Below are 72,089 nucleotides of genomic sequence, written 5' to 3' on the forward strand. Positions count from 1 at the left end.
TATTATTCTCTTCAACCTTGCAATAATATATTTAAGCATCTTGAATTGGTCTTGATTGGCAACCATAAGCATCTTTGATAATATCTTTGAATTATCTCACTTTAATTAAACTTTAAATGAATAAAATTTAATTAAAATGAAATAAAAATGTCATGAATCATGGATGGGTCGTGGATGCCCTTTAAACATATGAGAATCAAGATTGAATCACAAAAGAATTGGCCTTTTTGAAAAAAAATCAAATTTTGGTCATTACTTGTTTCATGCATTTTTCCAAAAAAGGTCAACTTCATCAAGGCATATCTCCCTCAATTTTGATCCTATGAAAGTGTTCTTTAACTTTTTGGAAAGCCCAAGATGTCCTCTACAAGCCACTTTGGAAGCGTTTTTGCATTTGGAGAAGTTATTTTGATGATATGGGCTTTGACAAAAAACTGCTTTTTGTTGACTTTCAAAATGACCCGTAATGTTTTGGCTTATATCTCTTAGGCGGAAGCATTTCTTGACCTTGGTCCCAACATCAAAGTTGTAGAGAATTAAATTTCCTTGAGAATGAGCTTTGGTTGGAATTTTTCTGATAAATTATGAGAGAGTTATGGTCGGTCAAAGTTCAGTTGACGTTTAGGTAAAAAACCCTAATTTTGCAATTTTGAGTTTTGTTGATTTCTGAACTTTTCTTGATGAATTATGATCAATCCTAGATCAAATAGTGAATATTACTTCAAATGATTGACGTTGACCAAAAATCTTGATTTTTGACTGTAGTTGACTTTTTTCTCGATGAACTGCAGTTTTGCGATCTTTCAATGAATCAAGGTCTTCTCCTCAATTGAATGACATGAATGGACTATAATGTTGATTTGAAGGCCTTTGAATCATATTTTGAGTCTTGGAATCATCTCATGATTAAAAGTCAATCCTCTGGTGAAATTAGGTCAAAACCCTAATTTGGCGCTTTTGGCGATCTTGAGAGTTGTCTGCCTTAAACTGAGCCATCCTTGGACTTGAATATTGATTGAAGGAACCTTTGAATCTTGAGAGAATTTTGAACCTCTTGTGGGCCTCAAAACCCTTAATTCTTCAGCTTTCTCTTGATCATTCTCCTGTCTTTTTAACACACAAGCAACAAACTTTTTTTCTTTTTTTTTTTTGTTAGTAAATAAAAATATGCATGATGATAAATGATAATGATAAATGATAATGATAAATGATAATGATAATGATCATAATACTTTAGAAAATGATGGGATCTCAGAGGTCAAGAATTGGGGTGCAACAGATGCCCCTATTTAAGTTTCTTCTATCCGGAGACACGATGATTGTAAATCTTCGTTTTGACGTGATGGAAGAGACTTAAATATATATAAAAACACAATTTTTGAACCTGAGATGCAATGTAATGCTTATGATTATGAATGCATATGATTTCCACGAGATGGAAACAGGACACCACAGGGGAGAAGTAAACAGACTCCGCTAAAGAAAAGGTATACGTCATCTAGAAATAGAATCAGACTTCACACAAGAAAGAAACAGTTGACAAAAGCTTTCAAGATAAAACATGATTGAACTTTGAGAAGAGAATATCTGAGGCATACATGAATGTGGCTACATAAAATGAATATCAAGGTAAAACATGATTGGACAACATCAAATGACAATCAAGGTAAAACATGATTGGGCAACATCGAATGACAATCAAGGTAAAACATGATTGGGTAATCATCAACGGACAATCAAGGTAAAACATAATCACAGGTCCATCAAGGTAAAACATGATTGGATGTCATTAAGGATAATCAAGGTAAAATATGATTGGATAATCATCAACGGACAATCAAGGTAAAACATGATTAGATAATCGTCACAGATCCATCAAGGTAAAACATGATTGGATGTCGTTAAGGGATAATCAAGGTAAAACATGATTGGATAACATCAAATGACAATCAAGGTAAAACATGATTGAAAAATACCAAATGACAAATCAAGGTAAAACATGATTAGAGAATACCAAGGTCAATCATGGTAAAACATGATTTGAACTTTAAGAAGAAAATATCAAAAGTGTTTTAAGATAAACCATGAATGCAGCAGCATCAAACGACAATCAAGATAAAACATGATTGAACTCAGAGACATTCAAGAGTGACATTGAATGATGTAATAACACTTTATTGGGAATTGGGACATCCATAGAAGCTTTGAATAAAAGGTGACAAAGTTCTGAAAAATTGTCAGAACAAACAAGACATATCATGAAGAATATCAGATAGATACAGACAAAACGAATCAAAAGGATAAATTTGTTTTGGTAGGTGCCAATAAGTTGGACTTTGATCTCAAGGTAAGATGTTGACAACAACAGGACCTTGGAAGAATGTTAATGAGCATGATTTTGTTTCTATGCATGATGTTAAAGTTTTCTATGCATGATGAATGCTCAATGCAATGTAGTTATTTATGACAACAGGGATTGACTCTTTTGTGAGGCAAGATTGGAGCTTTGATTCCTCAACACGGAAATTCTACCAACTCTGCTTCGGAAGATGCTTGAACAAACTTCTTGTCACACTGATAACTGTATTAAACAAATGATCCTTTGAGAAGGACTGATAAACTATGCTTGAGGATTGCTGAAGAAGATTGCCCGTGATTGAATAATTGTTGCAAGTTAACTGATCATGGCTTCAATTGAACTATGTTAGGGATGAACTGATCACATATTCAATTCTTGAAATGAATGTTGGGAAGACTTGCCATAGTATACATCTTGAAGAGGATATTCTGATCAACAAATCTTGATTAAACATATGAACAACAGGATCTTAAAGTAACGTGCCCCTGATAGGATCACTGACCAAGTTTCTCGACTGTTTGAACTTCCTAGAAGATGAGTGCTTACTTGCAAATAAAATGTTCATTCAAGAATGGTAATTTTAATGCAATGCTCAAAATATATTTTTGAAATCAAAGTCACTTTGTAAAGAAAATGGAATCACTGTTCAAAACATAAATGTTAAAACAATCAACGTGAAAGATAAAGCAAAGATATGGTGTCAACATAAATGATTGGTAAATCTCTTGGGAGTCAGCTTACGCAACCTTGTTGTAGTATGCTTTCAAAATAAACCTTGCTTCAATTAGGGCTTTTGAAGGTTGTAACGTGGTCAGGTTCACGGTTTAAAAAATAAAAGGTATAAGGCTCAAAATTTTTTTGTAACCCACCCCATCTTCGTGATGATCTTCATTCCTAAACCCAGTTAATTCAAAATATGCATTCAGGTACCAAGAGACTTTTGGAATTTTACCTGTTGTAATGATGATAGTTCACAAGCCAAGAAAACTTGGAGATGCCAGTCACTTCTTCCTTTTGATAGTCACAACATTTTGTGGTTCAAGAATTTATTGACTTATCTCTTCTTTTTTCCTTCTTTTGATATCCCTAACTTTTGCCTGAACTGTTTATTTTGAACTTACAGTCAGCGGGATGCCTTAATTTTTGCCTAAGTCATTTTTGATTTTGACTTAGCAGGCTTTTCGTCGATTTTCTTTTTTGATACTTTTTTTCCTGAAAGATAGTGACTACCTTGCTTAATGATTATAATGAACCATCATCGACTTTTGCTCGGCGTCTCCAACATTTCTTTGATGTAAGCGGAGGAAAGCTTGTGATTAAAATACTTGTTAAAAGGTGCATTGAATGATTCTCTTAAAATAGAATGCACAACCAAATTAACTGGGAACTACCCTGCCCCGGGTTAAAATGTGGGTTATTTCGTACAGAAAGAAACACCAACTTCTAGGCTCAAAGGGGTTGACAAGGGATTAACTTCCTTATTTCTCCAGTGTTTGGGAATTGAAACAATGCCTGTACATCGTCAGCAAAGTTTTATTTGAAAGCATACAGTTCAACAACTTGGGTATTTCGTTGTCATCATCCTCCCTCCAATCTTTGCATAAAACACAAGTTTGATAGAGAAAGCAAAATAGAATTTTTTTTTTTTTTGTAAAAGAAGCATAAACATAGACATAGTAGATGAAAATGAATTCAAACATACGATGCTCATTTCATTAAAATTAACATTCAGGAATGAAAAAAGTTTAAAAAGCAAACAATACAACTGAGGAAATGCAAACAGTAAGGAAACATCTTTCTAAATCATGGCCTGCTGCCCCTTGATGGAAAGGACAATGAAGATCAGACCTAAAACCTTATGGAAGAGGATTTCGAGGAGGAAGAATCAACTTGATGGTAGATAGATAACTCTAAAGATGGAGACAGACAAGGATAAGTTTCATGGATAACCTGAATGTATGTATGCAAATGATGCAATTGTTGTTTATATTTTTTTTTTAGTTTCAAAGAACTTAAGATATTAATTTGCAAACATTCAAGCATTGGATTAAAGCATTAATCAAGTTATCATCAAAATCAATCATCCATTTTGGTGGATTAGAGTTTTCACCCCATCAACACCCAAGACCCATTGAGTTTGATGAAACTTACGATGTTTACAAAAAAGACCTCTGAGTTCATTGGAAATCAAAGGAAAAGATTTTTATGAATGTATGAATGCATGAATGCCACATATACAGAAATGGTAACACAAACATGGTGCACATAAGGTAGGTTCCAAAGTTCAACGTCACGAGCATGAGGTCAAAGAACCAAACATGGGATAGTACTAGGGTTAATCACCTGCATAACGTGTTCTACTGATACGTCAGAGTCCGCATTCTTCTTTCGGATATTACCGGCTTGCACAACTGAACTTGTGAGCCAGCAATATTCTCAAGAAAAACTCGTCTGAGTGTGGCTCTCCGCATGACAACTAATCCAAGTCTACACCTGAATAGTTTCTGCGCCACAACCTAATAAGGCCAGGATGAGTTGGGGTTCTACGGCCAACTCAGCTTCTACAGTTCAATGAAAGCAATAATGTCTTCGCAACTGAACTTGCTAAACATATACTACCAACAAGGAACCTCCACTGAGCGGAAGGATTCTCATGCCAGCTTTTTAAGGACTGAACTCCTTGTATGCCATACATGACTATACCCTCCACCTAATTCTTATGTGTACTTAATCCGGGTTAGGATTTGTCCATAATGTATCTCAAGTGACAGAATCACACATATATCCAGAATAGCAAAAAATAATAAAATAAACAAGTATAAGCAAATATTAAAGTGATCTAAAACTCTAAGGTAACCCCTCTTTAAAAAAGATTTTTCAAGTCCCCAGCAGAGTCGCCAGTTCTGTAAACTCGGTTTTTTGAGGCGAACTGACTCCTTGCTCTCTTTTTTTTTTTTTGATTTTTTTATTATTGCAAGAGTCGCCACCGACTTTTATTTTATCCAACATTTAGGAAAGGCATAAAAGAACAGGAAAGACCTTTTGACAGATTTTGGGTTCGGGGGGTTGGTTATACAAAGGGAAGGTTTTAAGCACCCTTTGTATCCATGGTTATCCATGGGCTCTTAGTTTTGCTTAGATCACTTTTGCTCTTGTTTGATTTTTAAAATAAGCTCGGCAAGACATTAAGCCTTGTGCCTACATACCTCCTCGGTGCAATGGAGAAGTCAGAGCTAATGTAGTTCCGCTTTTAAAAAAAACGTTTGAAAAAAAACATAAACACGTTTACCATCGTCGGAGCGAATACTCAGCCATTGATCTTGATCATGAGAACAAATAGATTCTTTGCATCACAAATGAAAGAAGGGCTCCAACTCGGATGAAAATCAACGAGTATGACACTATCTCTTTCACGTGGAAAAGATTCCATTATATCAATCAATCTCAAAATCGTGGGGTATCTCAACTCACTACAACACTTAATCGTGTCTAAACTTTGAAAGAAAAGCCACTAAGGGCAAAAGGTATTTTATAAGAAAAGATTTTTAAAAGAGGTTTTACAAACATAAGAAGATTTTGGAAAAAGGGAGAAGATTTTGAAAATTTAAGAAGTGGGAGGAGATGAAGAGGCTATCCTAGTGCTTAAAATAAAAGTTTAAGGAGAGAATGATCTAACCAAAACAAGAAACCAACAGTTGGTCGACGCATTACCACTTGGGGATCCAGATGAACTTATTATCTTTAGCACCACTTTGCATTAAGCACATTAAAATTCTGATGAAAATCGGGCAGAGTAACAGCTGTTTTCGGGTAAAATTCTTATCTCAATGCCTTGGAATTAACCATCAAGGACTTTCAAGGAAATACCTGCATACACAAACAGACAACAATCCAATGCCAGACAGACAGAACAACCATAGAGTAATAACAGAATAGGGGTCCAGAGGCACTAAGTCCATAAGTCCAAATCTCCAAAATGCTAGGGATAGTAACCAGTAGTCCAAGAGAGAACCTTAAGCGTTTTTTAGATTTTTGTTGTTTATTAGTGTTTTAGCATAAAAGTAAAGTATGGTCCAAGTGGAAAAAAAGAAAATAACGGAAACATAAATAATATGTCCAAATGGACAAAGAAAAAATAGCAGAAACATAAATAATATGTCCAAGTGGACAAAGAAAAAATAACAGAAACATAAATAATATGTCCAAATGGACAAAAGAAAAATAACAGAAATATAAATAATATGTCCAAGTGGACAAAGAAAAAATAACAGAAACATAAATAATATGTCCAAATGGACAAAGGAAAAATAACAGAAATATAAATAATATGTCCAAGTGGACAAAGGAAAAATAGTAGAAATATAAATAATATGTCCAAATGGACAAAGGAAAAATAGCAGAAATATAAATAATATGTCCAAATGGACAAAGGAAAAATAGCAGAAATATAAATAATATGTCCAAGTGGACAAAGAAAAAATAGCAGAAATATAAATAATATGTCCAAGTGGACAAAGAAAAAATAACAGAAACATAAATAATATGTCCAAATGGACAAAGGAAAAAATAGCAGAAATATAAATAATATGTCCAAATGGACAAAGGAAAAATAGCAGAAATATAAATAATATGTCCAAATGGACAAAGGAAAAATAGCAGAAATATAAATAATATGTCCAAGTGGACAAAGAAAAAATAACAGAAACATAAATAATATGTCCAAATGGACAAAGGAAAAAATAGCAGAAATATAAATAATATGTCCAAATGGACAAAGGAAAAATAGCAGAAATATAAATAATATGTCCAAGTGGACAAAGAAAAAATAACAGAAACATAAATAATATGTCCAAATGGACAAAGAAAAAATAGCAGAAATATAAATAATATGTCCAAATGGACAAAGGAAAAATAGCATAAACATAAATATGATGAATGATAAAATAAAGTATAAAGCAAGAAATATAAAGAACAATATAATAAAATGCGGAATTTAAAGTTAATTGTTAGTATGTTAGCACGTGAATCATCTTGAAGCTAGTCAAGTATATTCACGATGTTAGTGAAGATCGATGGTGAGTGAATGATGATCTCGGATTTAAAATTAATGAAAATTTATCAGAAGCTTGATAGAATCATAGCGACTACACGATAAATTTCCAAAAGTCTTAAAACAACTGCATACAATCTCTGCCATATTTGATCTTTTATTCTGATTCGGGACAAAGGAAAAAGATAAGAAACAATATCAAATAATATACAAAAATAAATATAAAACAAATTAAACTTAATTCATTCTTTTTGTGATTTTTTTTTTGGAATTGATTTTAAGTTAATTAACAAGCTAATTAAACAAATAATTATACAAATAATTAAACTTAACAAGAAAAATATTATTTTATATGTCAAAAATTAGATTATAAAAAAAATAAACCTAAATCTAAAAGGAAAATATTTTTGGAGTTTTTTGATTGGTTAAAAATAATTAAAAAGCAATATTTACATAATTACTAATTAATTAAGCAATATAAATTAATTATGAAAAGAAATAAAATATTTTTTTGTTAAAAATTAAATAAACATTTTATCAACTTAAAACTAAAATTAAAACATTTTTTTTTGAGAAATTGAAAATATGCATAAATATGGAGTTTTTAATTCATGAACTCCTAACACTACTACATATTAAAAATTACATTGTACTTACTCTATGATGTTCCAAGAGTGGAATAGAGTGATTGAAATTGATTGAAAGTGGCTATTTGAATGAGCCTTGATTTTTACAAGTTTCTTGAAACTTTTGAAAAATATAAAACTTATGCTATGCTTTTGGAGTGTGTTGTTATTCTTCTCTTGTTCCTCCTCCTCTTTTTTCTCTCTTTTTTCCCCCCCTTCTTGAATGAAGAAAATGAAGTTCTATTTATAGGCAAAGAGTTTGATCTTGGAAGCCTTGCAAGTGGAAATTGTCATGATTGATTTTGTGGAAAAAATATGATAATGGAATATTTTCAATGAGTGTATTTCTTAACCATGGTTAAAACACTCAAGTATTATTCTCTTCAACCTTGCAATAATATATTTAAGCATCTTGAATTGGTCTTGATTGGCAACCATAAGCATCTTTGATAATATCTTTGAATTATCTCACTTTAATTAAACTTTAAATGAATAAAATTTAATTAAAATGAAATAAAAATGTCATGAATCATGGATGGGTCGTGGATGCCCTTTAAACATATGAGAATCAAGATTGAATCACAAAAGAATTGGCCTTTTTGAAAAAAAATCAAATTTTGGTCATTACTTGTTTCATGCATTTTTCCAAAAAAGGTCAACTTCATCAAGGCATATCTCCCTCAATTTTGATCCTATGAAAGTGTTCTTTAACTTTTTGGAAAGCCCAAGATGTCCTCTACAAGCCACTTTGGAAGCGTTTTTGCATTTGGAGAAGTTATTTTGATGATATGGGCTTTGACAAAAAACTGCTTTTTGTTGACTTTCAAAATGACCCGTAATGTTTTGGCTTATATCTCTTAGGCGGAAGCATTTCTTGACCTTGGTCCCAACATCAAAGTTGTAGAGAATTAAATTTCCTTGAGAATGAGCTTTGGTTGGAATTTTTCTGATAAATTATGAGAGAGTTATGGTCGGTCAAAGTTCAGTTGACGTTTAGGTAAAAAACCCTAATTTTGCAATTTTGAGTTTTGTTGATTTCTGAACTTTTCTTGATGAATTATGATCAATCCTCGATCAAATAGTGAATATTACTTCAAATGATTGATGTTGACCAAAAATCTTGATTTTTGACTGTAGTTGACTTTTTTCTCGATGAACTGCAGTTTTGCGATCTTTCAATGAATCAAGGTCTTCTCCTCAATTGAATGATATGAATGGACTATAATGTTGATTTGAAGGCCTTTGAATCATATTTTGAGTCTTGGAATCATCTCATGATTAAAAGTCAATCCTCTGGTGAAATTAGGTCAAAACCCTAATTTGGCGCTTTTGGCGATCTTGAGAGTTGTCTGCCTTAAACTGAGCCATCCTTGGACTTGAATATTGATTGAAGGAACCTTTGAATCTTGAGAGAATTTTGAACCTCTTGTGGGCCTCAAAACCCTTAATTCTTCAGCTTTCTCTTGATCATTCTCCTGTCTTTTTAACACACAAGCAACAAACTTTTTTTCTTTTTTTTTTTTGTTAGTAAATAAAAATATGCATGATGATAAATGATAATGATAAATGATAATGATAAATGATAATGATAATGATCATAATACTTTAGAAAATGATGGGATCTCAGAGGTCAAGAATTGGGGTGCAACAGTCGCGCGTGGGCGACACGCGCTGACGTGGCATAGGTAATAATGGCCTAGGGTCTAGGAGGCGGCGCTTGTCAGGAGAGGCGACGCTTCGCCTTCCGAGCCCTTTCCCTATAAAAGGGGGCGAATCCTCTCATTTGGAAGTTTCACTCTCTCTGTTTACCTGCTCGGCATCAGACAGGCGTTCCTCGGAAGATACTCTTCCAGATTGTTCACCATACCGTTCGTCTACCGAGAAGCTCATCCGGTTATCATCATCATGTCTTCACGTAAGTCCGCTTCCCTCTTCGTTGCTTTATTTTCCTTAGGGTTTGTGCGCTTTATTTTCGCGGTCGTCGTCGTAAACGTAGGCTGGGTCCGACGAGAGGTCGTTGCTTCCTCCCTGGGTTATCCAGGCGATGCCCGGGGGTTAGCGTGGGTCGGTGGACCAGATGACGCAGGCGTTGGACCGTTGTGCCTGTTCGGATACGATTTTTCGTTGTCGTGTCACGTCATTTCGCGAGTCCTCGGCTGACGGGCGTCTTTCCTCGATGGGGGTTTAGCCGGGGGCTCCGCCGCTCCTGCTCTACCCTTTCGCTTGCATTGCGGTGGAAGGGTGGATTTGATGAACTGTCGAATTCACTTTCTCCCTTCTGCGTGCAGGTGAATCTGATTCGAGCGCTAGCTCGGAGTCCAGCTCGGGATCTGATTCGTCGTGGAGTAGCGAGTCGGACGCCTCGACGGCCACAAGTTCAGAGGTCGAGATCATCGAGGATCAAAATGCGCCCTCTCTGATCGACGACGACCATGTTGATTCTCCCGGCCCGGACGTCGAGGGAGGGGTCTCCCCAATGCCCTTGTTTAGTTACGAATGCACGGTTGCGGCCGACTGGATAGCCGAGGAAGCCTTAACGGTCACTTCCCGATACACTGAGTCTCTAGACGGGGTCTTTACAGAAATCGAGGTTTTGAGAGAGGGCGAAGCGCAGAATTACCAAGTGACGTGCCCGTCTCAGGACGAGCGCATATGCTCTCGGTTCAACGGGGATGGCTTTGCGATGTATGAATATGTGTTCAAGGAGCTCGGCTTCCGACTGCCCTTCTCTGACTTTCAGAAATCGATGATGGCGTTTCTAAATTTGGCGCCATCCCAATTGCATCCCAATGCTTTTGCTTTTATGCGAGCATTCGAGATTGTCTGTGATTATTTGGGTATTGGTGCCACGACCGCATTGTTCGGCCGGTGTTTTCGTGTTCAAAGGCAGGCGGCAGACGGGCGATATGGTTGGGTCTCGTTCAAAAATGCCGAGCGGAAGCTCTTCGGGATGTACACTGACTCTGTGAAAGGTTTCAAGGACCGATACTTTGTCGTTCGTCCGCTCAGCCCGACGGCTTACTACGATGTGTCGGATTCCGTGGTCCTTCGTGACGCCGACGGGGAGTTAGTGAGGGGTGAGGACGGGCAGGTAGCAAGGGAATTCTGTACGAGGTTCCCGTTTTTCTGGTGGAAAGGTCACTTCTCGTCTCCCCCTAAACATTACGTTTGGGAAGATGGGGACCTGGACGAGCAAGACGCAGAATCCTACTCGGTCCTATGCAAATACGTAGACAGCTTTACTATGTCCCGGTGGGTGACGAGGAATGGGAGTCCCGTATTGGACGAGAATGGTGTGCCGGTCGTGGAGCAGCGGCCTATTAATACCAAGGCTCTGCTATCTTGTCGGACTCCCGAGGAGACTCGGGCGTTGTTAGGTCGTGCCTATTCACCCTGCTTTCCCTTTTCTGTCCTGTGTTTTCGCTAACTCCTTTTATTTTTTCTTTGAAGATGCCATGCCGGAGAAGGAGGACCCAGTCCTGAAGATGGCCCTGGATGCAAAGAGGAATCAGAAGAAGAAGAATCGGGGAACTGGTGCTGCAGAGAACTCGGCCTCAGCAGGTTCTCCTCGGATGAAGGAGGACGAGAGGTCTTCCAAGAGACCTCGTGCTACCGAGGGGGGACGCCATGAGCCGTCGAGCTTAGGTCCCGAGCGTTGCTTTGTATTGCCTCCTTGCTACAAGGATGGAGGTTATTTTGAGAAGTTTCCCCTGGTTACTTCTCCGGATGAAGCTCGTCGGATCGGTGAGATGGACCCTCCGTCCCTTCAAAAACAGCTGGCGCGCGACGGTGCTGCCGTGATGAGGGTTTTGGGGATGGCCCAAATGTTAGCCAATGGTGGCTCGGGCTCGTCCGAGGCCCTGAAGGAGGCGGAGGCGGCAAAGAAGACTGCTGAGGATAGGGTGAAGACCCTGGAGACTGATCGCAAGGAGTTGAAGAGAAAGATCGACGCGGTTCTCAAGCAGAAGGACGGGGAGATTGCGGCGGAAAAGAAAAAGCTCGCCGACCTTCAGCTTGAGTGGGCTCCCTCGGCTGACGAGTCGTCGGATGTGGCCGCTCTGCAGACTAGGGCTGAATTCATGGAGAAGATAGATGGCCTGAAGATAAGCTTGGCTGACATGGCTGAAGTCGGTTTCGAGCGTGCTGTTCGTCAACTGAGGCTTCTAAACCCTGGTTTGAAGGAGGATAATATCGGGCTATCTTCGAAGATTGTGGACGGCGCGTTGGTGCCCGAGTCTCCAGAGAGTGAAGAGTAGATAGTGGTCCTGGGCCTGCGTGCCCTTCTTCTTCGGCCTGCGTGCCATTTTACCTTTTGTTGGGTAATGCCCGGAGTACTTTGGGGGCCTGCGTGCCCGGCCTTTTGATTGTAACTTTTGGATATCGTCGACCAAGTTGGTCGGCAATTTTAATGTTTTATAATTTTGCTTGCTTATATCTGTTTATCTGCACTTTCGGCGTTATCGTTGTATGCTCGTGTTTTGATAATTTTCCTGTTGTGCTCGTATGACGAGGCATTCCCTCCATACTTAGAATATTTTTCGATTGCTTTAGGTAACTGATGACTTTTGCTCGGATACGCCGGAGAGTTACCTATATACTTGTGATATTGTCGGTTTTGTGGACTATGCTCGGCCTAGATTGATTGCCCGGGCGTGTTGAGTACGGCCCGGGTGTGCAGAGCAGGTGTGCGCTTTTAGCGAGCGCGAGACCGCGGTTGTGGCCAAGCGTTCGCGGCGTGAACGATTCCATCGCGAGCTGGGGTTCTGTCATGCAGGTACTTTCACGGAGGGTCTAGGTGTAGAATCCGCCGAGGGGTCGGTCCGTCCATCTGACGAGGGGGATCGACAGTTGCTGTCGTGGAATACTCACGTCCGTACCGACGACGTGGATCCGTGCCCGTCTGTTACCTGAGTTTGGGCCAGGGGCCGGGCGTTTTAGTTTATGTTTAACTGTAATAACGTCTGAGTTTTTCAGCGTTCCAGGGTCGAGCAAGTTTTTCGCCGAGAAGATTCTCGAGGTAGTAGGCGCCGTTCTCGGTTTTGTCATAAACTCGGTATGGGCCTTCCCAGTTTGGGGCTAGTTTGCCCTCGCGCGAGTCTTTCATGTTTCTGCGGAGCACTAGGGCGTCGATTTCAAATTCGCGCTTTATAACTTTGGCGTTATGGCGAAGAGCTATTTGCTGTTTTAGTTTAGCTTCTCGGAGGGAGGATCCTGCTCGGATCTCCTCTACCATATCGAGCTCTTCCCTCATGGCCTCGTCGTTAAGTTCTTCCTCGAGGGGGGATTCGGTGCGCCGAGAAGGTTCTCGGATTTCCACGGGGATTACGGCTTCGGTGCCGTAGGTTAATCTGAAAGGAGTCTCGCCTGTGCTCGAATGGGGCGTCGTTCTATACGCCCAAAGCACACTATGTAGTTCTTCGACCCAGGCTTTTTTAGCTTCGCCGAGCCTCCTTTTCAGGCCTCGGAGGATGACTCGGTTGGCTGCCTCCGCCTGCCCGTTCGTTTGAGGGTGTTCGACTGAGGTGAAGTGCTGTTTTGTGCCGAGCTTGGCCACGAATTCTTGGAACTTCCTGTCAGTGAATTGGGTGCCGTTGTCGGTGATTATAGCCTGTGGTACCCCGAACCAAGCGAGTATGTTTCGTTTGTAGAAGCGTAGCACGTTTTGAGACGTGATCTTGGCGAGAGGTTCGGCCTCTATCCATTTCGTGAAGTAATCCACGGCGACCACCAGGTACTTATTCTGGTACGATCCGACCGGGAAAGGGCCGAGGAGGTCCATTCCCCAGGTGGAGAAAGGCCAAGGAGAGGAGAGGGATTTAAGCTCGTTGGGGGGAGCTAGGTGCATGTCGGCATGTCGCTGACATCTGTCGCATTTCTGAACATGTTCTTTGGCGTCCTGCTGCATAGTCGGCCAATAATAGCCGGCTCTGAGGGCTTTCCTCGCCAGCGACCGGCCGCCGAGATGCTGGCTGTTGATCCCTTCGTGAAGCTCTTGCAGTACTTCCAGTGCTTGCGAGCTGTCGATGCATTTAAGGAGGGGAACGGAGAAGCCCCGTCGATAGAGTTTATTTTCGATGACTGTGTACGAGCAGGCTCTCCTCTTAATGGTTGAGGCTTCCTTCGGGTCGTCGGGAAGCTCGCCGTTTGTGAGGTATTTGTACACCGGGGTCATCCAGCAATGGTCGTCTCCGATGGCAAACACTTATATGGCTTGCGTGTTTTTGCCTATGCTTGGATCGGATAAGATTTCTTGTATCACCGACTTATTCCCTCCCTTCTTTCGCGTGCTCGCAAGCTTGGATAAGAGGTCGGCCCGCGAGTTGTGTTCTCGAGGGATGTGTGCGACGTCTGCCTTTGTGAATCCTTTCATTTTTTCTTTAACGAGCGATAGATACTCGGCTAGTGTGTCGTTTTTGGCCTGGTAATCGCCACTAACTTGGGACGCGACCAGTTGTGAGTCGGTATAAATCATGACTTCCCGAGCGCCAACGTCCTCGGCAAGGCGTAGGCCCGCTAGGAGGGCTTCGTACTCGGCCTGGTTGTTCGATGTGGTGAAGGAGAGGACTAAGGATACTTCGATGACGAGCCCCTCGTCGTTCTCCAAGATGATACCGGCTCCGCTGCCCGCGTGGCTTGAGGCGCCATCAACATAGATGGTCCACTTATTCTCGGTGGGTGTTGGGGAGTTGGAGATCGTCGTCATCTCGGCCACGAAGTCGGCGAGTGCTTGGGCTTTTAACGCTTTCCTGCCCTCGTATTGTATGTCGAACTCGGACAGTTCGAGGGACCATCTCAGCATTCTCCCGGCCATGTCAGGTCGGCTGAGAAGCTGTTTGATCGGTTGGTCTGTCCGGACGGTAATAGTGTGGGCGAGGAAGTAGTACCTCAGTCTTCTGGCGGCCGTTATTAGGGCCAGCGCGATTTTTTCTATCTGTTGATAGCGGACCTCGGGCCCTTGTAGGGCTTTGCTAGTGAAGTACACTGGCTTCTGCCCGTCTTCTGTTTCTCGGATCAGGGCCGCGCTGGCCGCCTCGCCTGAAACGGCCAAGTAGAGATAGAGAACCTCGTTGCTGTCTGGTCGGGATAGCACCGGGGGTTTGGAGAGCACTTGTTTGAGGTGGGATAATGCTTGTTCGCATTCCTCGGACCACTCGAAAGCTGCTTCCTTCCGAAGAAGCTTAAAGAATGGAAGTGCATGCTGGGCGGATTTCGCGACGAAGCGGGATAATGCCGTGAGCATTCCGTTTAGTACTTGGATGGATTTTTTACTGGTGGGGGTAGGGAGGTCTGAGAATGCTTGGCATTTATCAGGGTTGGCTTCTATTCCTCGTTCTGTTAAGTAGAAGCCGAGGAATTTGCCTGCCCGTACTCCGAAGGTGCACTTCTCCGGATTGAAACGCATCCTGCAGGATCTGGCCTGCTTGAAGACCCGCTCGAGATGTAGCGTGTGGTCGGAGTCTTCTCGAGATTTGACGATCATGTCGTCCATATACACCTCGAGCGTGTCGCCGATTTCTCCTCGGAAGACCTTGTTCATCATCCGCTGGTAAGTTGCCCCGACGTTTTTGAGTCCGAAGGGCATTACGTTGTAGTAATAATTGCCCGATTCGGTCATGAAAGCCGTGCATTGCTTGTCGCATTTCGCCATGGGAATCTGGTTGTAACCAGAATAAGCGTCCATGAAAGACAACAGTTTATAGCCGGCCGAGTTGTCGACGAGTCTATCAATATTAGGCAAAGGGTAGGCGTCTTTTGGACATGCCCGGTTAACATCAGTATAATCAACACACATTCTCCATTTTCCATTAGATTTTTTAACAAGTACAACGTTTGAGAGCCAAGTTGAATACTTGGCCTCGAAAATAAAATTTGCCTCTAGGAGGTCTTTTACAGCTTTCTCGGCAGCCTCCGCTTTCTCGGGAGACTGCCGACGCCTACGTTGTACTACGGCCTTGGCGGTTGGATTGATTGAGAGGTGGTGGCAGGCGACCTCAGGGTCGAGTCCGGGCATCTCTGCGGCGCTCCAGGCGAACAGGTCGGCATTGGCTCGAAGGCAGGCTACGAGTTGCTTCCTCGGCAGGTCAGGGACGCCTTTGCCGATCTTCACTGCTCTGTCGGGGTTGTCCCCCAGGGGGATCAGCTCGAAGTCTCCGTCGGGGACAGGCCGGACGGGATGAGGGGCCTTTGGTTGTGTCTCTTCCTCGGTCTTCAGTTCTTCTTGTGTAAACCTTGCATCGAGGTCGACTGAGCTGACGTTGGCCGTTGGAACCTGATCTTCCCGAGGATGCTTGTCTTCGGCTCGAGGTTTTTTGTTGGAGCTGGTCGGAGGGGCGATCAGCTCTAGTCCTTTGACGGATGCATCAAAGATCCTCCTCGCAGCTTCAATGTCGGCGTTGATGGTGGCCACTTTCCCTGTCCTCGTGTAGAACTTCATCTTCAGATGGACCGTGGAGGGCACGGCGGTTAGCTCGGCCAGTGTTGGGCGTCCGATGATGCAGTTGTACAGTGTTTTGCAGTCGATCACCAAAAACCTGGTTTTGACTTGCCTGGACGCTTCCCCTTCCCCGAAGGTGACAATCAGCTCGACGTAGCCCCATGGTTTGGTGGTGGCTCCGTTAAAACCTTGGAGGTCGGAACCCACATAGGGAGTGAGGTGCGAGTCGTCCAGCTGAAGTGTTTGGAAGAGGTGGGAGTACATGATGTCGACCGAACTACCTTCATCTACCAGGACCCGTCGAACATCGAAGTTTGCCATTCTGGCTCGGACGAGGAGGGAAATGGTGGCGTTTGGAGCTCCGCCGGGCAGTTCCTCGAGGTAGAAAGTGATTGGCTCTGACTTTCCTCGGAATTTCCGCAGAGTAGGGCCGAGATCGGCATTGGCGCTGAGTAGCTCGTCGAACTTTCTCTTGACTGAACTGACGGTGAGAGAGTCGGGGTCGCCGCCGTTGGAGATGACCATTGCGGTGGGGAAATGTTCCCAGGTGCTGAGGGCGGTCGTCACGCCGACTGAAGGGATGAAGTCTTCCGGTCGGGTTACGGACAGTGCGACTTGAAGCGGTCTGCTGTCTGGTGAGTTCCCCTCGTCAGAGTTTCGAGGGATGTCTCTTCTGGAGGGTTCTCCCTTCTTGGTGTATCTTGCCAGGTGGCCCTCTTTGATCAGGGTCTTTATGGCATCTTTGAGATTTATGCATTCGTCGGTCATATGCCCGTGACTCTTGTGGTACTTGCAGTACTTGGACTTGTCCGTCCCCGGTCTTGTAGGATTTGACTTCGGGGGCCTGATGTTGGATTTCTTGAACTCGGCGTTCTGGCAGTCGGCCAGGATTTTCTCCCGGGAGGTGTTCAAAGGCGTGTAGTCGTTGAAACGCCCTGCCGGTCCTCGCCGTTCTTTGACATCTCGGGACCTGTCGTCCCTTCTTTTGTCTTGTCCTCGGCGTGACCCTGGATCCTCGAGGTTTGAGCTGCGAGCGGCATCACTGCCCCTCGAGGCTTTGATCGCGGCTGCCTCGCCTTCCTCAAAGTCGATGAATGCCTTTGCTTTGCGGAGGAGGGCATTCATCGAGTGCACCTTCTCAATCTTAATGGCCTTCTTGAAGTCACTGCCGGGGAGAAGTCCTCGCTCCAAGATGTACCTCTTCATGTAGTCGGCCGTCTGCACTTGGACGGCCTCCTTGTTGAATCTTTCAAGGTAATCCCGAAGAGGTTCGTTGGGTCCTTGTACCACGGCCTCGAGATTGGCTTCCGATTTCGGTTGTCGTCGGGAGGCTGTGAAGTGGCTCAAGAAGAGTTCTTTGAGCTCGGTCCAGGAATGGATGGAGTTCGGAGGGAGGTTCCTGTACCAATTCATCGCTCCCTTCCTAAGGGTGGTCGGGAAAATGCGGCACTTGATCGAGCCTCTGACGACGTGATAGTCCATGACCGCTTCGATGCTCCGAATATGGTCGTCGGGGTCAGTGGTTCCGTCGTATTGGTCCAATACTGGCGGTTTTTCCATCCCCCGAGGGAGGTGGGCTCTCCGGATATTGGCGGACAAGGGGCTGCGGAAGTCCTCCTCGTCGCTCGGTCCTGGTGAATGGTAGTGCCTGTTTCGTCGGGAATCCTCTTGGTTGTCACCCAACGCAGCTTTGGAGGGGCCCCGACGGCCCTGTTCGGGGGAGGGGCTTCTGTGTTCAGCGGTTTCAGGTTTCTGGTTCTTCCTGTTCTTTCTGGGTGGAGAACGGGAACGAGTCCTCCGGCGGCGATGTCTTCTCGGGGGAGACCTTGAAGAGGACGGGGAACGCCGACGGTATCTTCTCGGCGGTGAGCGCGAGGAGGAATAGGAGCGTGACCTGTAGTGCCTCCACGGAGAGGGGCGACGTCGTCGCTGTCTTTCCAGTTCGTGAATTCGGTCGTCCTGAATTCTGAGGAGGCTGTTCGTCAATTGTATTTCTTTGAGCAAGCGGACGGTGATGGGGTCAGCATCCTCGGGAATGTTGAGCGGTTCCTCTTCTTCTCCGTGACGGGCTCTCCGCCTCTCGGAGGTGTGGTTGAATGAGGAAGCATGTTGCCCGTCTCGGAGGTCGGTCTCATTCACATTCTGGGCATGTTCCGGCACGTTGGTCGTTCTGATCTGCTCGCCGTTCTGAACGTGCCCTTCTGGAGGAACATGGTCAACATTCTGGACCTGTTGTAGGACCTGCAACAGCTGAGTGTCCTGGGTTTCATGCCCGGACCTTTGTCGCCGACGATCCCCCCGACGATGATTAGCTAGCTCGCGGGAGGATTCCTCGATCAGCTCGTGAAGGAGGAAAGGGTCAGCGTTTGGGATGTTGTTGTTGTTGTCAGCCATGACGATTGGAGATGATTAGCTTTGATCTTTGTTCTTTAAAGATGGGGAAGCAAGATTCCCACAGACGGCGCCACTGATCGTACCTGATTAGAAGAATCGTCGTAGGCTGCTCGGACTGGATCTTCTAGGAAGGAGAAAGGGGGGGTGTACCTGCAAGGTACTCCAATGCCAAAGTAAGTTGACGAGCAAAGGAGCGCAAGTACTAGCTAAGAGTAAGTAAGAATTGAATACCTGACCCTCTAGTTAAAGAAGGTATATATAGCCCCCAGCGCTGGGCCATGATCTCGCTATTGGGTTGGATTCCCAAGCCCAACTAGGAGACTGCCAGGTTTCCTGAGCGGAAATATCGGAGGTGCGTGCATGCCCTCTGTCCTGGTTAACCGCTCCGAAGTTCCAGGGAGACGCGGTCTTTCAGGAGCCACGTGGAATCCGAGTTGTTCGGAGGGTTGAATGTGAAGGAACCCTGCGCGGAGCAGAGTCCTCGGCAACGAAGGCGTTTGAGGGGTCGTCAGTGCCGAGCATGTCGGGTGCCATATGCTCCGGGGATATAGGGCAGCCGAGCATGTCTAAGGTGGGCACCCTAGGTGCGTAGGAGGGTCGTAGAGGAACGCGGGCCTCTGAGGTTTATTGGGCCGAAAATCATATTGGGCCTAACCTTGGCCCAGTCCAGAACAGTAGGGTTCTAATTTTCTAATGGACTGTATGATGAGTAGTGTGTGGGAATTAGGGTAATGGAAATTACCATGCACTTGTAGTTGTTCTGTTTATGAAGGTAGTGATTTTGTGTGTTGGATATGTATTTGAATTGGTTGCTTAATTGACGTTGTGAATAGAAAATTATATTTGGTAATATTTGGTAGTGATCAATTGATTGATGTACCGTGTGATGAAATTATTGTTGGTAATTAATCGTAAGAGGCATGGAAATAAAACTGAAAAATTGCATAAGAAACCAGTTACCGAACAGCACAACCCGGAGACAAGGGGAGTGTGCCGAACAACACACATGGGGAAGCGTGGCATGCCGAACGACATGTATAGATTGAAGAAGTGCCGAACGGCACTTTGCTTTAACATTAAAATCTGGCATGTTTCTTTGTTTTGTTTTGTTATAATAAACTTAATCTTTAGGTTAATATAATAATAATAATAATAATAATAATAATAATAATAATAGTTTAGTATTATTAAATATAAATGATTTATAGGAGTGTTGAGTTAGTAGCAGTTCCAGAAATTAAATTGCACCGAGATGATAAATAGTAAGGTAATTATCAAAGTGAATATATATATTTAGCATAGCTAACGATTAATTGTTACATAGATAATTTGTTATCGAGTTAATGTAGTCCAATTAATTTAGTAGCAGATAAATAATAATGATATTACAGAGTTGGTTTATAGCAGAAAATTTAGTAATTAAATGCATAGTAACAGCAGGGGTAATTAGTAATAGAAAATTAGCAGTTTCAATAGTTTAGCAGGAAGTGATTGGTGAAGATTATCAATAGGATAATTGGATAGAATTGATTTAATAGAAATAATGTTGGTGATTTTAGTATCATCAATGTATTTTGGTAGTAATGTGATTTACCATAGGCCGATGCAATTATGCGTTAAGTTTGAAACGAGTTAGGGTAGTGCGGAGTGCACGCTCATAAAGTCAAACATGTAATTGAATACGAATAATTGAAACGGGGTTCCAAGGGGCGTAGCCCCTGGCGGGGTGCGGGGCAGCGCCCCGTCGGGATCCAAGGGGCAGAGCCCCTGGCTGGTTTCTGTTATTGATCGTTTTTTGCCTCGATTTTGGCATACGAAAATAATACTTCCCAACAGACATGACCGCATTTCTAACAAATAATAGAATTTTTAGCCGATAATTAATTAACCAGAAATAGTCTAAATAATTATGTTGTTTGTTTGTAGTTTATTTTGGGAGATTTGATGTGTTATATACTCGTCGTAGATTGTGAATTTGCAGGTGATGAAATTGGTTGTGTTACTCTGTGTTGTTGTTTTTCCTTGCGATGTGCTGTGATGTTACGATGTTGTGATAAATTTTGTTGATTACGATGTCTGTTGCGATGTTGATTATGATGTTGATTGTGATGTTGATTACGATGTTAATTGCGATGTTAATTGTTGTTGTTATGTGTAACATTGCATTCATTGAGTCGCATACATTTGTATACTTTGCGATGGCCTGAATTGGAAATACGATGTGAGCTTTGCTCTATTTACGATGGCCTGGATTGATAACACGATGTGAGCTTTGCTCTATTTACGATGGCCTTGATGGCAAACACGGTGATGATGAAGGCTTATGCCTTGGCCTTAATGGCAAACACGATCTGCTCCAATGGTACCACATGCATGCACTTTCGAACAAGTTGTTACATCACATATTGCATATTTGAGTTGCTATGATGGTGAATTTGTCGTTGTATTGGGTTGATGAATATGTTGTGATAAATGTTGTTGTGTCGATAAATTGTTGTCGTTATATTCCGTTGATGAGTATGTTATTGTGATTGTTTGTTGTTTGAATAATTTGCGAAGCGGTGATTTACATTATTTAAATTCTGTCATATATTATTTATCATACGATTTATTAGATTATTAGATATCTCACCCCTCCTGTTTGAACGTTACCCTTTGTTGGTAACGTGCAGGTAACCAAGATGAGTAGTCGTTACCGTTAGGGGTGTTCGCGATGCGGTTTGGGCGGTTTTGACGAAAAAAATCATCCGAACCGCAAGAGAAAAAATCGTGCGGTTTGGTTTGGTTCGGTTGACTTTTAAAAAAAATCCGAACCAAACCAAACCAAACTAATGCGGTTTGGTTCGGTTCGGTTGGTTCGGGTTTTTACAAATATTTTATTGAGCCACACATACACATATAGATGACAATATAAATTTGTATTTAGACATTCATATACTATCAAATAACAACAAAACTCGTCATATTTTGACAACAATTTTCCATTTAATATGTAAAAATTAAATTAGACAAAAGTATAATATTAAACATAAAATAATAGCATAAAACAATATAAAAAATATTATAATGAAACAAAAAAATAGAAGAGACGAGAGGTAGTGAAGGTGAAAAAGAAAAAAATGTTGAGCGATTAGAGAAGAAGATGGACGATAAAAACGAAACTGAAATACGGAACATTTACATAAAAATGAGAAGGTGAAAAATAAAGAATATAAGAGAGTAGAGATTATAGAAGAAAAGGGAAGATGTATGTGGCAAAGAATGTGCGATAATGTTATTAGAGATTTGAGAAGATCGGGACTGAAAATATATGTGTAAGGATGAGAAAATTGTTCGTAATCATAAGGCTAACGTATAATAGGTTTAAGTTTGGGTTCGATGTGAGTTAAGTAAAAGTTAGGTTGTAACATAATGCGGTTTGATTCGGTTTGGTTCGGTTTACAAAATACAAACCGCAAACCGAACCGAACCGTGCGATTTTGTTAAATGATGACCCAAACTAATCCGAACCAAATGCGGTTTTTTGCGGTTTTGGTTTGGTTTGGTTTGTGATTTTCTATTAGGTTGGTTTGGTTTTGAGCACCCCTAGTTACCGTTAGTAGTTTGAGTCGGTGTCCTTTATTCTGATACCTAGCACCAGGGGGTTGAACACTTGATTATTTTATTCCGTTTTAATGAATTATCATTTACTTGAGGATTAATGGGAATTATCGTGAACTCTCTTTTATTTTAAGTTGTTATTGATTTTGATGAAGTTGAATATGTTGGAAACAAATTATGATTTTCTTTCCGCTGCATTATTAAAGTGAAGTTTGAGAACCATGATTTAAGTCTTTATGTTGGTTTATCCTAAAGTGTGCTATGTATCAATTTGTTTAACTTGAGCATGTTATGTTGTTTTGAACAAAATGTGACATCCTATGATGGTGTTTTGATTATTATACTCTGATTTATTTAATTAATTACTGAGGGTAGAAATGAGATGTTACATATTTGGGATAATTGAAGAAATTGGCCCAATAATTGTTTATGAGTGTTATCGTCTTTAGAGAATAGAAGTATGTCATCAATGTACATGAGGATACTGTGGCGAATGGGCTCAAAGATCTTAGTCATAGTTTTTTGGAATAAAGATGGGGCTACCATAAGCCCATAAGGCAGAACTGTCCATTGGTATTGGGCGTTAGGAATGCAGAATGTCATCTTGTAACGGTCCTTTGGGTTAATTACTAATTGCCAAAATCCTGACTTTAGGTCGAACTTGGAATATATTTGTGTATCTTTGATAAACACATTTAAGGACGAAGCCTTATGAATAGGGAATTTGTCATCTTTAAGGAAGTGGTTAAGAGGTTTGTAATTAATTACTAGCCTATTTTTTTCCTCTAACATGCTTAGACCTTTTTTCTACATAAAAGACTTGGCAAGTCCATTCTGAATTGGTGGGTTCTATTAGACCCTGCTTAATAAGCTGTTTGTACTTTTCTCTGGCCAATGAATAATCTGATGGACTCATTCCTAGATGAGTAGATTTGGTTGGATTGACATCTTCATTGAGTTTAAATGAGAGTTGGACAAAAAAGTTTTCATCCTTCCACAAAGGTTCTGGATGGATAAACTTATTATGACTGTCTGCACAGAGCTTGAGTAACTTAGACTTGATTTCCTCATACCCACATGGTATGATTGAGAGGGAATAAAGCTTCATTATTGCGGAATGGGGTTTGAATGTTCTTTTGTATTTGATTCTAGTGGAGAGAATCTGAAGCTTTTGTGCTGCAGAATAAACATCCATTCCGACAACAGTGTCTCTATTAGGAAGGTTGCTTCCTATAACCCTCGTCCAAACTACGCAATCTTGAAAGAATCTGATGCTTATTTTTTCTTTTATCATCAAATCTATTTTGAAAGTCTTTCCATCTACTTCCATGAAATAGGTCGTATGTGTCATCCAAGATTTCGCGGAAAGAATGTTGAGATTCATTATTGTGACATGTGCTCTAGTGTCCATATATGCTATAACCTTTTTGGGACAAGCAAACTTTGAGGCAAGAATATAAGGAGAGGAGGTGTGGGAATATAACTTCATATCTTCGAATATAACTTCATATCTTCAGGTAGAAGTGAATGATAACATATTCTTCTTTTGACTCGGAAAGTGATGCATCCTCAAACGAGGAGTCTCGAAGATCAAAAAATGTTTCTTCATCAGTTGAGGTTTGTTCAAAGTAAATGGACTCTATATCCACTTCTGTAGGTTGGAGGGAGTTAACCAGTTTGGCTGCCTTGTGGGCATTGTTTGGACATTCTTTGGAATAATGTTCTTTTTCCCACAAATGAAACATCTTTAACTCTTCTCCTTTCCTCTAAAAGTTTCATTTTTTAAGAACTTTAATTCTTTAATCCTTTTACCTTTGAAGATCTTGTGAGGCTTGTTCCTTTTTCTGATGAGATTTTGTGGTACAAATGCACTTCTTATCTTTGCATCTAATCTCTAGATAAGACTTCTTGCAGGATTTTTTGAATTTTCACTTTTTATTTACTACTTCTGCAAACTGTTGATGTAATCTGCATAGCTTTTCTAAGGCTTCCAAAGTCACTTGATCAATCTGGCCAAGGCTCGTGGAGGGAATATCTTTTTATGTTGTAACTATCATCTTATGGATTTTTGGTTGGAGTTCTTGGTGTAGAGAGGCGACATATGTGTTCTTGAGACTAGGATCATTGAATCCATCTAGGACATAGAATCTTTGCACCATCCGGTGATAGTGTTTGTCCAAGTATTTTGCCTTGAGAGAACAATATTTCATTTCAAAGAACTCTCTTCTGTTTTTGCTATCATGCATGTCTATATCACTAATAAGCACATGAGGAAGAACTCCAAGGACGCGAGATGTGGTTTCTAAGCGATGCATCTCGTCTTGTTTAAAGGCTCTGATATTTTGGTATCATTCCTTCATGGTATCAGTCATTATGCAACATAACGCTTCAATAACTTTGTAGGGATCTGCACATGGCTTCATTAGTTGAATGTCAATCCATGCTCCGAATTCATGAAGTATCTTTCTCCAACGATTAGGTGGTATGTCGTCAAGTGTGAACCACGAACCACCAGATGGTTTAATTATTTCTGCAACTGGGGTTTCTCTAAGGGATTCTATATAAAAGGATTATTATTTTATGTTCGTAGTGAAGAGTCATGGGATATGATTGTCTTCTAGTTATGATTCTGGGGAAAAGGAACTTTGTGTTTCCTCAGTGGACATACATTGATAGGAATCATTATTATCCTCCATGGAGGAATTTTTGTCATTTTATGTTGAAGACTCAGTAGAAGAAGGATCTTCTGTGAGGAAATCACCATTTTTGGTGATTGCCATGGCTTCGAAAGTCTTGTCATGAATTTCTTCTTCCTTGTGTATTATGGTAGGAAGTGTTTCAAGAATATCCCGAAAGTCTAAGGAAGAGGCACTTAATGAAGTGCTTTTCCTCTGGATTTAGTAGTAGAGGCATCACGGAGCCTAGCAGGTTTTGGTCGGTATGCTTCTGGTATCCAATGTTTCTGCAGAGGGGTGAATGAGACATAAGTAGGGTAGAACAGAGAATGTCTATCTGGTTTTATGAAATAAGAAGGGAAAAACGGGAGGCCTAAGAAGGAGGTTTCGACAGGCTTGGTCTTATGTTCACAAGAAGCTTTTACGTAATCATCCATCTCTTTCACTTGCCCTTGCAGTTTTCTGAACTCTCTTTCTTTTCGGTTAAAAGTTGTGCCAAGTGCTCTTTTTGCTAGCATTTGTCTTAGGTCATGATATAGCTGAGCCACTTGAGCTTTCGGGATTATGTAGTGCTTCTTCATATTTTAAGAGAGGACTTTAAGGTATCCATTTGATTCCTTTTCCTTTTCAACAATCATATGCACCTTTCTATCTAGATTATGGAGAATATCTATTTGAGCCACAATATTTTCTGATTGCCAATTCAAGATTTCTTCAGCTTGGGTTAGAGGTTTGGGTTTTCCATCAGGTTTGACTGCATTAGGATTAATGAAAATTTTGGAAGTTATGTTGGTGATGAGGTCCATCTTTCTCTCCAAAGCAAGAAATTACCGATTTTATTCTTGTGATGTGGCTGAGTACATAAAGCAAGGGATTAGCTGGATATCTGTCGGAGGATGTACAAATTTACAATGGTCTGATGATGACCATGTAACAAGGGTCGGATCATCAGGTGTTAACCATCCTTCCTTCTTGAGAATTTCAAGTCCTTCCTCATAGATAGAGAGACATCTTTTTACCATGAATTCCCATCCATGGACCATTGTCCAGATCAGATCTTTTTGAAGGAGAAGGAGAGTCTCACATCAGATAATATATGACATAAACATATATTTATAAGTGTGGGTAATCCCCGCCTTACAATCCAATTTGTAAGGTCGAATTAGGTCTAACATAAATTCTAAGATAGTATCAAAGCTTTGTTTAAGATCCATTAGGCCACATGATATCAAGTTTTTGCTATCGGGTCACCCATCTTTTATATCCATGCATCAATTTTAATAGTGTTGGGCGCAAGGAGGTATGTTAAAAGTCTCACATCAAATAATTTATGGTATGAACATATATTTATAAGTGTAGACAAATTACATTTTACTAGAAGCTCAAAATAAAGTGAATTTTCATCGGGGGTGGGTGCAATGGTATTAATCTTAGATTTCAAAATCGGATGAATCCGGGTGAACTTGAGCTCTCTTGTTATATGTGGCACGTTCGAATTTTGGATGTGTTTCAGGCGAACTTGAGCTCTATTATTATAAGTGGTGCGTTTGAATTTCAAAATGTGAACATGACTATTTGTGCATTAGGTGTGTTTCGGGTGAATTTGAGCTATCTTGTAATATGTGATGCAGCCGAATTTCAAAATTCAGACATGACTATTTATGCATTTGATGCATTTCAAGTGAACTTGAACTCATAATATGTGATTGAACTCATAATATGTGATATGTTCGACTTTCAAAATTCAAAACACTACGAGACATTTTCAAATATTTCATAAGATTTTAGAGTAATACTAATGGCGCAATGAGCCACCCTTTCAAAGTTTTGGATGAAAACTCACTAAAGACCCAACTTTGTTTAAAACATTAAAAAAATCGTTTTGATTGTTAAAATGCTAAGTAATGTTGTAACTTGTAAGACCGCATGTTAAAATACTAAATGTAAAAACATTCTTTTGAAATATGTATATTTAATACTTTGAAAGTTCAAATGTTTTTCAACCCAACACTTTATTTCCCTTTTTAGTAATACCCTTAAAAATAAATAAATAAATAAATAATTTGTTTAGTTTTACCCTTAATGACATATCGTTTCCCTTTTTAGAAATACCCTTGATAACATATTGTTTAGTTTTGCCATTAATTCTAAATTTTTCAAAATAAAAAACTGAAGGACTAATTGTTAGTAATATGTTATATAAGTTGTTGTTATCCAATTGAAGGTACACACAAACACACATCTAGCAAAAAGTAATTTGTAATGGGAACCACAGAATGTCACTTTTCTTGTACTTGAAAAAAAGGACAGGCAAGACATCGACATTACCGGAAGATGTTTTGTGGTAGTCGTGGACTTCATTGTTGCCTAGCCTTTCATTAAGGCCAATAAGTTGGATACGATTTTAGTATCTCTCAAGCGTTTGTTATGTGTGGTTCTCTTTCCTTATCCCAACTCCAAATCTTTAAACTCCTCTCTATATATAAACTACGTGTATTATCCTCTTCACAAACTATCTTAATCCCTTATTTTGTGTAACACACAATCATGTCTGATCAAGTAAATGGCTTGCAACACAACCAAACATGGCCAGAGCTACAGCTTCCAGACTTGTTACATAGTAATGAGACTGTTCGACAAGTCCATGCAACAATTGAAAAGGAATGGGATTTCCTTCAAAGGTCGGCTTGTCAAACGGCTGCTGGAAGGGCTTTGTGGAAGCATGTGATCCATGATCCACTTGCTGCTTTACTGGCAGGGGAGCATTATTTGAGAAACCTTCATGAAAAGATGATGAAAGACCATCTCAATAATGCTCATGAAACTTCTGGAGTGATCCTTGCAGTTCGAACGCTTTGGTTTGATTCTAGACTTGAAGAATTTCTCAACTCCACTAATGGCAGAGAAGCACAGGTTGTTCTCCTAGGTGCAGGTTTGTGACCACTTCGGCTAATCATGTTCTTATCTTTGTTTAAATAAACAACACAAAAACACACACACAATTTAAACCTTTTAAGACATGGTATCTTTCATATTATCTTCATTTATTCTACTGCTAGTCAATTTGTGGATACAAGCAGGACCTTTCAGACATGATTAAAATGTAACAGCACATTTTAAACAAGAGCACTTAAGTCCGCAGCGATCATTAGAGAGAACAAAGTTGGACCACATCCACTCTGACCAGCAGCATCTAATCATTATCGCTGCCAATGAAACCTCGAAGATCTGCACTAGAAAGGATTATAGTCATTCAAGTTAGCTAATATATACTCTTGCAAAATTTGATGCAGGAATGGACACGAGAGCATATCGTTTGAATTGCTTAAAGGACAGTGATGTCTTTGAGGTTGATTTTGCAGAAGTCTTGGAGGTGAAAAGCACTATTCTGCAAGCAGCTAAGGAATCCATATTTGACTCACAACATAGTATGTCAAAAGCAAAATCACTAACTAGAGTAGCAGCAGACATAAGAGAAAATGATTGGATGGAAAAGCTTCAAATTGCAGGTTTCTTGCCACAAAAGAGCACAGTTTGGATTCTAGAAGGTATCTTGTACTACCTCGCCCAATCCAATGCCATGCAACTGCTGAGGATTTTAGCTAACAATTGTGTCTTAACTCACACAGTCATCATAGCAGACTTCATGAATAAGTCGTCAACCACACTATCCAATTCAGTCTTCCAATTTTACAGTGATTGGCCAGACCAACTTTTGCCATCTATTGGGTTCACTCATGTAAAACTTTCACAAATTGGAGACCCAGATGCTCATTTTGGCCTCTTGAATGATCCGTTAAATCTCTTCAACAAGCTCCGCAGCTTGCCTAGGTCATTACAAACCAATCCAGAGGACGGAGCACCTTGCTGTCGCTTGTACTTAGTGGAAGCTTCTGGTTCACCCGATCAAAATTCTGCGCATAATAAGGAGTCGGTGATTCAGTCCTGATACGTAGAATATCAAATGGAGATTACATACTACATTTTATTGGCTAATTATTGTTGGTCCACTCGTACACTTGCTACACTATTGGCAAAAATGGTAGAGGGGTAAAATGGCTTATTTATATTTATACAAGAGGGGCAAAATAGCTAAAGACAAGCAATTGACCTAAATTATTTGAACCTTATTTTTGTCTTCTTGATGAAATGATTTCACGTTTCTATTACACGATGAAGAATATCATAGATAAATAATAGTACAAGAAAAAACATCAAGTTTAATTGTCATTTTCTTTTCGCTTACAATTCGATTATACAGCTTATATTAAATCAAGTCGGTTTAAGCACACTTCTACTCTCATAAAAGACCAACATAAAACTACGATTAATCGAATAAGTAAGAACCCAACAAAATGGATTAGAGAAATTTTTCAAAAGGATTAAAAAATGAGCTTTATGAAGGGGATGAGCCCCAACATAGAACTAACTAGAAATTTCTAGGAAATGGAATAAAAAGAGCATGTCTTCCTCTAGAAACTCTCGTGAGAATCAAATATACTAAAAGTCATAGAAGACAGCTATTGACACGTACCGACTTTAACCAGCACAAAAACATATTTTGATATTCTCAGTTGTCAGCACATTGACGACGACAAAAAATTGGGCTCTCAATAGAAGATTCTCCAGGTGAATAAGTATTCACACACAAATAAACCCAATTGTCAGATCGGTAAATCGAGCGGCTCAATTCAGGGTAAGAACGAGATTCAGGTCTATTTATTAATCCAAATTGTATTCTGACAACGCTCGATAGTACATTTGTTGAGTTTGAGACTTTAGATACAGCCAAGCGCCAATATTTCACGTTACGGCAGTATTGCTAGTAAATATTTAAAAAGACAAAAAAAGATAAAGAAAATAAATCAGAGAAAAGTTGACATAATAAAACATGTACTTAATTGATAAAGTCAGAAGCATGTACTTAATGACATTTTAAAAATTAACCTTCCACTTTGAAAAGTAGAACAGACTATTTACAGTCTCAGATTTCAAGACAATTCCTGATTCCTTGCTCAAATTTGTCGAGACATGTTATTGTATCCGATATGGCTTCTGCTATCTTTCTCCTGAGGTTAAAAAAGATTGATATCAGAGGCAAGTCATTCATTTCATAATCTCAGTTAGAGGTACCAAAATAATTAAACATGATCATCCCAAATAACAACAAGCAGCAAAAAGTTTGAAGATAAATAAAGGGATACGCACAAAGAATAAAACAGGTTCAATTTTTAAACAAATGATAGCATAAAGAATATTGTTTTAAATTATTGTACACCTCAATTATCCTGGAGACTTTTATTGAAGACTTACCTATCTGACGCAAGATCAATGTTGGTTTCACTTGCCATTCCACTGATAGATGTGAAAGATCTGCAGATAAGAAGAAATGTGAGAAACAGGCATTCACCATCATATGTCATGGAATTTTGCATTCAGCATGCACTTTGGCTATTTTGCATTCAGAATTGAACTAAAAGTAGGAAGAAGGAAGAGCATAACGATTATTTGTGAGCAAGAACGCTAGCAGTGCTATTGCATGCTACTGCTGACAACATAACATCAAAGGATATTATAATGGAAGAAAAAAAAAGGCAAAAGTGAGTGCATATAATGATATAGGTATGACAATACAGTAAGTTAGCATATAAGAAATTTAAAGGGAAATAAGCAAAGAAGAAAAAAGTGAGTGCTATTGCATGCTACTGACAACATAACATCAAAGGGTATTAAAAAGGAAGAGAAAGCAAATGCAAAAGTGAGTGCAGATAATGCTATAGCTATCATAATACATGAAGTTAGCAGATATGAAATTTAAAGGGAAGTAAGCAAAGAAGAAAAAAGGTAGCGGACAAAGTTGAATCTACCATATAGAATAGAAACTTCGGTATTTACCATCAACTGCCAAGGTTTAACTCTCTAATCTTTTGAGGAGCCAATGAATTGTCAATAAACTTAAAGGGTTCAATTTAAGTACAATTAACATGAGTAGAAATTGATTTACTCACTATTGTTATATATTGAGAGGGGACATTAACTTAAATAGGATAATTCACTCAAAAAGAGATTACATATAAACAAAAGAAAGATAATCAACCCGGACTCAATAGTTATCATTGTGGCGACCCCAATATTGGAAATATTTCTTGATATTAAAATAACTTTTTTAATTTCAAACATATATATTCTTGCTTTTATCTGTTGTTATTATTACATTTTTTTTTACATTACTATACTCTCCTAGGAGTTTAAGGTGTTAGCATAAGGCTCATATCATGGATAGAACACTACTAGTATTTCATATTTACCATGCCCTCATAAACAAGAGTCACTTGAGCTTGTAGCTACACAACAAAGTCTCACTGTCACTCACCATGTGATACAATCAATTTATTTAAAAGAACAAGGATTGAGCATTTTCATGACAAAAAAAAGGATTGAGCACTTTCATGACAAAAAAAAAAAACAAGTATTGAACACTTAGCCACTTGGTCTTAAAGGCTTTGACGCATGTCAAGTACCGACTCTCGTAAAAGCTTAAGCCAATGGGTAAATGGTCATCAATGACTATATTATATTTCTACCAGTTCCTGAATAATATTAATAACTTAAAAACAATTACCTAAGCTTCATTTACATATAGCAAACCGTTTTAAAGGTATGATGAAACTAGTTTCACACCTAAACAATCTTCTAGAACCTTTGTAGTCCATATCAGTGATGTCAAAATCGCGAGTCAACTCGCTGAATCGCACGAGTTTGCGCTTTACCCATAGATGACCGAGCGAAATCGTGATCAGAATCGCCGGAGAAGAGGATCGGCGCAGGATCGGCGAATCGCAGGAACGGCGTGCGTTCCGATCTGTTTAGGGTTCCGGGTCGGGTCACGAAACCCACCTTTGCTTTGTTTTTTTTTTTTTAGAACTGTATTAAAAGCCACGTTTCCTTTGTTTTTTTTTAGGGCTAAGACTCATTAATGATGAAACTCACCGTTTCATTTGCCTTTATTTGCTTCTGTTTGAACTTATTTGATTTGTTTTGTTTCAAGTTATGTGATTTGTTTCTGTTTGAATTCCATGTTAAATTGTTTGAGTTTTGAATTTTAATCTTTATGTTTGAGGTTACGATCCTACGGTTTTGTATTACGATCTTTTTCCGATCTATGGTCATCTATTTTGGTAGGATCTTACGATCCGTGTTACGATTATCCGAGTTACGAACTATTACCCTTCTCCCGATCCTAATCCGATTTACGGGTTTCACAACATTGGTCCATATATTATCCTCATATGAATCTATCCAATCCAATCATTTGCTTTCCATTATTTTCAAATAGTTAAGATACTCAGAACCATAGGGACTAAAAAAATGAAATATTTCAGTACCAAAGAAAGAATCAGATGGACACTAACTAATGCAGTAAGCTACAACACATAGATGCTGTAAAGTGACACACCTTATAAGATTATCTAGCAAAGCTTCAGCTTCTAACTTTACAGGATCCTTCTTTCCAAGTAAGGAGGCTGCATTCTTTACAACCAACCGAAATGTGCACACCTGTGGATATAAAAAAAAAAGACATTGCAGGTGATAAGGCATCCACTAAATCTAACATATAACAATAATGTTACAAGAAATGCCGCGGGTTTAACATGACATTTTATCACTCCCCACTCATTACCCCAAAGATCCATTTATAATCCATTAATAATAACAACAATAATAATAATGACAACAATAATCGATATAATGATTAACTCATAAGTATTTAGAGCTTGCAAGCAAGGATTTGATAACCAATACACTATAATAGACGCGGTTTCCTACTTTCCAAATATCAAATTATGTCATCCGAACCCTAAATAGCGAAAAACATTCAAATTATGCATGTATGAGAGTATATGGCGAGGATGAACCTCAACACCGGTGTTAGCTTGGAAAGCGACGAAAGAATTCCTATCCTGCGGGACACAATCTCTGGCAGCAGATCTGAATAGCTGCTGAAATTTCTGAAAATCCTCATCGGTAAAAGCAGCACTGGTTTCCGCTGCGAAAATGAATTGAAACAAACCCTAACAAGACAGAAAACAACATGTATAGAGAGAAAAAACTAGAAAATAATAAAAAATATCTTACTGAGAGAAAGATATACAGAGCGAAGAGTTTCGCGGGAAGCATCAACGGGAGCTAGTAAAAACTTGGATGATTTCTTCTTTTGCTCTCTTAGCCAATCCTTTGGTCCTGCTGAAGAACGGATTCAAAAGTTAGGGTTATTGCATGAAGTGATAAATTGAGGAAGAGTTGTTGTTGTGTGCGCGCTTACAGATGCCAATATCAATGGCGGAGGCGGGTGCGGAGATGAAGAGGAATGAGAGTAATGATATGTTTCTGCGGGAGAAAATTTGAGGGGAGAGGGGAACATTGCGTTTTGGAGGGAAGGTGGATTGGGCGGTAATGGTAGGTGAGAAAGAGTTGAGAGCGGAAACTGCGGCGGATAGTAACGGCATCGTTAGTTATTGTTTTGCTTTACACTCAGATGCCTTATCTTTCACTTTGATTTTGAATGAATTTGATAAAATTGACTTTGATTAAAATTGTTTTATACTATTGTGTATACCCGTGCAAGGCACGGATAAATTTTTTTATGCTAACTACTCAAAATAAAAATATTTAAGCACTACAAATTAATTTACGTGCTTTCTTTATTTAACATCCGACAAAAATGAATCCAACTTTCTAAAGTTTTTGTCCAAATATAATCCTAACATGTATAATTAAGAACCCTATAAATGCTGCACTAAATGTATTAAAAGGAGTAAACATCATCAACCAAACATAGTTGGTTCTCTAGACTTCTTGTCAAGTATAACTTCTTGATTTTTCTCATAACTCCTGATACCGATCTGTAGAGTTCTTCATCATAAACACATCACCATGCTTAATTTCACTTAACTTCTTAAACCAAATTCAGCTAGTTTTATGGAACCTTGAGACCTTCGGATTCTGAAATTTCGTCGAGTTTTCTTGATGTTCCACCATTGATGTATCAAATAGGAACAATAGACTTCTTTGAAAAATACATGAACATAAGGAGTATAAAAATCAATAAAAAAAAACAAAAATTAAATCTCAAACATCATTTAAAAATGAAAACAATATTAAATATATCACTTGCAAAATTCAGACTAACTAATTTTATAATTGAATTTTATTGTTAATTAACAACAAAAATTTAATTATAAAATCTAAAATGAAATTACCTTAATGATGTGTCATTATTCCACACTTTAATTCCACGATTTGTTTCTATATTTTTCATTTTAATTCTTTTCTTTGCCTAATCTATATTTTTCATTTTAATTCTTTTCTTTGCCTTAGTGGATAAAATGAAATTTTTCTATAGCGTCAGTAAGAATTATATAAACTTTAATTTCATTGTTGTTTCCACATAAATATAGTCACAATTATAAGTTGCATTTCAACTTCCCCTTGCACCAGAAACTATATTAAAATCTAGCCTCATTATTTTAACTATACTGACATGATATTAGAAGTTTTGGAGTAAGAAAAAGTAATAAGATTTTCACTCTAACCTTGTAGATTCTTCTAAAAGCCATGAAAAGGTGATAAAAAAGAGCAATCCCATTGAGTCAAATTTGTCAATTGAAGTAGATAAATAAATTATTCCTTGCCTCAATTTATGTATAAAAAAATCAGTACAAAATTCAAATAAGTGAACAAAAGTTGAAAACTAATTAAAAAAGAAGAGAAAAATCAGTATACAACCAATATGCCAAAATCAAATACTAAAAGTCGAGAACCGATTTTCATAATCTAATACATAATCATAATTTTGAATGAGAAGGTGCATTATTTTATCATCGGGGAAACTAACTTTGATATCAATAAATTTAACAACCATCATTACCGGTATAATCACTTTATTAGCTACAGAAACCTGCAGTACACAAGTAATGATAAATATGCCATCATCTTATCTCATACATAAATTCAAAAGACACAAGCTCTTGCAAAAGCCACAAACATCAAATGCGTTTGAAATTTCCTATGACAACAATTGGACGGAATATGAAGCCTGTTACACTGAAAAATGAAAAGTTTGAATTTAGGAGAAAAATCAAACATAGTGTACAATAAAATGTAGCAGAAAAATATTTTTAACATCATTGAATTTAGTACAAATGAAACCACTTCAAAATTTATAACAAACTAAAAAACTATAGTAGAGAGTCAAAATGTCAGAACCTTTGATGTAAGAACTGAAATAAGTTGAAGAAGAAGCATTCATTGCCAAATGCTCACAATAAAATAGCAGCACATGTTTAGTATTGAAAACTCACAATAGGATAATTGAGAACTTATGGTGCAGTAGAGTGAAGATTATTGATAGCTATCAATTATTCTTCATCAAGATGAGTTACCAGCCTAAAAATTACTTCTACGTTAGTGAGATAGCTTCCCACCAAACATAAGATGGAATAAACAGAAAGTTACTCATTACATTTACAGGTCTATAATAGGCAGCCTTAAGTTATTCAATTATTGTTGGACTTGGACCATCAAGGTATTAAGTTATAAATACATTATGCAAAGAGGTGCATCTAAAGTGCAACATGTAGATACTATTAATGAAGGGTTTACATCCAAATATAAAGTTAAAGATACATGTAAATCAGTAGGAAAAATAGGGGTAGCTTAGTACCTCGGTTGCAGAATCAAAAGTTTTACAAACAAAGGTGGAAAGTTACTTTTCAGCAACACCTGAGCATACCAATATTTCAGCAACAACTGAGCATACCAACATAGGTTGACATGTCAATATAACCTTTTCCTTTGATTTTCTCAAGAACACCATCCTTATCAAACACAACATAAAAATTTCAAAACAAATATACATTTCAAAATGAGAAATTAAAACAAATTTCACACCTAGGGACCAACAAAGCAGCTGAAAGATTAGATAACATTGCTATTGTAGTATTGTGTATGATTTTCCTTAGAGTTCACACCTTTCCTCTTAATTTACAATGGGTGGGAAAGTGAGATAAATCTACCTTCATTTATCAACACTTGTCATTTCAAGCATTTATACCAAAATTGTGTAACAACACGACGAATCTGCGAGAACCATTAAAATCATTAGTTTTTTAATGATTCCACATGAGATGACAAAAATGATTAATATTGAAATGAAATGTTTGATGTCTAATTATATACATAGGAAACAATCTATGAACTATTTCAACTAAACTTACCACATTCAAACCATTTGCTTCGGAATAATACAACATCATCTTCATGTGTTCTTCCATAATTACCCTTGAAATTATGCTTGTGATTTTTTTCAATAGCTCAGCTTCATTATCAACAGCAAACGTAGCATATAATCTATTACAAACCTATAAAAATTGTGACGAATTACACCTTTCAGTTACACCAGTAACAAAGCAAACTTAAAAACAAAAACTCAACATATAACAATGTATAGTTAAACTTAAAGCACTCAATGATTTAAAGTCAATATGAGATCAGATGATAACTTCAACAAATAAAACAAAATTAAATTTAACAACAAACACAAGAAAAGAAAAATAACATGACGAAGTCAACCATCACAAACATGTTGTAATGAAGCGTGATGGTTTTAACAGAGCTTCAATCTCATTTAGCAGAATAAATAAAATCGTTTCGGCCTGTGAACACTCATTTAACATATTAACTGCAACAAAGTAAAAATCACAAAGTATGAATTTTTTAATGAAATTCATCAAAACCCATTGTTATTGGGTTCGATTTGGGTGAGAAACATGGAAGGTTAATCCAACAAAAAATATTTTTGGTTCAACAAACCACAAAAAAAAAAACATCAACAAACTTGAAAATGCCATGTTTAGCTATTTTTTATCAACAAACCTGAGAATAATGAGAAGAGCAAGAAAAACATTTCTTTTTTCCGTTTCGAGTTGCGATGGTAGGATAAGGAGAAACGAAAATCAGTGGCGAAGTTGCTCGAAACAAAAATCTAACAGATTCAGTAAGAAGATCGTGAGATGAGGAGTACAAATATGTCATTGGTTTTTCTATTAGGGTGGTGGAGGGTGTAAATTGGGTAGATAAAAGGGCGGCTGTATTAGGGTTTAAGGGGAAACAGAGAGAAAACAGAAAACAGGGAGAGAGATAGAAGTGTTGAAAATGAAAACGCATTTGCATTGATGATTAAGAATTTGGAGAAGGGATATTAGAGTTGAAGGGTTTTCATTGAGAAACCAAATTGGAAGTGAATCGACATAATTTTTGTTTGTTTTCAACGATCAATTTAAATAAATTAGAAATTAATCAATTAATTAAATAAAATTTAAAAGATAAATATAGAAATTTTTCTATTAATAGAAAATTTAAAAATAGCAAACACTCTAATATTTTGACAAGTGGCAAACTTGCCAAAATACTCATCTAGCTTTATTATATTCTATCCTATGATTATAAAATATTTGTATTGCCTAATTATATGAAGAAAAAAAGTTAATATTAAATTTTAATATAAAAATACGTTTAAATTCAAATATAATTCTAATTTAATTAAAATCAATTCTAAAGACATAAATAATTATATTTTAAAAGAATATTTTAAAATCAATTCTACAATTAAAATTTTTCTTTTAACTCTCAAAATAAAAACCACACAAACACTTGGGTGAATATCACAAACTATTTTGAACCTTCTTTAAATATTTAAATATTTATTTGATTCGGGTTAATGTACGTTATTTAGTGTTAGTAAATTAATTTATATTTAAGTTTTAAATTTGTTGAAATAAAAAATCTGTATAACATTAATATTATAAAGATTAAAATGAAATATTTGATATAGAGTTTCACACTGAAAAACGATCCAACATGATCCGGTTATGTAAGGAAGTATACTCTCACATAGAGTAAATTATACCCATATCTTTAATATATTAAAACAGAATACATGTTTAGGCGCCAACTTTAGACCAAAATCCCGCCTAAACACGTGCATCGCACGGGGTAAAGTACTAGTTATATATTACATGAGTAGAGTTGTCAAAATGAGCCAGCTGATATGAGTCGATCCGTCAAATATGAAAAATCATAGAGTTTCAGTCTTAAAATTAAAGTTTATAATTTTTAGGGTTTTTTAGTCCAGCTTTAAAAAACCCGCTATCCATTAGGGCTAAACCATATGAGCCGTGGGTAGCCCATTAGGCTCGCATAATTATAATTTTTTTAAAAAAATATTAACATTTATATTATCTTACTCCAAAATAGCATATTGATTTTTCTCACTTCAATAAATTTTATCTCTATTTTATTCAATCTTTCTCTTTTAAATATTATACATTAATATAATCAACATTTTTTCATCGCATTATATTAGTTTTTCTCTTATAATAAATATTCAAGTATTATTTTATACAATTTAGACATATATTGTATTTAGAAATTCATTATAGTATTTATAAGAGATAATATAGTACTTAAAAATGAATTATGTTTAAAATAACATAATTTTTAATTTTATTTATAATAAATATTATGAAATTTTAATTTTAATTTTTTAAAATAAAAAACTCATTTAGGGCCGAGTAGCCCGAAGCACATCTAGGGTTGGACTCGGATAGTAAATCTTGAGTCCATATTACACAAAGCCTTTTTGGCCCAACCCTAAAAAATACAGGGTCGATTTATTTAGGGCCGGGTAACCCATATTAACAGCTCTACTAAGTGAAAGTTAATTACTAGATCATTTTTATCTTTTGACTTTTTAGTTTATCATCTCTATACATGTTTTCTCATCGTCAAAAAGAAAAAGAAATGTGGTTTTTTGTGTTGTGCTGGTTAAAACATTATGCAATTTTTATAAATGACAAGAAAAAGGTTAATCATAAGCATCATCAAATAATAAGTTATCAAAAAGTAAAGTTAACCGGATTTTAATGATGAGAGCAAATAAGTCAAATCAAATTATAAAAAAAAATCAACATGAAAATAATTGAAGATTGGAAAGCTCTCATGATCCTGAACTTAAGCGTTTTAGTCTCTTTAATCAATAATATATAAAAGGCTTAATTGCAACTTTAGTCCCCCTATTTTGTCTTTTTCTTGATTTTGATCCCTCTATTTTAAAAATCACTATTTTAGTCCCTTTTTAAGTTTTCTGTGCAATTTTCATCCCCCTATTTTGTCTTTTTCTGCAAAATTAGTCCCTATTTCTGTATCTTTTTCAATAGAAAATTCAAAAGGGGACCAAAATCGTGGTTTTAAAAATGAGGGGACTAAAATCGAGAAAAAGACAAAATTGGGGGACCAAAGTTGCAATTAAGCCTATATAAAATAAGAAAGAGTAAGTCTTGAAGTGCTACGACGAGGCACACACTTTTGGTATATTTGATAAGATTTATGCTATGTTTGTGAGTTTGGAGGGGAATGGAGGAGAAGGCTTCCGAAAACGAAATTTTAAAAAAATATAGAAAAACATTTGACATTTTTTGAAAAAATGATTTTGTTTAGAATGATAAAAGAGTCATTATCATTACTAAATTGTTAATTTTTAAAATACTATAACAACCTAAATGATATTTGGAAAATTTATGTAAACCCTCCAAAACCCTCCTTCAATACAATTTTTGAGTTCCCTCATTTTATGGAGTTTTTGGTATTATGAATAAAATCAAACCCTCCAAAATCCTCCTACTCAAAATCTTTTTATTCCTTTCACCTAATTCTTCCTATTTTTTAAAGTCCTCCCTTCCCTTCCCCTCCAAACTCTCAAACAAAGTCTTAGTATTTGTTATTAATAGAAATGTTAATTTAGTTAAGTTTAATAAGCTAGCATTTAGGAAAGTTGAATAAGTGTTATGAGTTATTATAGTTTGTTATTCCTTATTATTCTATGAGGTTTCTATTTAATTTGTAAAGCTTATATAAAGTCATTATATTTTCATTTGTAAGAACAAGAAGTGATTTCACTTGATTAATATTGTGAAAGTTATTATTACTACGTTTTATTTAGTATCAAAGCTCCATCATGGGGTCTGATATAATGACTAAATAAGAATGTTTGAGAGGAAAAATACTAGAGTGAGTGAAAAAGTGAGATGGCTGAGTCAAGCAATTTCACCACCTAGTGTGTCCAAGTTTGATGGAGACTGTGATCGTTGAAGTCTGATCATGGAGAATCTACTTCAATCATAGGATTACTGGAGTGTTATTGAATTCAGAATCAAGGAACTGAATGATAATGAACAAGTAAGTGTTGTACAACAAAAAAACATTGGATGAAGAAAAACTTAAAGATTTGGAAGTAAATAACTATCTATTTCAGGCCATGACAAATCCATCTTAAACACTATTACCCAGAAAGAAATAGCTAAGCAACTACGGGAATCCGTGAAAGTCAAGAGGAACACTAGGGTGAAATGAGCGCAGCTGTAGAGGTTTTGACGGACATTTGAAACCTTAGAGATGTAGATAGATGAATCGCTGAAATATTATTTTAGAAGAGTGATGGAAACATAAAATGACACGAGTAATTGCTGAGAGAATATGAATGATGTGAAGATCATTGAAAAGATAATTAGATCTCTGATAGAAAACTTCAACTTTGTTGTATGCTCAATTGAAAAGTTTAAGAATAATAATCTCTTAGTTGTGGGTGAGTTGTAAAGTTAACAACTTATTCATGAGCAAAAAGTAAGACAGAAGCGAAGTGAAGAACAAGTTTTGCAAGTTAAGCATGACACGTGTTATGGATGTGGGAGAGTAAAAATAAATTTTCAAAGAGGAAGTAACAACTATGTTAGGGGACGGAGAGGAGCAAAGCCATTTGTAAATAAGTGCTATTATATGTTATCTACTTCAAAAATAATGGCACCACTGATTTGAATGTCTAAGTCTAGAAAGGGAACCAAACTATGTTGAGTTTGATGAGGAAGATGAGTTACCCCAAATGGCTCATGCCGAAATTTAAGATATTAAAGACACATGTATATGGTTTCTTGAATCTAGTTGCTCAATTCACATGTCATGAAATAAAAGGTGGTTTGTAGAACTAGATAAAAGGTTTGGTTGTACTGTTAAATTGGGAAATAATTCAAAGAATGTTTGTAATGGGAAAAGGAAGTGTAAAGTTTGAAGTAGAAGGAATCATTCAAATTGTGTTTACTTTGTTTCGGATTTAACTAACAATTTGTTAATCATATGCCAACTTCAAGAAAGAGGCCTGGTAATCATTATAAAAAAAGGTGCGTGCAAATTTTATAATCCTCGAAGAGGGAAAATTATAATGATATTTCTTCTCAATTTGATTCTTGTACTGAAGTGAGTAAAGATTCTTTTACAATTGTAATTGCTTTGAAATTTGAGGAGCAATGTCTTTTAAGTGAAAATTCAAAGCTACTAACTTCTAATATGCCTGTAAGCAAAGGTGACAATCATGACATGTATGAAAAGGTGGAACATTTCCACTCAATGATGTAAAAGATGAAAATCTCAATATAGATGTTTGTCGTGTTTTACTTAGTAGGCTTATGGAGGAAGGGATAAACTGTTGATGTTTACATAGGACACGCATAAAATTGTTATGGATCCTGTTTTGCACTTTGATAAGAATCCAGGAGAAAAAAGTCTAGTTTATTGTTGATGACACAGAGTGAAGAAAAGCTTGATGAGACTATTAAATAAACTAAATTTGTATGTCCAGTACTAACTAAAGAGGTGATGAGTGCTTTAAAGGAGAAAACAACAAGTCTATGAGAACTGTTAGGGGTCCTAGAAGATTTCAAGGAGTTCACCGCAAATGAGATACCAAATGATTTGCTTCCAATGGGATATAAGCACATGGAAGTTAAAGTTTTCAATGTGGGAGAAGAAGTGATGGTGTTTTTGTGTAAGGAGAGATTTCCAGTTGGTATTTACAGCAAGCTGCATCCATATAAATATGGTTCTTTCAAAGTCACCCAAAAGGTCAATGATAATGCTTATGTCGTAGCTTTCCCAGATGCCATGAATATATTTAATACCTTTAACGTTGTTTACATTTATGAGTATCAAGCAGATAAAGCTTTTTATCAAGAAGAGAACTAGGGGTTGGGTTCTTCAGAGGTGGAAGAGACTGATGTAGGAAGGCTGGCCGCGCGTATCGAAGAAAAAATTGTGCGTCAGAAAGCATTTTAATATTTAAGAAATATATTATTTTAATATCTCAACAATTTCTTTTTTATTTATTTTATTTAATTTTTTTGTGGATTCTTTATTTTCTCTATTTAAAGACCTTTGGCATGACCATAAGGATTTTCTTTGTTTTCTATATTTAAAGATCTTTGGCGTGACCAAAAGGATTATCTTTCATTATAATAGAATAAAAAAATTTCTTTATTCCTGGTGGACTCCAAAGTTTATCTGATAGGTTTTGCACTTGCAACCATGTGTTTTATTCTTGGTTTGCGCTTGCAACCCTGTTTTTTATTCTAGGTTTAACGCTTGCTATTCCCTAAGGTATTGCACCAAAATGTGTACCAGTTGGATGTGAAAAGTGTCTTCTTATACAAAGAACTGAAGAAAGAGGTTTATGTGAATCAATCGAGGGCTTCATTAAATTATGATAGGAATAAACGACATATAGAATGAACAAATTGTTATACAGCCTAAAGTAAGCGCCAAGAACACGGTTTATTAGAATCGATAGTTACTTATAGCGACAAAATTGTTTAGGACGCTAATTAATCTATTAAGGATCGAACTTGACTTAGGGTTTCCTATTTTGACTAAGTATAATCAATTAGCGTCGTAGTTTAATCGATAGAGAGGGATCAAACCCATGAATTATTGTCTTTTTTAGCTAAAATCATTTCCTATATAAATATGTTGTGCTCACTTCTAAAGCACGAACTTTCTGAACTTAATTATTATTATCTAGTATCATTGACAAGTCTTCTTAAATCAATTTTACTCATTATACATTGCTTTAATACCAAGAGAGTGAAATATTTATATTAAGATTTGTGTCATTATTTTATTGTGTTGATATTGTGATGCAAAAGCTTAATACTCCAATGCTTTTGTATTTGACTTCAAGGTTCTAAGCTAAACCTGATAAAAATCTCGATGAAAGGAAGGTTGTTTGACTGATCCAATATAAGAGCTCAAATTGTTGATAATAATATTCTTAAACGGAAACTTTTGAGAACTAGACTAGGTCATGTGGTTTAAGGTCGACCCAAGATAAATTCTTGTGCGATCTCTCTAAATCTATCTTTTTTACTTTTTGTTCATTATTTTTCTATTGTCTGATATTTGATTCTTTAAAATCAATAAACTTAAAATTAACCTTTTGCAAAAAGTATTTCAAAATCTAGTTAACACAATTCACCCCACCTCTTAAGTTTGAAGTCACTTGGTAAACATAAAGAGGTCGGGGTAAGGTACCCTTACCCCGTTAAATAATCTTCTAGGAGGGAAAAGACGAAGTATTTTCGCTTCCATAAAAGCCTTGGACATAACATGGATGAACACGCCCATATGAAAGACGCACATCAAAGAGCTAATTAAAAAAAGAGAGATTAGGCTGATACACCTATGACGAAGGAAGGAAATATGATACTGAAAGACAAAGAGGTTCCCTTGGGAGTCTAGAAGGTGGAGTGGCTCTCCGCGTAAGAAACAATCTTACGCCAAAATAAATTATCATCAAAGAAGACAATCAAAGTCTTAGAGAAGGTCGGGAAAACACAAGGATAATAGAGATGAAGAGGAAGCTTGAAGAGAAAAATGACCATTCATAGCTTCCGTCACAAGGGCCTAAAACTTCATTGCATCCATCACTAGAAGATTCCCTAGTTTGAAGACACAACCGAATGTGACCGTAAAAAGAAAGATCGACGAGTTAATAGCGGTAGATAAGAAAGAAGAAACGTCCGTTGAAGGGAAACCAAAAAGATCCACCATAGGGTTCAAAGATGGCGAGAAAGTAGGCAAAATTCCCAACATGATATTCCCTTTGGAAATTGATAACAAAATCATAAAAAAAAATTAAATTAAATTTAGGAGGGACAAATAGACATGTCCGTCTCGTTTAGATTCGTCATACAAAGTCCATAAAAATGGGATAAACACATGACAAATATAGTTGAGAGTGTGAGTTTACGACCTTCTTCGTCTAGTAAAAAAGTACAGACGAAAATGACATTATCGGTGGGACGGACCCATTTTGTCATCTTTAATTTAGGCTACATCAATAGCAACTAACACATTGGAAAAATGCTAGTGAGCTATGATGATAAACTAATTTTAAAAAAGTAAATAAAAGAGAGGAGTAGAAAAAAAAGGGTCGGCATCCATTGATCATATGATTCCAATTCTGATCAGCATACCGACTCTTAGAAACCCAAAAGTTTGTGGCCCGGCAGGCACTACTTATCCAGCCACACCCAAATCAGCACAAAATGCATAACCCAGCTCAATCATCACATCTACACGTGCCACATCTTCCTCATCTCAATTTCTGGCTTATTTTACTTTTCCATTTCCAACAACAACCTCTCGCATCTCAATTTCTGAGCCTTATATTACTACCACCACTTGTTAAAGAATAATTGAGAATATTAGGTGAAAATATGGGAACAAATTAGTGCTTACTTACACAAGAGGGAATTAATTCCTTCCCCAACGTGAATGGATTATATTATCCAAAATCCAATTCCAGTATACGAATAATCCTTTTTTTTTCAACACGTTTCATTACCAGTTCGGCAAAATCACTTATTAATGCTTATTATGCTTATGCCAGTGGTGAAGTTGCATTTTCGCTTTTGATTTTCAAACGCTAATTTCGCGGTGCAGAATCTGATTCTCTTCCATCATCACCATGTTCAAGGCTATTTAATCAGTAATTAATCACTGCACGATGCGAATTCCTAAGAGGCTATTCTCATTTTCTCTTTCTTACTTCTCTCCTCGGCTCGTAGCGCCTCTTTTATCTTCTCGGATTTGTTTTGCGTTTGGAATTTGCGGTAAAGCTTCTCGTAGCTTCGTCAATATTGCATCACCAGGTTCGTTTTGTTTCTTACTGTTGTTGTCGCTGCTGCTGATTTTGCCTGAAACGTGATTTCTTGTGCTCTAAGTTTTTTGATTCCGGTTATGCATTTTATTATGTGTAGTTTTCATTTGCTGTAGAGGTAGTTATAGAGTAACTTAGAATTCCTTTGAATTGAATTATTTGAATAGAGTTATTAGAGAGTGTACACCTCTGAGAAAAGGTGTCTCTATGTGAGTGAAAACCAGAGACTTAGATTTCAACATGTAGCAGTTTAAAAAACTTGTAGAATAAGATTCTTTAACATTTCATTCTCTATACATACTACCGGGGGAAGTTTAGCCAAACTGGTTCATACTGTGTGATTAATGATGTGGATTAGTGGGAAATTTTAAAATAGTAAGAACTTAGAGGATCATTCTTCTTAACAAAGAAATTGAATAGTTAGGTGATTCTTGAAGCCTATTTTGGGAATTTCTAGTGTTGGTACATAGTCCAGTGGGGGAATTTCTAGTGTTGGTACATAGTCCAGTGGGGGAATTTCTAGTGTTGGTACATAGTCCAGTGCATTGTGAGCTATATTTCTTTCACAATTGAGGTGCCATACCAAAATTCTCTTTCAAGAAAGGGATTAAGCTATCCTCTTTCTTTTTCACCCCGGTTTTCAGATTCTTCTATAATTTTTTTCCTACTCATTTTCTCCTTAAATGATATTTTCAATGGATTGTATTGTGGTGATTCTGAGTGTTATTAAGGTTTTAAGGCTGCTTGCATCGTCAAACCCGTGTCGATCATCAAATCTATGGCCACTTTACTGGTCAGCCAGATTGAACTGGTCTCAGTTATCTAAATGAATGTTTGTTTGCGGGATTCACATGCAACTTTTTTATTGCAATGAAAGTTCTAGGTGTTGCCTTTTTGGTCTGAATACTAATTTTTTAATTGATTACTCTTTGTTTAGTATGGCCAGTGTTAGAAAACCAGGAGGTGCATGCTTTAGATTTTGGACTCATGTCCTTTTATCCTGACTATTTTCGGGGGTACATTTCAAAATTAGTGGAACTCAGATCAATTTTGAAAAAATAGTCAGGCTTGTTGGGTTCATTCTAACATGTTATGGTCATTACATTTGCCGAAGTGATTCCTAATTATTACCATTGCATAAACCTATCAGGTGCTAGCAAGGTGCATTCTCAATATTCAATGGATGAGAACCACGATGTTGGTCTGCATGACTCAAAATCAATTGGCAGAAATAGTGAAAAACAGCCACATGTATGGTCATCTTCTCCTGAACATGGATCTAGAACTGATATAGGCAAACAAATATTTTGTAACCGGTCACTAAATATGAAGAACATTGTTGCTGTGGGATTTGACATGGATTATACTCTGGCACAATACAAGCCTGAAACTTTTGAATCTCTTGCTTATCAAGGCACAATTAAAAAGCTGGTTTATGATTTGGGATATCCTAGTGAGGTCTGTTCTATCTGTCTTACAACACTTTTACCACTTTCTCCTTTTTCTTGCAGTAATTATGATGGAGGTGTTAGTGTAATGCGATATGCTTTTTTTAGTTATAGATTTACTATATCCCTCTTGATTTACTATGTTAAAGGATTTTATTTATTTGCATATTCTTTGCAAGCATCTTACTTTCTGTTATATTTTGGCTGAAAAACCTTTATCCCTTCTGCAGTTGCTAAATTGGTCTTTTAATTGGAAGTACATGGTCAGGGGCTTGGTTCTTGACAAAAAAAGAGGAAATATATTGAAGGTTAAGGCTGGATAAATGTTTTTCTTTCCATCACATTCACCACGGGAAAAACACCGCAGATTGCATGGAAAACTTTTTGTTTCACTTTCTATGTTTGACTGTTGAATTGCTGGCTGTATGTATTTAGATGGATCGCCACAAATATGTGAAAGTAGCTTATCATGGATTTAGAGAATTGTCAAAAGAAGATAAAGTTGGGACCTACGGTAATACTTTAATACGCGATTCATTTGACGAGCCAGACTATGCTCTAATTGATACACTTTTCTCTCTCGCGGAAGCCTACTTGTTTGCTCAACTGGTTGATTTTAAGGATTGTAATCCTGGAAAGATTCGAGAGGGTGTCGAGTAAGTCCTTTTCTTGCTTGCATGGATTTTGAGAATTTCGAGTGCTTTTATTTTCAATATCAACTAAATGATTCTAGGACTTAGGCTGCCTAAGTTAGGCAATCATTGTTTTCATTCTTTTAAAGGGATGATTTCTTCACTAATTTTTTTGAAGAAATTTAGTATTTAATAGTGTATATTAAAATATTACCTTCTCGGTAGATTTGGCTTCTTTATGGGTGGGTATGAACATAGAACACTGTCATAAATGTTGGTTTCAGCTGCTTACTAATAGTAATAGTGCTTTAGAAGGTTGACGTAGCTTGGAGCTAAATGTTAATCCTGTTTGTAAATTGCTGCCACATGAATAATAGACAGGTAAAATTAATGGATAGTACTATAGTTAATGTAAGGCCATTAATTTTTTATTTCAAAAAATTGGAAAAACTGTTGTTGGGTGTAAAAGAAAAAGGAATGGGCATTGTTTATATTTGCATAGAAATGACAAAACAGGTGGTAACTAGCTTCATTATACATATGAGTACTTGAGAATTGAGATGCACAAACCTTTATTGTGGCATCATTTACCCCATGTAGTTGACCTCGACCCCACCTCGTGTGAAAGACTTTGATTGTTGTTTATATATTTATTCCTTGCAAATTATTATTCCAGTTATGCTCGCATGTATAAAGATGTACGAGCTGCTGTTGACTTGTGCCACCGTGATGGGACATTGAAGCAAATGGTGGCTAAAGATCCTGGAAGGTATGAATATAAAATCATTACCCAATCGAAGTGAGAAGTGAAGAAATAATTATTATGCAAGCAATGAGTGTCAGAATCCCAGTGTCATAATTTTTTCTTGGTGAAAATTATGCTCTTAAATTTCATATATCATCTACGAATTCTTTAAGGAACTATTCTGAGTTGCTCAGCTTTCTGTTTAAATTTTATCTATCAGATATATCAATGAAGACACCATGATAGTGCCGATGCTTGAAATGCTCAGAGAATCTGGACGTGCAACATTTTTAGTGACAAATAGGTAGTTATGAATTATCTATGTAGGCATATGAATACAAATAGTTTTGGTAAGCAGGCAAAATATCTTCGTGTTATTAATGATTAACGGGACAGGACAATCAAATGTGTATGTTTAAAAGACATTTTAACACTTTTCTCTTAAAAAATGATTTGTAGTGGTTAGCTGGAATTGTCACATGACTCATACTTAGATGTTCAAAATTAGTAGAGTAAAATGAGTTTCTATGCGTCAAATTAAAAAGTATTTAAATTTGTAGGGGATTGTTTTAAGAAAAATATTGTAATGGGTTATCTCGAAAAACACTAGTTGGCATCCTTGTCTACGAGCATTTTAACTGGGATTTTTCATTCTTTCCTATTCCATTTGCAGTTTATGGGACTATACAAATACTGTCATGAATTTCCTCTGTGGATCCAGACAGGTAGATGGCAGTAACAATTTTGAATGGCTTCAATACTTTGACGTGGTTATCACTGGCAGGTCATGCTCTTCTCCTGGCAGATTTACCCAATTATATTTGTTTTCCTTGGCTTCATTATTCTTGCTAATGTGAATTTTTTTACCCTATATTATAAAATTCTGGCCCTTGGATTCCTATGTTGCGCAAATTAGGTGTTAAAAAAATCATCGGGCTTTCCAACTGTTTACTCTAGTCCTTATGTTGTTAAGTGAATTGCATTTGTATTTTTTTGTTAGACCACAATACATGTCTTCCTCCATTTGATGACACTTCACATGACCCTCATTTAGTAAGCATGGTAATTTATACTCTATCCACACTTGAATATAAGAATCTGTTTTTATAGATTTTTTTGTTCTTTTTTATAAGACACATTTCCAATTGTTCATTGCATTAATGATTTCTTTACAAAAATACCCTTATTTATTTTACGCATGGAAAAGAAAAACTTTTTTCTCCCTTGTGAGGACTGGTGGATAGAGTAAGATAGTGAATTTATGACGAGGCTAAGAATTAACCGGGAAATTTGGACAATTAGTAGACATTATTGACAAATTTATTTCTATTAACAATTTTAACCAAATTAACCACTTTTCTTAATATTCGTGAATTAGTTAGAGTCTTATAATAAGGGCCAAAGAGAGTATCCAAGCAGTATATTTTTATCTTGAACGTTAACTTTTGGGTTTCTGATAGCATGCGATAATGGTATCATTATGGATTTGGTTGCTAACCGGTTCAAGTCCACTATCCCACAGTGCAAAGCCAGGATTTTTTCTCGAGGAAAATCGTGCCAACCTATTTGAGGTTGTGCCTGAGACTGGAATGCTTCTCAATACAGATAATGGCTCTCCTATGCCTCAGGTTAGCGCAATAGCACATCATTTCATTCATTCATTTAAGTCTTCTGTAAATATTTGTGGTAGTATTATTATTTTAAATATTGAAAGGTGGGGAACATCTCTGCAAGGATATTCACAGAATCAAAGAATCACGCTTGCCAAGCTTTCCAGGTACAATCATCATCCTACGTAAAATAAACATAAATTTTGTTTAGTATTACACAAATCTATTTGAAGTTAATGTTATCGTAATACCCAGTCTGTTTCCATAAATGTTTGATAGCTCCGCATCTCAACATTTACCTTTTTATTTTTGACAAAATCTCTGTATTTACCTAGTGATTATGAACATCTGTTGTAGGGAGGCAATGTCGCTCATCTGCATAAACTTCTTTCCATTGAATCAAGTTCACAGGTAGTTGTTGATTAAGATTACTTGAGGATTGTTGTTAAATACTGAATCTTCCTGTAAAATTCCGAATGCTTTATGTGTAGGTTCTGTATGTTGGGGATCACATTTATGGAGACATACTACGTAGCAAAAAGGTTCTTGGTATATCATATTAATCCTTAAAAACTATTCAACTCAATGTAGTTTGCACTCTAAGTCTGTCTACCAGTAAATTTGATGAACTTATGGCATCTTTGATGAGTAGAAACTCAAATATCAACTCTGTCAATATTTAGTATATGTGTGGATTCTGCTGGAAGTAACTTAAAATTGATTGTGGTACAATGTGCTCAACGAGCAGGATGGAGAACAATGCTTGTAATCCCAGAGCTGGAGAAGGAAGTTAAACTCCTCTGGGAGTCAAGGGACACCCGAAAGGTGCTTTATTCATTTTATTACGTCTAATTAGAATTATTTTTCATGTCAAGGATTGGCTTTATAATAAGTAAAAATAGAAGAAAAAAATGAAGGGTTTAATTCACGCATTAAAAGAGTTTATGTGGGCCTCTGATATTTTGTTGATAAGGTGTGCTTTTACATTCTTATTCTCCTCATTAAAGACCTGACAAGCTAATTCACATTTAGGAAGAACTTTACTTGAATAGTCTCATGCAGGAGCTTCAATTCTTGAGGAGTGAGCGTGATCGCATTGAGGATGAAGTACATCATTTGAAGTGGTCTCTCAAGTTAGTATAACTCTGGACCTCTCATACAAGTCTTTCCTTATTATCTGCCTGCATTATTATACAGAGCTTCATGGCTTTTCAGATTCAAGAACCCAGATGCTGTTGCCAAGCAAAAGTTATCTTCAGCACTTAATAAATTGGAGGTTTGTCCTTTATGTCAGTTCCCATGTGATACATGGAAATGAAGTCCAATTTCATACATTTGATAAGTGCCTTCTTTTTGGCAGCTTGAAAGAGAGAGAATGCGGTTAATCCATCAAGAAGCTCAAAGAAAATTACATCTAGGGGTAGAAAGTTCAACTGCAGTCTTTTTAATTTTCTTTAGCTCCCTTTTTACCAGTCTTCTACAATTACCATATATCCTATGGGCATTGTATGACTGATGTTGAATTTTAATAAAAAATTGCAGTTTCACGAACCATGGGGACAGCTTATGAAAACTGGTTATCAGAATTCTCGCTTTGCTCATCAGGTAAAATGAGACTCCTTAGGTAGTTTAGGAGTAGATGCCCTATTTTCAAACCAGTATACAACACCAAGATGCATTTATAGTTATATCTTTCTAATTATTATTAGGGCGGCTACTAGGGAGATTAACTAGTGTTTATGCGAATATAGCATACCAAAAATACAATGTGTTAGCGCCTCAAACAACGTTAGCAAATATAGGAAAACCTATGCATCTTAGTTTAGCATTTTCAAAAAGAAACTAATAAAAGTTTCTTATGCTTTTCTTTCTTACTCCCAAGTCATAATATCAATTTGACCTCGCCAAATGACAGTTCTTTTAATGAACTTGCCTGATATGCATGATGCAGGTTGAGAGATTTGCCTGCCTTTATACTAGCCAAGTATCTAACCTGGCGTTGCACTCTCCAGATAAGTATTACAGACCTAGTGAAGATTTTATGCAGCATGAATTTGGAATTCTCGGTTCTGAGTCACGAGAAATATAAGTTCAGAAATTTGGAGTTGCATCCGGTTGGGTTTGGAAAGTTGTATTCTGATCTGTTGTTCGTTTCGGACTCCTATCTCCCTTTTCAAGCTCATTTTCGTAATTCGATGCGCCATATGATATTTTATAAATGCTAGATTTATCATCAAATATTGTATAGTTCGGTCCACCCCTAATGTGGGGGGTCCTAGTGTGCAGTAGCAATTACAGAAATTGAGTGCCATTCAAAAAAAAAAGTTACAAAAATTAAGTGTCTTCATTTAATATACTTGCAGATAACCAGTTACTTTGCCAAGTGTAAATAAGTTTTCATTGATTGATATTCACTATTTTTTTATACATCATTATTTATTATTACATTATTCATTAATTACAAGGACCATTATAGTTAATAGAGGATTACTTTTTCCACCCAGTGCTAGTACACCATACTGAAAAATCACAGAAGTCTTTGGATTCTTGAGATGGATCTCCAAACGCATCAAAATTACACATCCTTATTGAGTTCAACCTTCACCCTCATTACATCTTCGACATTGTTGCTTGCTATGAGAATATCATCCACATAAAGCAACAAAATAACATCAGATGATTCAAAATCATCTTGAACAATGGCTGCGTTGCCATTATCCTTACCTCCATGATATTTCAGCCGTTCAGGGAACACTTTTCTTATGCGACCCTCCTTTTTACAGTGATAGCATTGAATACTAGATGCTCCGGCACTGTAAGACTTCTGCTGACTATTACCTTTCTTCTTGTCGAACTTACTATCCTTTCGCAAGAACTTTCCCTTAACGGTCAAACCTTCACAACCTGTCGAAGTTTTATGCTCCTATCGTTCGTTCATGTCCTTAAAATACAAGGCTTATTGAACTTCTTCGAAGGCCAGAGACTCCCTTCCATACAAGATAGTTTCTTTGATGTGATCATGTGACCTAGGCAAAGCGCACAAGAACAACAACACTTGATCTTCATCATCGATCTTCACATCAATATTTTCAAGATCAAGAATCAACTTGTTGAACATATCCAACTGCTCAGCCAACACTCTGTCTTCAATCATCTTGAATGAATACAATGCTTGCTTCAGATAGAGTCGATTTACCAACGATTTGGTCATGTACAAACTTTCAAGTTTCACCCATAATTCTGATGTCGTCGTCTCTTTTGATAGCTATCGAAGAACCTTATCACCAATGCTCAATAGAACTGCGCTGTGGGCTTTCTATATCATGGTCGTCTTTTATTTTTTCGTTTACGCAACATCAATAGCTGCCGCTCCCTTCAATGCTTCCAAACAACCCTGCTGGACTAGTAGGACTTTCATCTTCAAGCGCCACAGACCGAAATCGTTCACTCCGGTGAACTTTTCAATCTCATACTTTGTTGAAGGCATCTTCTCCACGCTCACCACACCAATTTGTTCTGAAAACGATGCCAAGAACAGAGTATAATAGGGAACACAATGGGAAGCAAGAAGAACAACAAAGAATTGGTTATAACTACTATTCTTTATTTTCTCTTTGAATCAAGATTACAAGTGTTACAAGAATAACAAATAACCTTCTCACCCTATATTAGGATTTATAGTATGCAATGATGAGAGACTACTATGCTATTTATAATAAACCTAACATACTGAACTAATGAGTTTTTTTCCTCACAAATACCCATTACAAGCTAACTTAAACAATTGGACATAACAAACAGACCCAATTCGAAATACTAACACCCTATAAATTCGACCCCCACATACTAGAACGCACTTCGACTACAGTATGTAGGTTTTCGACACCAGCATGTGAGTGACCTTCGACTGCATGCTAACCTCTGTCGAATCCAAAATTACTTTTTGACCCACTAGAGTTCGATCAAATATCTCACAAAGAAGAACTATTGCCATACATGAAAAGATATGAAAAATGTAAGAAGATTAATGGAGAAGGTTACCTTTTAGTTTGAAGAAAGTATTCAGGACGAGTTCACTGCATTGGAAGATATAAATATTATGATTTTGTTATGAAAAAAAAGAAGAAATAAAACGTATAAAAAACATAGAAGAAAAATTATGAAGATAAACTTGATTACCTTTTAAGTTTGAAGATGCTATTGAGAACGAATTCACTAAATGTGTAAGAGTGTAATTAGAATTTTGTTAAGAGAACTATTCTAATGGAAATGTTGATAATCTCGCTTTTATATATATATATATATATATATATATATATATATATATATATATATATATATATATATATATATATATATATATATATATATATATATATATATATATTTATATAATTGAATTATATTTCAATTTAAAATATTCCTATAGATTGGAGTTTGCCCCAATGAAGAAGAGATCTCACCCCTCTTTACTTGAATATTCCTTTATCGCTAAACCAAATGTACCAAGTTCAACGTAACCATGACCAGAAGGAACAAAAACAAAAATAGTTATGCCATTAAAGTCATTTGAAAGAAATATAAGTAAAAACAGCATCCAATAAAATAGGTGCTAAAATGATAAAATTTATCTCATCTTATGGAATTGAATCTTTCATGCAATTTCTTAGTGTCTCTCTCAAATTGTCAGGTCAAACCAAAATACAGTAGCTTGGCAGAATTTGACCCCATTTGGCTGATAATGATAGATGTAACCTGTTGTGTATTAAGAACCGTTTTTAGGGAAAAAATAAGAAGAAAATGAAGAGGGCAAAGTTTATTTGCTTTACCAAAATTAAACAAAGGCTATAAGCTACATGTTCTATTCTAAAGAATATACTCTTAATTACTCAATAAACTCCTACCACCACGAAATTCATGAGGCGTAACGATAAGAATAAAATTTGGATGGCAACATTATTCCTATATTTGGATAGTTTTTCCAAAAAGTAATGTGAATTTTTGTGGATAAAGATATATATTCAAAATATTTTCTTAAAACATATTGACTATGTTTAACAAAGTGTAATCGTAAGAAGAAAAAGTCTAACAAAGTGTTTTATTAAGAAAAAAAACATGAAGTATTTTATCTAGCTTGACTTATTTCACTTGCTCTTAAGTTTGCTTGTTAAAACATATTTTTAGACTTTTTTTTAGCTACAATATAAACGAATCAAAAGATCATATAAAATTAAAATTAAGAAAATATATGGTATTTTTTTACCCTAAAAAATCACCTCTTCTTTAAGAAAAATAAATAATTATTTGTTTCGTTCTTATTATCGGTTGAAATTTGGTGTAAGACTTTCACTACAAAAAACTGTATTTAAGCTCTTGAAATTCTCAATACAAACACAAAAATCACATCACAAAAGAAAATTAGCGACTTGGACAAAATATGACTCATGAGCGCTTGTGGCAATTGGTTGCCATGTGAAAATCACGCCACAAATTTGTGTTGTGATATTCACTATCCAAAAAGTTAAATAAGTTGCAGGTTGGGTTAGAATGTTGCAGAGTTGTACACATTGATTGCCACTTAAAATTCATGCCACAAATGACGTGATACTCACGACGCAAACTTTTAAATAAAGTAGAGTGGTTCAGAGGGGTGCAGAGTAATTCCCACGTAAAAATCACGCTACAAATTTGAAATTAGTGACATAGAAAACACGACACAAAAGTGAATGTGTCAAAATATTGCCACGTGAATATAAAAAACAAATAAAATAAATAATTAAATACAAAAATTAATAATTAATAAAAATATTTTCAAATAATAATTATATTCACTAAATAAAATAATTAATAATAAAAATATTTATCCATCTTCCTTCTCATTTACCGCATCTTGGCCACCAACTCCTATATTTCCACCAAACTGTTGATTTTCACCCATCAATTATCTTAGAGTCTGTTTGGTAAGACCATAAAAAGAGCTTTTAGCTTTTAGCTTTTCAGCTCATATAAATAAGGCTTAATTGCAACTTTAGTCCCCCTATTTTGCCTTTTTCTTGATTTTGATCCCTCTATTTTAGAAACCACTATTTTAGTCCTTTTTTAAGTTTTCTGTGCAATTTTCGTCCCCCTATTTTGCTTTTTTCTGCAAAATTAGTCCCTATTTTTGTCTCTTTTTCAATAGAAAATTCAGAAGGAGGACCAAAATCGTGGTTTTAAAAATGAGGGACCAAAATCGAAAAAAAGACAAAATAGAGGGACCAAAGTTGCAATTAAGCCTATAAATAAAAAAGCTCTGTTTGGTAACTGTTTTTAGCTTTAACTTTTAGCCTTTTTACTAGCTTTTGTTTGAAGTAGCTTTTGAGCTTTTAACTTTTAGCTTGTGACTTTTTCTTCCATTTATACCCTTATTATTTTAAAAAATATATATTTTTATCCTTCTATATATATATATATATATATATATATTGAAATAGTGTTGATAATTCTCAAGTTAGTGAAACGTAATCGAATAATCAACGAGATTAATCGAGACGAATAAAATTAAAATTTTTGTTATATTTTTATGGTATAATATTAAATAATAAACTTATTTTTATCATTAATTTTGATTAATTTAACTGAATTCAAATTTCATGTATTTCGTTAAATTTGTTTATATAATTTATATACAAATTAAAAATATTTTGATGTTTTTTAAATTTTTCACATATATTAAAGTTGCTTTGTAAGTTTGTATTAATATATTTATTTTTATCAAATATAAATTAAGTTAATAATATAATAATATAATATGATAAGATAAATAAATCACAAAATTTCTTAATAAGAATGTCCTTTTGTGTCATTTTGTATTTATAAGCTAGTGTAACAGCTAATTTACCAAATACTCAAATTAACTTATCAGCTATCAGTCACCTGCTACCAACTATGAATTACCAGTCACCAGCTACCAGCTACCAGCTAATTTTACCAAAGAGAGCCTTACTTGCTCTTTCAAATTAAATGGTCTCTTCTTCATAGCCTCCATTTCGACTGTTACTGTCGCCTCACCTATATAAAAATTGTTAATTGTCTTACAATTTCCATTAAAACTACATTTCCATCCTTTTATCATGACTTTAATTTTGTGACACATCATACTTTTTAAGGGTTTTTATGGATAATTTATATATTTTTCATTTAAAAACTTATTTTATAATATCATTCATATGCACATATACCTTTAGCAACATGAATTTATTTTATTCATTGTTCACACCACTTCATTTCATTTACATATACTTCTTTAGTCATGAAAAATTATTTTTTATTAATAAAATAACAATATTTTATAAATTTTTGAAAATTAATTGCTAGAGAAATTACTTGTCAATTGCTAGAGAAATTATTTGACAATCATTTTTCTATTCTTTAACTTAATATTGATAGGTATTCTCTTTTGCAAATTTTATATAATTTTTTTTAATCAATACATTAAATTCGTTTAATAATATAACTTTTTTTTAATATAGTAAATTAATATAATAATATCATTTATAAAATATTTTAATAAATAAATATTGTCTATACAAAAAATTAATAACTTTGTACTACAATTATAAATTAATAGCTTTTATATAAAAATAAGAATAACTATATTACATTAATTATAATTTGCTTACACTTAGATTTTTTTAAAATTTATTTTTGAAAATAGATAACAAAAAATTCATCAAAGGATTGAATTTTTAATGTAGATACAAATTTGATTGTTATTAATTATTTAATTATTACTTTGATATGTTTTAAATAAGAATAAAAATAAATATACTTTATTAATTTAAATTTATTATGTGAAACATACAGGAAAAATATTTGTTTGAAAGGAATCAATTAAATTTTTTTTTTTTTAACATTAAGAGATTAATATATAAATTAGAATACTTATAATATGTTAAGTATAATATATATTTTTTAAGTTACGCAACATTATAAAATTCAAGGAATTGAGTTTGATTTTTCTGTAGATGGTTGTAAAATGATCATTAGTGTCACTTTAATTAATAATATTATAACATTATTTAAAAAACTTATTATTATTAAATTTGTTGGCATACAATTCATGCACAGGATAAATATATATTTTCGATAATCAATGAATAAATTTAATATTTTAATTATGTTTAAATAAAAAATAATATAAATTGATTATTTAAATTTATTATAACAATTGTATATTTAAATGATTATTTAAATTTATGAAAAGGTAGATATATGTCCTTCACCAGACGTCTGCCCTATGACATGATGCCTAAAGCATAACTTTCACTTAACAAGGGCTTGCCCTTAAAGGAAAATATGGACAATGATGTAACACCCTCTAAACTCCACGGAAAATCTATTGCATAATTAGTGTAATTTAGCATGCATATCAAAAGAGGGCGTCACATTTATTGAAAATTCAACAAAACCAAAAACACAAATGCACCTGGTTATTTACATAACACATATTTAAATTCATGTTCCATATGCACATCAGAGCGGAATAATTTAAACATTTCAAAACGATACCAATCATATAACCTCATAATATAAAGTTATGCATAAAAGCTTAAGCACCAAGGTTGATCATCACAAAATCTCAAATACGCCAAGATATAAAGAGAGTATATCAAACATCTCTAAAACAACATGAATCAAACATATCCCTGTGTTACATAACCAGAACATGACTCACTACCTAGAAATAACGGTAAACAACAGAATAGTTCCACGACTAAATCCTTGCAAACAAGCACCTCTCCTCCTCGGCACCCGAGCGATGTCATATAAAGCATCATTCCACCAGAAGGGTGATAATTCATCTCATTATAGAAATATATAATAATAAGAAATGCATAAAAACATACATCCGTAGAATTCATCACTCTTCATGTAATCAAGTATTCAGCACTTTTCATATTATTTGCATGTTTACATATACAACTTAGCTCATCGATTCAATATAACAAGGAAATCAAATTACAATTATCGCAAAAATACAATTCACATCAATACCACGTAAACACACCAAAAACATGTTTCACATCGACTCATGAGACTCCAACGTGAATCAATGCAATATGTATGTGGTACCAATTGTTATCCTTAGCGATAAAAATCCAATCCTCTAAGCTTTCAAACCAATCCTCTAGGTTTGGGACAAGTCACTAGTTTCCATGAAACTAACGAACATCACCTCTTTCCCACCGAATGAATGCATGTGCAAATACCAACAAATCATATGCAATTAAGATCATCTCCAAATCTTAATTATACAAGCATATATCGCACCATTAATCATATATGAATCACCTCACATTTGCTCAAACATACTCATATCATGTTATCAATCATACATGAAAACACTTTCATAACACTCGCCACATCAACACATCACAATCAACATGTAGAAAACAAGACTCAAAAAGTTTAATCCCAATCAATTTCAATTCACAATATGCATATACACAAAATTCAAGTAACATGTTCATACAAAGAATTGTCTCAAAAGCCATTCAAACATATTCCGAAAATTCCAAACAATTCATGATAAATCACTAGCACACATGATCCAATTCAGTTTCTAAAATATAAAATTTTGTATTGCAGACTGTGCCAAGCGCCCCTGACCGTGCTAAGCCCGCTCGCGAAAAACCAGAAAATTCTATTTCATATAATTTTTCACCCCAAAATCCATCAAAACAGCCAAAATTCATGAAATAAAAGCATTCTAACATGTATTCATCATATAGCATTAATTACTAGCATCAAAACACATTTCAATCATCAATTTCATAGATTCAAATCAAAATCTAACATGTCAAAGAATTTCAATTTCCAAATCCTACACATGTTACTACCCATTACTCATACATCATATACCCATACTTTAGATGAAATCTTCTTCTAGGGTTGCCTCTTCTCTTCTCTTCTCTTCTCTTCTCTTCTCTTCTCTTCTCTTCTCTTCTCTTATCCCTTTCTCTTCTTTCTCCTCTTTTCCTCTTTTCTTCACTTCTCTCTCTAACTTTTTATTTTCTCTTATTTTAGTTAAACCCTTACTACATAATTTTCTCACTAATGAGCTTACTTACCCACACCCCACCATTAATCATCCTATTATTATTATTATTATTATTATTATTATTATTATTATTATTATTATTATTATTATTATTATTATTATTATTATTATTATTATTATTATTATTATTATTATTATTATTATTATTATTATTATTATTATTATTATTATTATTATTATTAGGCCTAGTTACTTATTTTATCATTTTCACACTCAATAGCCCAACACACATATATCATATATATTCACAAAACATAATTAATTAATTACTATATCACTTAATAACTAATAAAATAAACAATTAATAAAATAACTAATAAATAAAAATCGGGGTGTTACAAATGACGCTTGTTAGTCCATAACTGCATGTGCGAAGTCACACTCATGATTCCGTGAAAAGTAGGTAGTCAAGATCTCTCTTGGTCAAGGTGGAGCGGTTACCATTTCCTAAGAGTCTCCAAATTCAGACTCACGAGTCTCTATAAATACCCCATCCCTAGTATGAGGAAAAACAAATCAAATACGCACGAAATACTATTAAAAATACAAAGCTTCTAACCTCACATGATTTTTCTATCTCCATAACCAAAAACATCAATAAACAGGATGTCTCACCACTAGAGCCGGCAAAACGGGCCAAACTAATCGGGTCAGCCCAAAAGCCCGCAAAAAATATGGGTTTGAACAAAAAATTAGAATCCCATTATTATTCGGGTTTTTAAGCCCGACCCGTTAAAGGTCTGATGTTAACCGGGTTAGCCCGACCGGATTGCAGGTAGCCCGCTTATTTTTTTATTATTTTTTTTACAAAAATTCTAATACAATATACTAATATCCATATTATTATTTTTTTTACTAAAATACCATTTTAATTTTTTATTAATATATATTAAATGCATAATATAGTAGTTCATAGTTCAAAAAAATTTCAATCAAAATATTAGTTCTTTTCATATATATATATATATATATATATATATATATATATATATATATATATATATATATATATATATATATATATATATATATATATATATATATATATATATATATATATAATGCACCATATATTTATTAAGAGTAGTAGTTTATTTGATTTAATTTGTAGATCTAATATTATTAAAATGAATCTTAATATTAGTAATTCTAAAAAAATATTAATAATTAATTAATTAAGTGGCATAACTTACTTTATGATATTTTATCTTAGATGTTATGTATGTAATTGAATTATATTGTCTTTAGTGCTTAATACTTTATGATTTGTTAATTTTTTAATTTCATTTTAAAAAAATATCATTTCTTAATGGGCCGACCTATTTAACCGAGACCCGTAAAGGGTCGGGCTTGAACAACTAAATTGTAACCTATTTAAATTCCGGATTTTTAGGCCCAGACTGCCAAAGATCCGAACCCGTCAAGGACCGGCCCAAAGCGGGCCGAATAGTCTGTTTTACCTGCTCATCTCACCACCATGACCAAACCCTAACTCACATAAAATACTAAAAATATCTGTCCACCTCTCCTCGCATAAGGTGCTACGCATTCTGTACTTTTTAACAAATACATAAATAAATATTTGTAACTAATGAATTAATTAAATCGATGGTTTTAAAATATGCTTGAAATAAAAATTAGAGCAATTGTAATACAAAGCCTATAATTTTTTTCATTTGAATTTCATTAAATTATTTTTCTAAAAATAAGTGTCACAAAATTAAAGTCATGGTAAAAGGATGCAAATGTAGTTTTGATAGTAATTTATTTTGTTAAGTTTATAAGCAGTGTTTTAAAAACCGGACCGGACTGGCCGGTCGGACCGGTCGAACTGAGAATCGTCCAGGTAATTGGTCTGGTTCTATAACTGGATCGGAAATGCCATTGAACCGGTCAAAACCGTTATAAACCGCTAAAATCGAGAAAACCGGCAGTTTTTGTGAACCGGCGATTTAAATGCATTTTTTAATTTTTTTTTAATTTTAAAAAATTAAAACAACGTCGTTTTGACTATTTTAATGAAAAATTAAAATAAAAATAAAAAATAAAAAAATAAAATAAAAGAATAAAAAAATGGTTGTAGATGCGATTGATTTTGATATTGAAGAAGGAGATCTCAACATTGAAACAATTTTTCTTTTATTGAAATTAAATTTAGTAGACAATGAAATTATGTTGTTATAAATTATTCAATTAGATTAATTAAATTATGTTCCGATTAAACTTTTGTTTGCAATTATATTTTATAATTATGTACTTTTTTATTGTGTATGATACCTATGTGTAAAATTTGAATTTAAATTATGAACTTGTGAATTTATTTATAATATGATATTTTCAAAGAATTTAAGTGCTAGTTTATATTTTGTAGAGACTGAATCATCCGGTTCAACAGATTTTATACCTATATAATTTTGTTATAACGACTTGTCTATTCAACCGAGTTATCCGATTTAATCCGGTTTAGTCATGCAGTTCGACCAATGACTCAGTGGTTCGACCAGTAAACCAGTGACCCAGTACCCTCACCGGTTTGATGTCCGGTCCGGTTTTTAAAACACTGTTAATAAGAGATATTTGTTAAATTATTTTATAAACTAATTTGTAAAAACGTCACTATATATATATATATATATATATATATATATATATATATATATATATATATATATATATATATATATCATTGAATTCATCAAGATATATATATATATATATATATATATATATATATATATATATATATATATATATATATATATATATATATATATAAAATTCTGTAAACACAAGTCACTAGGGCTACATTGCTGTAAGCTTACCACCAAACCATGCATGTTTAGTTGGTTATAATTGCAAAAGAGTTATATATATTATAAAATACAATTATAAAATACATTGCTGAATACAATAACTAAACTATATGGTTAATTGCTGAATACAATAATTAAATACATTGCTGAATACAATTATAAAATATATTTTAATACATTTAAATATCTTGTTGATTATTTTACTTATAATTATTAAATACAATTATAAAATACAATTATACATATAACATTTTTTTTATAAAATGTATTATTTTATAACTTTTTTAAATGTATTTTATAATTATATAATTATATAAATGTATTGTTTTATAACGTTTTTTTTATAAAATATTTAAATGTATTTTAAAAACATTTATTAAATAAAACATTTAAATAAAATTATTTAAATGTTTTTTTAATAATTTTTTTAATTAACTTTTTTTTATAATTATATAAATGTATTATTTAATAGTTTTATAATTATAAAATATTTAAAAATACATTTATATATTTATATAATTATAAAAAAATGTTAAAATATTTAAAATACATTTATATAATTATATAATTATAAAATATTTAAAAATACATTTAAAATAAATTTACATAATTATAAAAAAAATGTTAATTAAAATACATTTAAATATTTTATAAAAAAACGTTAATTAAAATACATTTAAATATTTTATAAAAAAACGTTAATTAAAATATATTAAAATATTTTATAATTATATAATTATTAAATAATACATTTATATAATTATTTTAATATTTTATATGTGCAGCTTTTTTAAATATAATTATAAAAAAAATGTTAATTAAAACATTTTATAAATTTATATTGTTACAAATCCCAATTTTTAATGAAAACATTTTATAAATTTTTTAACATATTGTTAGTATATTTTTTAAAGCCCAGATTATTAGTTAATATATTGTTAGTATTAACTTGTTATATATAAGTTGAATTTGAAACAATAAAAATCAAGAAAAAGTAGTAGTTCAGTTGGTTGGACATGGTTCTATAATAGTCCCAGGTTCGAATTCTTGTGTTTTGCTTAATAAAATAGTATACAATATGTCCAGTGTTTTGCTTAATAAAATAGTATATAATCAAATCCCCCAACTATTGCACGATGATAGTAAATATATAAGAATACAATAAAAAATAACATTAGTAATTTATCAATATTATTAAAACGATTTATAATTTAATATACTTTTTCTAAATGTATAATAAAAAAATTAGAGATATTATGATTTTTTTCTAATGAATTGTTGTCTGCTTTATTGAATTCATGTTTGACAAATTTAGAATCTTTATCATATAGAATATGTTTATGTTCCACTATGAATTAACCAATCACCAATGTCCTGATGATAAGTTGTTCTTTCTCACTATTGTTCTTAAATTAGTGAGGTGAGGTCCCTTCCTAACAAGTTGAACAAATCTATTCTATTTGTGGATGGTTTTGTCTCTAATTTTATATAGATAGACATGTACACGCCCACATTGTTACTCCATACATGTTTCAATCACTACTTTTGGCATTCGCAAAGTTTTTGGAAGAATATAAATCAACAATAGAAGACATCAATTGTAAAATCCAAAAGAATAAAAATTCTAATATGGACTAGTTATTTTTTTCACACGAATGCTAATAGTTAGAGTCAATCTTAACCTTTTATTAATCCAAATAATTAGAGTCAAACATGGTTTTAAAATGGGCGGATGCGATCGTGATTGTAGGTGTCGTCATTGCAGTCATTGGAGATTTTGCGATACACATAGCAACCGTTGCAGCGTGAATTTTGATATCGAGATACTTCAAATACATGTTTAAAAGATGCTTAAACTTGAGATATTTCATTACATCATACTTAAATTTGAGTTTTAAGTTCTAAAGTTTTGATTTTTGAAAAAAATAACTGAACAAATATGGATGGAATTGTATGATGCAGTTTCAAATGTCATCATTCACATGATTTTAAATCACACTGCAATTACAGTTAGATGTGGTTGTAGAAGCTTCTATATCAATAATATTTCGGCCGCAATTGCGATGCAAAATCGCAATTTAAAACCATTATGCCAACGTGCATTTAGTTATGTACTAATAAAAACTAGAATTAAGTTGTACTTTTCTTTTGTTTTCAAAAGAATTGGGAAATGTTGCGGATATTTAGATAAGAAAAATATGAAGAAAATGATGAAGATCGTGATGCTCAACTCTGATTGGTCATGTTATATTATGTAATGTTTGTTTTGTTATGATCTTTAAGCTCTTCGTACTTTTATGTACCCAATAATATGCGAGTGTTTTCTAACATATTCCGGTTAGGTACACACACGTGCATTGTCTCTAACTTACATACACCAACAAGACACACATACCACTTAACCACCATTCTCAAAACTTTCGATATTATGAGGTAGACACTTATACGTAAAATTATAGGCTCTAATTAGTACTCCTTACGTAGTTTTTGTCATGTAAGTAACAAATTAGTTAGAAGAATCATTAACTGACTTGTTATACAAGCTACCAAGGATGTCAAAGTTAATTGGATTGTTAACATTTTATTATGGTGGTTAGAGTTTATTAGAGCCTAAGCTAATATAGAGTTGTCCCACCTTAACTAACCTAGTCCCTATACCTTACTAATTAAGTTACCTAATATCATTATTTTAAAATATACGAAGAAGCTTTCATTTCTCATAACATGGTATCTAGAGCTCTTTCTTGGTGAGATTGATTTTTCTTCTTCATTCTATAGCAAGTTTGAGGTTAAAACTTGACTGTTCTTGATTTTTTCCGATCCATTATGCTACCATCTTCATCATTTCTGGTTTGAGCTTGAACATTTCGACCAATTCTTTTCTTCCTTCGTATTCTTATTAAATAATATGGTGCCAATAAAAACTCAAATTCAACAAGCTAAACCCTAAATTGATTCAGTTTTCTATGTGTATTCTAGTGATGGTCCCAATTCACTAGCAGCTGCAACAAAGTTTGATGGCAACAATTACGCAGATTTGAGCAGGTCCATGCGCAGGCTCTTGGAGCTAAAAACAAACTTCCAATTATTGATGGATCAGTGTCAACTCCTGGCATGAATGATCTCAATCGAGCATCTTGGGAAAGATGTAATCATTTGGTACATTATTTTCTTATAAACTCCATTTCTGATTCAATAGCACAAACAATAATTTTCCCTGAAAATTCCTTTAATGTATGGAATTATCTCAAGGAGAGGTTTTCCAAAATCGATCATGTTCTTGTAACTACTCTTAGATTTCAACTAAATAATATAAATCAATGTTCAAATACAATTATTAAGCATTGTATTGAAATGAAAGGCATATGAGATGAAATTAATGCATATCAACCTATTCCCTCATGCACTTGCCTTCAACCCTGCAAGTGTGGAGCTATGATATTAGCAAGAAACTACATCCTTAAAGACCAAGTAATTCAATTCTTGACAGGTTTGAATGAGCAATTTTATGTGATCAAAACTCAAGTATTGTTAATGGATTCCCTACCTTAAATCAACAAAATTTATTCTCTAATACCCCCAGGAAGAAAGCAATTTCAATCATGCACTTGGGAAATTGTTGAATCACCACCCAACATCAAACCTATTTGTTTCAAATGGATTTACAAAATCATATTCCATGTTGATGGCTCGGGTGAATGATTCAAATCTTGATTAATGGCAAAGAGGTATCATCAAATTGAAGGCCTAATTTTTTGACACATATTCTCCTATAGCAAAAATGACTGCAATTATAATGGTTATTTCTTTAACAACCATTAACAATTGGTTCTTCTATTAATTGCATGTCAACAATGCATTTCTACATGGTGACTTACAGGAAGACGTCTACATGACTATACCACAAGAGATCACATAATCTAAACCTAACCAAGTGTGCAAGCTCATCAAATCCTTATATGGCCTCAAACAAGCAAGTAGAAAATGGTAAGAAAAGCTTACATGCCTTCTTATTGCACACCAATTCCTTCAAGTCAACTCAAACCACTCCCTTTTCATCAAGAAACATATTCACCCTCCTTTTGGTATATGTAGATGACATCATCATTGCAAGAAACTCATTGGTTGAATATGATAACATCAAGCAAGTTCTCCATCACACTTTTCAAATTAAAATCTTGGCCAACTAAAATATTTCCTTGGTCTTGAAGTTGCTCATTCCAAACAAGATATCACATTGTCCCAAATAAGATAATTTAATTTTTGATGAAAAATTACTTAATTCAAAACCTGTCACAACACTTGCAACCACGCAGATGTTCCTACTTATAAACGACTTGTTGGAAGACTTCTTTACCTCACATCCACTAGACCTGACATCACTTTCATAACACATCAACTGAGCCAATTCCTCACAGATCCCAAAATTAATCACTACAAAGCTTTTACTATAACACTGAGGTACCTTAAAGGTTGTCATGCTCGAGGAATATTCTTCTCAATAGACTCACTTCCTCAAACCATAGGTTTTCAAATGCTGATTGGACAGGATGTGTAAACACACGAAGATCTATTTTAGGGCAATGTCTCTTCATTAGAAAGTGTCTTATATTATGGCATACTAAGAAACAATTAATTGTCTCACGATCTTCATTTGAAGATGAGTATCATGCTCTTGCAACCACTATTTGTGAACTACAATGTTTGATTTATCTTCTCAATGATCTCAAAGTTAAATGCCACAATCCTCTTGTTCTTTATTGTGACAACTTAAGTGCTTTACATATTGAAATCAATCCTATGTTTCACGAGAGAACCAAACACCTTGAAATTGATTGTCATATTGATTATGAAAAGTTGCAGACCAATGTTCTCAAACTGCTTTCCGTGTCTTCCAAGTATACTCTAGTCAGGTTCTTTACCAAGTCACTCATACCTCAACCATTCCCTTTTTTTTAATCTAAGTTCAAGATGATTAATGTAACACCCCAAATCTACCCTGCAAAAAAGAGGAATATCAGAGTACAAAATTTCAAGCAAATAGAACATAACGATTCGGAGCGTCACATTTAAAGCCACAAAATCACATACATACATCATGCTCAATCACTTAGATACATAGCACACATGTAGGAGAACAATATCGAAATCATTAATCATTGCCATCAAATTAAGTACTTGCATCGCAGCGGAAAATCATAAGTCAACAACAATACAACTCATAATGTCAAGGCCAAACACGGCTCAATACATCTAACAAGTCTTAGCATAACATAAGGACAAAGTTCAACAAGGATAAACACAAGAAACAAGACGTAAACAAGTAATCCAACGTTCCCCGAGTGCTACGTATCAGAGCATTGACACACACCGACTCGAGCTATAGGTACACGACTACTCCGCGTCATTACCTGCACGTTACCAACGGAGGGCAACATTCAAACAGAAGGGGTGAGATATCATTCATTATAAAGAAGCGTATGATAATATTCAAAGTGGAGAAATAATCATACATCGGTCACCACTTCTCGACATATATCACTTACTACTATTCACATCATCCAACATCTTAGCGACAACAATAATATCAATCTCAATTAAGGCATACATAGGCATTTATCACATATGCTCAACGAAACAACCATTCGAATCGACACAAGATAACATTCATGTTATGCACACACAAATATTCAAATATGACTCATCACACGACTTTACTTATGCAACTCGAACAATGCAAATGCATGTGGTACCATTGGAGTAAAACTCCCGTCTCAAACAATTGCCATTGGGCCGTCTCAAACATTCGCCACAAGGGCCGTCTCAAACATTTGCCACTAGGGCCGTCTCAAACAATGCAATGAATGTGACTCAATGATGCACATTCACAATCACACTTAACGACATAATCGACTCGAACAACACAATCCACGTAAACGACATGATCAACTCAAACGACATAATCAATTCCGGATATCCAATGTCAACAAAATCCAATGCAAGAAGATTCTAAGAGTATTCAAAGTTACACTAAGCATATTCAATGGAAAGACATCAATTAGGGCTTCACGTAGGTTCAAACGGCACTTAAAAAGGAGTTACGGTTCAAAAGATACATCATTTCAAAGTTTAGGAAAAATTCTGCAAAACAGGGTTCGCGGCGCCAACAGGAGGTCGCGGCGCGAACTGAGCGAATCCAAAAATCTCCAACTTTCTTCCAAGCAGTTCGCGGCACCAACAAGGGGTCGCGGCGCGAACTGAGCAGATCCAGAACTTCCAAAGTTTCTGCCAAGGGTTCGCGGCGCGCACAAGGGTTCGCGGCGCGAACTGGCGATTTTCAGAAAACCCCAAACACAGAAAACAGCATACGAAACCCATCCCAAAACCCCTAAACTCAACCCAATCAAGTTGGAAAACATCAAACATCACGAACAATCACAGAATACATGGTATAATCACAAATACAACACATATTATGGGTCTTATAACATCATAACATCAATTTAAACACATTCCAAATCATCAAATCAAGCAATTGTTCATAAACCCTAACAATCTCTATTCAATTTCTACACAATTTCCATGGATGCAACATACAATTAAATCCCACCCAAAACATCATCATACATCCCTTTAGCATGAAAGAATCCCACCCTTACCTTAGGTTTGGATTGAAGACAACTCTAGCTTCAATCTTGAGATTCCCCTCTTTCTCTTCACTCTACTCTTCTCTTCTTTCACCAAAACCCCAAAATGAACTTCTCATTTCTATTTTCTCTAAAACCCTTGTTTTAGTTAAACCCTTACTATCTTAAATTACTAATGGGCTCTAACTAACACCCCTCACTTACTAATACCGACTTAGGCCCAATTTTCAACAACACTTACTATCTTATATTATTACTAATAATCCCCAAATAAAACAACATAAAATCAATTAAACATATAATTAACACATAATGCACAATTAATTCACATAAATAAATAATTAAAGAAAAACGGTCATTACAATTAACATCTATTCTTCAACTTGTGAGGGAATATTACTCGATACATAACTTTTATCATGTAAGTAACAAGTTAGTTAGAAGAATGATAAACTAACTTCTACACAAGCTACCAAGAATGTTCAAATTAGTTAGGCAGCTAATAGATTGTTACTTATGGTGGTTAGAGTTTGTTAGAGGCTATGCTAATATAGATTTGTCCCACCATAACTAATATAGTCCATGTAACTTATTACTTAAGGTATCTTGTATCATCATTTCACAATCAATGACATATACTCATTGATGTTAGATATATAAGAGTAATGATACATATACTCAAAACCTTTAAGATTGTAAGTAGATGTTTGGTGTTTTGATCTCTTAATAATCCTAACTCATTAGTATATTGTTGTTAATGACACTAAGCCGGACTCACACTACAACATTTTCTAGGAATGCTTTCAAAGCATATAGGATCTTGAATCTTTTCTTGATAGTAATAGGTTGTATTATGGAATCTAAGCATCGACAATGAGACCAATCGGATGAACAAATTATGGCCCCAAATTATAGCAACTTGAATTGGTAGTGGAGTGATCATAAAGCTTACGAAATAGAAAGCAATGGTAAGCTTTGCGTGGATGATAAGGATTCTGAATATATCAGCATCACCTTATCCCTTGCCATGGAATCAAGTAGAAATGGTGACTGAGGTCGAGTTTTGTTATTAACTTTTTTTGGGTATTAATTAGAGAGATATTATAGTGTTTGTTTAATAAGAGTTTATAACTTATCTCAACAACTTTAAGTGATCTTAAAAGGTAAAAATATTGTTGTGGTGCAACATGACCAGAAGGGAAAACGGCTCAAAAGATTATAACTAAAGCACTTTTTGGGAGTTTTCTCATTTCTGTATGATTCATAAAGTTAAGGTGGAAGCATGCCAAAATAAAATATTAAATATTCAAAAAATAAAATTCACAAATTTATTATTATTTAATTTGTAAATTTTATAATGACAAAATTTTAAATTCTTTTGTACAATGACAATCTTTTAAGGAAAAAAATTACAAATCATCTAAATTATCATTTTTTTTTAATGAAAAAATAGTAAATTTTTAAATAGAATTTTTGAATTGAAAAATTGCAAATTCTCTCTACTATAAATTTAAATATTAAAAATTGTAAACTCTATCGACCAAAATTTTTTAACACGAAAATTGTAAATTCTCGCTAGACTATAATTTTTAAACAGAATTTGTTCCTTGATTAGAATTTGTCTCTGATATTATTTATTGAGAAAATAGAAAAAAAAAAAAATCTATGCACTCGTGAAAGCTTACTCACAAAAAAAAAATAAAAAAACAAAAAAAATCAAAAATAAAACTCACAAATTTACTATTCAACTTATAATATTTACCACAACAAAATTACAAACTTTCTCTTATAATTGTAATTTTTCAAGGAAAAATTACAAACTCTCTAAACTACAATTATATAATAAACTACAATTATATAATGTAAATTTTTTTAAAATCCTCTCAATTACAATTTTTGGATGAAAAACGGAAAAAAAATTTAACTACAATTTTTAAACGAAAAAATTGTAAATCCTCTCAACCATAATTTTTGATATTGAAAGATTGAATGCTACTAAACCTCATAGTTGTGTGTTACTTTCTAGTGATTAATATTATTTTGGAAGAAAAAAATTAAAAATTTCAATTGGTAACTGATAAGATTTAGAAAGATAAATTTTTAAACACTTAAAGATTAGAAAATATTTTAGTGAGATGGAGGAACACCTATTTTTCGTGCCTGCTTCTTCTATCAAGCCTTTGGACCTCTCACATTGGTCTTGGGGAGGCCAAAAACAATATGGAATATGAATAAAAGTAATATTTACAAAAATTTATTAATGTATAAATCAAAATTTCAATTTTTTTCTTTCTATTTCATTTTGGAGTGAGCAATTCAGTAACATGTAACATTTGCGTATAAAAAAAAAAAAAACATTCTTTGATTTTTTGGGTTAATTGATGGAACATGTTTCACCATACAAAAATAGAATATTTTCCATATTGAGATTAGAAGATCCTTTTTTATGTCCATCTCAAGGGTGGGGTGAAGAAGGAACTTATCATTAGATTCCATGAAGACATTCAGCATTTAAGTTATATAAGTGTCTCTTTCTGATAAATTATCACTTAAATAAGGATTGATGCATCTCGTTACACGTCTTTAATCTGAAGTGTCGGTAAATATGTTACAGAGGTAAAAATCAGGCCATCCATTGCTATATAAAGGGTAGCTAGCAATAACACTCTCCTCAAACCTTAGATATACTTTAATATGGCTTCGAGCTCGAATTGGACAGCAAAACAAAACAAAAGATTTGAGAACGCATTGGCAATGTTGGAGAAGGACACTCCAGATCGTTGGCAGAAGGTGGCTAGAGCTGTGGGAGGAAAGACAGTAGAAGAAGTGAAAAGACATTATGAGAAGCTTGTT

General features: G+C 35.0%; 4 protein-coding genes across 9 annotated transcripts in view; 3 read left to right on the forward strand and 1 right to left on the reverse strand.

The window, feature by feature from the left end:
- The first annotated feature begins 27,685 nt into the window (after positions 1-27,685).
- Positions 27,686-29,607, forward strand: LOC131660178 (uncharacterized). Of its 2 annotated transcripts, XM_058929354.1 has the most exons (3): positions 27,686-28,070; positions 28,432-28,686; positions 28,768-29,607. In XM_058929354.1, the coding sequence occupies exons 1-3, from the start codon at positions 27,686-27,688 to the stop codon at positions 29,085-29,087; spliced, it is 960 nt and encodes a 319-aa protein (XP_058785337.1). In that variant the 3' UTR covers positions 29,088-29,607. The 2 variants fall into 2 exon arrangements, with proteins under 2 accessions (XP_058785337.1, XP_058785336.1); XM_058929353.1 differs by having other exon boundaries at positions 28,432-29,600.
- On the reverse strand, positions 28,141-37,540 carry LOC131660179 (uncharacterized). 4 transcript variants are annotated; one of them, XR_009300748.1, is made up of 10 exons: positions 37,073-37,540; positions 36,415-36,558; positions 33,462-36,277; positions 33,275-33,382; positions 33,055-33,185; positions 32,595-32,695; positions 30,452-30,511; positions 30,086-30,207; positions 29,673-29,960; positions 28,141-29,052 (listed from the first exon to the last, which is right to left on the reverse strand). XR_009300748.1 is itself a non-coding variant. In XM_058929355.1 (9 exons), the coding sequence occupies exons 3-8, from the start codon at positions 33,643-33,645 to the stop codon at positions 30,123-30,125; spliced, it is 669 nt and encodes a 222-aa protein (XP_058785338.1). In that variant the 5' UTR covers positions 33,646-36,277; positions 36,415-36,558; positions 37,073-37,540; the 3' UTR covers positions 28,141-29,052; positions 30,086-30,122. The 4 variants fall into 4 exon arrangements, 3 of the variants coding, with proteins under 3 accessions (XP_058785338.1, XP_058785340.1, XP_058785339.1); XM_058929355.1 differs by lacking the exon at positions 29,673-29,960; XM_058929357.1 differs by lacking the exons at positions 28,141-29,052; positions 29,673-29,960 and having other exon boundaries at positions 30,000-30,207; positions 33,462-36,015; positions 36,214-36,277; positions 37,073-37,537.
- A 6,979-nt stretch (positions 37,541-44,519) lies between these two features.
- LOC131660180 (uncharacterized) lies at positions 44,520-52,101 on the forward strand. 2 transcript variants are annotated; one of them, XM_058929358.1, is made up of 17 exons: positions 44,520-45,231; positions 46,390-46,697; positions 46,918-46,995; positions 47,123-47,343; positions 47,996-48,088; positions 48,285-48,368; positions 48,738-48,848; positions 49,587-49,692; positions 49,779-49,841; positions 50,032-50,085; positions 50,166-50,223; positions 50,423-50,499; positions 50,707-50,807; positions 50,890-50,950; positions 51,035-51,094; positions 51,217-51,279; positions 51,626-52,101. In XM_058929358.1, exons 1-17 carry the CDS (start codon positions 45,087-45,089, stop codon positions 51,761-51,763), a joined length of 1,821 nt encoding a protein of 606 aa, XP_058785341.1. In that variant the 5' UTR covers positions 44,520-45,086; the 3' UTR covers positions 51,764-52,101. The 2 variants fall into 2 exon arrangements, with proteins under 2 accessions (XP_058785341.1, XP_058785342.1); XM_058929359.1 differs by having other exon boundaries at positions 44,521-45,231; positions 50,737-50,807.
- Positions 52,102-71,848: 19,747 nt separating this feature from the next.
- Positions 71,849-72,089, forward strand: part of LOC131654819 (protein RADIALIS-like 4) — a 588-nt gene continuing 347 nt past the window's right edge. Inside the window, exon 1 of the mRNA XM_058924747.1 lies at positions 71,849-72,089. This exon is cut by the window's right edge and continues 89 nt beyond it. Coding sequence (XP_058780730.1) covers positions 71,931-72,089 — 159 coding nt within the window. The 5' untranslated portion in view covers positions 71,849-71,930.

The sequence above is a fragment of the Vicia villosa genome, linkage group LG3 (genome assembly GCF_029867415.1).
Source record: "Vicia villosa cultivar HV-30 ecotype Madison, WI linkage group LG3, Vvil1.0, whole genome shotgun sequence".
Taxonomy (NCBI): domain Eukaryota; kingdom Viridiplantae; phylum Streptophyta; class Magnoliopsida; order Fabales; family Fabaceae; genus Vicia; species Vicia villosa.

Coding starts and splice junctions, on each gene's coding strand:
- LOC131660179 (XM_058929355.1), bottom strand. CDS start 33,645: ATGCCGTTACTATCCGCCGCAGTTTCCGCTCTCAACTCTTTCTCACCT. Junction 33,383..33,461: donor CGCCATTGATATTGGCATCT/GTAAGCGCGCAC, acceptor TCCGTTCTTCAG/CAGGACCAAAGGATTGGCTA. Junction 32,696..33,054: donor AAGCTAACACCGGTGTTGAG/GTTCATCCTCGC, acceptor TTATATCCACAG/GTGTGCACATTTCGGTTGGT.
- LOC131660180 (XM_058929358.1), top strand. CDS start 45,087: ATGCGAATTCCTAAGAGGCTATTCTCATTTTCTCTTTCTTACTTCTCT. Junction 50,500..50,706: donor AGTCAAGGGACACCCGAAAG/GTGCTTTATTCA, acceptor ATTCACATTTAG/GAAGAACTTTACTTGAATAG. Junction 50,951..51,034: donor CAGCACTTAATAAATTGGAG/GTTTGTCCTTTA, acceptor TCTTTTTGGCAG/CTTGAAAGAGAGAGAATGCG.
- LOC131660178 (XM_058929353.1), top strand. CDS start 27,686: ATGTCTGATCAAGTAAATGGCTTGCAACACAACCAAACATGGCCAGAG. Junction 28,071..28,431: donor GGTTGTTCTCCTAGGTGCAG/GTTTGTGACCAC, acceptor AATTTGATGCAG/GAATGGACACGAGAGCATAT.